The 68496-nt window shown below is 59.6% G+C and overlaps 3 protein-coding genes across 6 annotated transcripts; all 3 read right to left on the reverse strand.

The window, feature by feature from the left end:
- Positions 1-4108: 4108 nt before the first annotated feature.
- On the reverse strand, positions 4109-16258 carry CPNE7 (copine 7; the record flags this gene model as incomplete). Its single annotated transcript, XM_084906852.1, has 15 exons — positions 4109-4240; positions 5522-5758; positions 6844-6977; positions 7082-7133; positions 7991-8045; positions 8789-8922; positions 9545-9604; positions 9848-9934; positions 10163-10261; positions 10390-10479; positions 11231-11314; positions 11515-11589; positions 12696-12770; positions 15043-15225; positions 16091-16258. 15 exons carry the CDS (start codon positions 16256-16258, stop codon positions 4109-4111), a joined length of 1665 nt encoding a protein of 554 aa, XP_084762978.1.
- Positions 16259-21017: 4759 nt separating this feature from the next.
- DPY19L3 (dpy-19 like C-mannosyltransferase 3) lies at positions 21018-40838 on the reverse strand. Of its 4 annotated transcripts, none has more exons than XM_084861185.1 (19): positions 40680-40838; positions 39633-39797; positions 39078-39214; positions 36643-36733; positions 34750-34871; positions 33819-33964; positions 32461-32584; positions 31705-31839; positions 30400-30531; positions 29819-29920; positions 28628-28701; positions 28304-28462; positions 27305-27418; positions 26908-27019; positions 26312-26368; positions 25598-25680; positions 23829-23961; positions 23507-23665; positions 21018-22269 (listed from the first exon to the last, which is right to left on the reverse strand). In XM_084861185.1, exons 1-19 carry the CDS (start codon positions 40717-40719, stop codon positions 22069-22071), a joined length of 2286 nt encoding a protein of 761 aa, XP_084717311.1. In that variant the 5' UTR covers positions 40720-40838; the 3' UTR covers positions 21018-22068. The 4 variants fall into 4 exon arrangements, with proteins under 4 accessions (XP_084717311.1, XP_084717312.1, XP_084717310.1 ...); XM_084861186.1 differs by lacking the exon at positions 40680-40838 and adding an exon at positions 40367-40459 and having other exon boundaries at positions 39078-39211; XM_084861184.1 differs by lacking the exon at positions 40680-40838 and adding an exon at positions 40367-40424.
- A 2462-nt stretch (positions 40839-43300) lies between these two features.
- ZNF507 (zinc finger protein 507) lies at positions 43301-59265 on the reverse strand. Its single transcript, XM_084861361.1, has 6 exons — positions 59123-59265; positions 52348-54476; positions 51113-51230; positions 47752-47866; positions 46835-46969; positions 43301-46745 (listed from the first exon to the last, which is right to left on the reverse strand). The coding sequence occupies exons 2-6, from the start codon at positions 54472-54474 to the stop codon at positions 46388-46390; spliced, it is 2853 nt and encodes a 950-aa protein (XP_084717487.1). The 5' UTR covers positions 54475-54476; positions 59123-59265; the 3' UTR covers positions 43301-46387.
- Between the last annotated feature and the right edge of the window lie 9231 nt (positions 59266-68496).

The following is a 68496-nucleotide window of genomic DNA, read 5'->3' on the forward strand; positions in this document are numbered from 1 at the left end:
GCCCCCCACGGCCAAGGCCTGCGGGCTCTGGGCCTGAGCCCTGGGACGCAGCTCCAGACCCCCTCCCCTCCTCCTCCCTCCCTCCCTCCCCCCCCCCCTCCTCCCTCCCTCCCTCCCTCCCCGGCTCCGGCTCCGGAGGGCAGTGTGCTCAGTGGGCGGCCACGCGGCTTGTTGTCAGAATTCAGTGCACTGACGGGGGAGCCAAGCTGGGCGGGTGCCCAGAGGGAGCGGAGCTCACACGAAGGGGGTGGGGGGGGCTGCAGCCCTGGGTGGGATGAGTGTGGGTCCCCTCGGGCAGGGCTCCGGTTGCCCTCCTTGGGGGCAACACCAGCGCAGGGAGGGGGCAGGGCCAGGAGGACCCCTAACCCCCCCCTACCCCCCCCCCGTCTGGCGGCCCCGCGCCCCCGCACCAATTACCGGCTCTTAGTCACCATTTCCTCTCCGCTTCCTCTCAGCACAACAGCCTCCATGACGCCCAGCTGCCCCGTTCTGCTCCCTCCAGCCCATGGCTGACGGAGGATGGCGGGGGCCCGGAGGGATGGGGACCCCGAGTCCCTGCTCCCCCCAGGCAGAGGGCCAGGGGCCCTGGAGGGACAGGGACCCTGAGTCCCTGCTCCCCCACAGGCAGAGGGCCAGGGGCCCGGGAGGGACGGGGACCCCGAGTCCCTGCTCCCCCAAAGGCCAAGGGGCGGGGGGCCCGGAAGGGACGGGGACCCAGAGTCCCTGCTCCCCGCAGACAGAGGGCCAGGGGCCCTGGAGGGACGGGAACCCAGAGTCCCTGCTCCCCCGCAGGCAGAGGGCCAGGGGCCCGGGAGGGACGGGGACCCCGAGTCCCTGCTCCCCCACAGGCAGAGGGCCAGGGGCCCGGGAGGGACGGGGACCCCGAGTCCCTGCTCCCCCACAGGCAGAGGGACAGGGGCCCGGGAGGGACGGGGACCCCGAGTCCCTGCTCCCCCACAGGCAGAGGGACAGGGGCCCCGGAGGGACGGGAACCCAGAGTCCCTACTCCCCGCAGGCAGAGGGCACCATCCCGGCCAGAGACAGAGCTGGGCACTGTCTTCCCGCTGACCAGGCGGGAAGCTCGCTTCGAAAGGATCTTTATCGACCAAGCAGGCGTTTTCCATCTCCCCCCCCCCCTCCTCAGTCCTCACAAGACCCTGGGAGGAGGGCTATCAGTGCCTGCTGCTGTGCAAAACCTCACACCGGCCGGGCTGCGTGGCTCAGTGATCGACGTCGACCTAGGAACCGGGAGGTCAGGGTTCGATTCCCGGTCAGGGCCCAGGCCCGGGTTGTGGGCTCGATCCTCAGTGTGGGGCGTGCAGGAGGCCGCCGGTCCATGTTCTCTCTCATCGTTGATGTCTGTCTGTCTGTCTGTCTGTCTCTCTCTCTCTCTCTCTCTCCCCGCCCCCTCTAAAATCAATAAAAACATATTTTTAAAAACGTGGTGGCATCAAGCCCCACAAGCACGGCGGCCTCGGAGCACAGGAGGGACCGCTGGGTGGCCCCGGCTCAGGGTCTCCCCGGGGTTTCGGGGGAGGGGAAGGGGTCGGCAGGCTGGAGGTCACGTGGTGAACTCTGCAGCCGGGGAGGGTGCGGCTGTCCGTGGGGCCTCCTGGCGGCTGCCTGGGCCTCCTGGCGGCTCGGCCGGGGTCCCAGAGCCGGTGCCTCCAGTGGGCGGGAGCAGGGCCTTTCGGGACCAAGCCTCGGGGCCCACAGGCCCCCCATCGGCCTGGATTCAGGAAAAGCACATTCACCCCACCTCTGTGAGGTGAGAGGGAGCTCACGGCTCCCTCAACAGGAGAGTCTTGGCTCAGGAGCCGGATTAGCCCTTTCTCTGGCATTCTCTCCCTCCCATGTGGCTTCATTCTCAGGGGTGGGAGTGGGGGTGGGGGCTGCCCTGGGTGGCTGTGGTCACCAAGACGCCTGCTTAGCAACCGGAGGAAAACTTAAAGGTCAACCAAAATCCCAGGGTCGAGTCTCATTGGCCAGCTCGGGTCACATGACCACCCTGAGCCAATCAGTGTGGCCAGGGGGCAGCATGCTCTCTGAGTGGCCAGGCATGGGTCCAGGGCCCAGGAAATAATGCATGGACCTGAGAGGGGCTGAGGGGGGCTGAGGAAGGAGGTGGCCTCCTCCTGGCCAGGGCTGTCACGTTCACGGTTTAACGTGGCTCCGGCAGAGGCAGGCTGGGCATCCTTCCAGCTGAGTGTGGACTCCGACCCGGCCCCACCTCCCGCCGGCCGCCTCTCACAGGCCTGCGCATGCTCCGCCGCCCCTCTTCCCGCCCCCCGTACCCCGCCTATGGCCAGGCCCTGGCCACTGCCCCTCTGGCCTCCGCTGTCCCGGCCGCGGGGCGGGGCGTCCTCTGTCCCCTGCTGCTCTCTGGGGCTTTCACCTCTGCCCTCTGCCTGCTTCTTGGGCCCCGAGAGTGGCCACACCCCACGGAGGCCACCGCTCCGGACACACCCAGTTCCCAGGGCTCCCTGGCCTGCCCGAGGCTGCTTCCCGGGTCACCGCTGCCCTGAGCCCGGTGGATCCCCCACTCTGCTCAACTGACCCCTCTGTGACCTCTGCCTCCCCCCGTTTTCAACTGACCCATCTCGTAGCTCGGTCCCCGAGGGGAGCCCGGACCTGTCCGATGCTCCTGCTGCTGAGCCCCACGTCCTGTGGTGCAGGCCTCAGCGTCCGGGCCAGGCCAGGCCGACACCTGCCCTCCCACCCTCAGACCCACAACCACCACCCCCCCCCCCCCCCGCGCCTCCCACATGTGCAAGGGGAAGCGGCCTCTCTGTTGTCCTCTCCACTGCCAAACAGACCAACGTCGCCCTTCCGAAATCCAGCGTAGCCAGGTTACCATGGCAATGCCCATTATCCCTGCTGAACAGGCGATGAATCAGGAGCTAAAAATAGGCTCCCAGAGAAGATGGATGGATAGATGGATGGATGGATGGAGTGAGGGAGAGAGGGGTCGGGGGATGAATGGATGGAGGAGTGATGGATGATGGATGGATGGTGGGTGGATGGAATGATGGAGTGAGAGAGAGAGAGAGAGAAGAGTAGGGGATGAATGGATGGATGGCTGATGAATGGAAGGATGGATTGATGGGTGGATGGTGGATGATGGATGGTTGGGTGGGTGGGTGGATGGTGGCTGGATGGATGATGGATGGACAGATAGATGTGTGGATGGGGGATGGATGGTGGGTGGATGGTGGAGCTGGGCTCATGGTCAGGAGGTTTGTTTCTCCCAGACAAGATACTTCAGGGGAAATCTTGATTGGAATCCTCACCCACGGGGCTGGGAGGCTCTGGCCGGCAGAGTCGTGCCCCCCCACCCCCCTTCCCCGTCCAGAGCAGAGCCTGCAGTGTGCAGTAGGTCCCAAAGAGCCAAGTGCATGGAGGCCCTGCCTGGCAGCCCCTCCCCACCTGGGGGGGGGCACTCAGAGGTTGGGCAGCCGTTGCACCTCCCGCCCGCCCCGGGTGCAGCCCCCTGACACCCTTGCATTCCTGGGAGGGCCCTTTGTAGGGTCCAGGAGGGACCCAGGGAGCCTCAGATTCCCTGTCCGGAGTGAGGGCCGGAAGACGCAGGTTCTCCCTGCCCCGCCCCTCCTGTGTGTGTGTGTGGGGGGGGAGTCTCGGCAGCCGGGATGCGGTGGACAGGGTGGGGGTGATGGTGTGTGTCAGTAAATGCACACGCTGCTGCAGGGAAAGGTGACCTTTATTGCACTGAAGCCCAGCGGGGGTGTGAGGCCGGGCCCTGAGTGCTGGGGCAGGGCTGGCCGAGAGCAGTCTGACCGCCGGGCGGGGGCACCTGTCTCTCTGTGAGGATGCTGCCTGCGGGCCCCGCCCCATGAAGACCAGATGCACCGGCAGTGCCCCAACCCTCCTGGGGCAGGGCCAGGTGTGGGGGCTCCCGCCAGCCCCCACCCGCCCTCTGCTTCTGTCTCTGCGTCTCCTCGGGCGGCCTGGGTTGTTCATCCTTCCGCTGGGGGCCCCGAGGATGAGTGGGCCTGGGCGGTGGGGGATGGAGGCTTCGGGAGGTCAGGAGAGTTTGAGGGGCCTGGGGTGATGGAGAGAGAGGCCTCCGGCCACACCCCCCTCTGGGTCCTCAGGGGGTGGGGCCCAGCCCCCGGTCCTGGGCGCCCAGGCCGGGCGGCGGCAGCTGCTTGTGGCTGTAATACTCCACCACCTGCTTGGGCACCTCGGCCAGCACGCTCTTGGCCAGCGCCGCGGGGGACGCCTGCGGGGTGGGGTGGGGGGACACCGGCTTACGGGGTTTCCTGGTCCTGGCCTCGGCCTGCCCCCGGGGTGGAAGCCGCTCCGGGGACCAGAGCCAGGGTTCGCCGGCGGCCGGTGAGCCTCCGATAAGCAGGTGCATCCTGAGACAGGAGGCTGGACGCCGACATCTCCAGTGATGGCTGGAGGGCTCCGGGCACCTGCCCGCGTGGCACACACGTCCACGTGACCCCTCCCGGGGTCAGTGGGCTCCCGATCACCAGCCGCCAAGAGGAGAGAACGTGGCCCAGGCAGGCAGGCGAGGCGGCCTCATGGCCCAGCCTCCTTCACCCCACCAGCTCCCCCCCCGCCCCGGCTCCCCAGTGAAACTCCCCTGTGTCCACGTGGCAGACTGTGCATGTGCTCACGTGGACTCCCGGCCACACACACGGACTCCGATCACACACACGTGGACTCCAATCACACATACACGTGGATTTGGACCACACACACACGTGGACTCCCAGCCACACACACGTGTGGACTCCCAGCCACATGCACATGTGGACTCTGATCACACACACGTGGACTCTGGCCACACACACGTGGTCTCCTGGCCACACACACACACACACACACACGGACTCCTGGCCACACACACACACACACACACACACACGGACTCCCGGTCACACACATGTGGACTCCAAGCCACACACATATGTGGACTCTGGCCACACGCACATGTGGACTCTGATCACACACACGTGGTCTCCCGGCCACACACACACACACACACACACACACACACACGGACTCCCGGTCACACACACGTGGACTCCCGGCCACACACACGTGGAATCCCAGCCACACACACATGGACTCCGGCCACACACACGTGGAATCCCAGCCACACACACTTGGACTCCGACCACACACACGGACTCCCGGCCCCACACACGTGGACTCCCAGCCACACACATGTGGACTCTGGCCACATACAAGTGGACTCCAATCACACAAATGTGGACTCCCAGCCACACACACATGTACTCCCAGCCCCCCCTCCCCACACACACACATGGACTCCTGGCCACACACACGTGGACTCTGGCCACACTCAGTGGCCGCAGGTGCAGCTCAGACATTCCCTAACAGATGGGTTTTCGGGGATTGAGAGGGTTCAGGTCCCTCTCAGGACGGGAGGAGACAGGCTCCGGCTGGTCCACATGGTGCCCGTCTCCCCGGGGAGCCTCGGGGACGGGGAGCCTCCGTGTCCCCCGCCCCCGCCGGTCCACGCACTCACGTGCTTGAGCTCCCGGAAGGGCAGGAACTGCACGATGTCCCGCAGCGCGGGCTCGCCCCGCGGGGAGCACAGCACGCCGTCGGCCCCGTCCAGGACCTGCATGTCCGTGAAGTCGGCGTTGCCCACGCCCACGATGACCACGGACACGGGCAGGTGCGAGGCCCGCACGATGGCCTCCCGCGTGTCCGCCATGTCGCTCACCACGCCGTCCGTCAGGATCAGCAGGATGTGGTAGCGCTGGGGACGCAGGGGGGTGGTTGGGGGGTTTGGGGGCGTGGCTGGGGGGGCAGCCCCCCTGGCGACCCCCCGATGGCCCGGGAGTGACTGCAGACGCCCCTTTGCCTGGGATGTTTTAGCTGAAGCATGATATGTACAGAGAACCAGAGAGTCCCAGCCGGTGCCACACACACACACGCACACACACACACAGCCCATGTCCCCGTCTGCACCCCCAGCGATGCCGGGGTGACCCGCTTGCAGGTGGGGGGCTGAGGCAGGGAGCCCCCACTGGAACCCAGTCTGAGGCCAGAGAGCAGGATCTGCAGGCCCGGTGGAGAGACCCTGAGAGCCAAGGACAGAACTCAGAGTGGGGCCCTGCTGTGGGGAGGAGCGCAGCAGCTGCACGTGGAGATTTTGGGGGGCGGCCAGGAGGGGAGCCAGCTCTCACACGGTCCAGAAAGAAGACAAGCCCGGCCGGGAGGCTCAGCGGCTGAGCATCGACCCAGGAACCAGGAGGTCAGGGTTCGATTCCTGGTCAGGGGACAGGCCTGGGTTGCGGGCTCGATCCCCAGGAGGAGGCTTGCAGGAGACAGCCGGTCCATGGTTCTCTCTCATCATTGATGCTTCCACCTCCCTCTCCCTTCCTCTCTGAAATCAATCCTCTATAATAAAAGCCTGATATGCACATTGACCAAATGGTGGACCAACCCGATGCTATGATGTGCACTGACCACCAGGGGGCAGACACTCAGTGCAGGAGCTGCCCCCTGCTCGCAGGGCCCAGGCCAGCCAAGGCTGGTGATTGAAAGGGTTCGGGTCCCACTTAGGACGGGAGAGGAGACAGGCTCTCCTCCAGCAGGAGGGCCCCCCAATCGCCCCACCAGTTACCTCACAGATCTGCCCTGATCGCTGGCCAGGCCTAGGGACCTACCCAATCATGAGTTTTGTGCACCAGGTCTCTAGTAAATAATATATATTTTTAAGAAGAAGATGACCTTTGCACTGGCTGCCCTCCCCCCCGCTTCCACAGCTGGTCGGTCTCCCCACGGCACCCACACCTCCTCAGTCCCCGGCGCCCCCTGAGCCGCGGCCCCGGCACCTACCGAGGCCTCCCCAGCGTGCTCCTCGGCCGCGGCCGCGCGGGCCACCTTGGCGATGACGGGCGCCACGTTGGTGGGGCCGTAGAGCTGGAGGCGGGGCAGGCAGGTCCGGTAGGCCTCGACCACGCCCTGGATCCCTGCGGGGAGGCCGTGTGTCTGCCCTCGGCAGCCCCCCTGCCCCGCCCGCCCCCGTCCCCCGCCCCCCGCCCCCCCCACTCCCCCCCCCCGCCCCGGCTCCCACCTTCACACTCGTCGTCCTCGGGGTTGAAATTGATGGCAAAGTCGTGGGACACCTGAGCGGACGGACACAGAGGGGCCCATCAGCTGCCTGCCCTCCCCCGACCCTCAGCCTCCCTCACCGACAGGAGACAGACACACGGACGGTCCTGGCCATCACTCCAGACCCGGGCCCAGCGGCCTGAGGCCTGGGTTTGCATTTCCATGATCCCAGAGCAGAGCGCTGACCTAGGAACCAGGAGGTCACGGTTCCACTCCCGGTCAGGGCACAGGCCCAACTCCAGGCTCGACCCCCTGTGGGGTGTGTGTAGGAGGCAGCCGGTCCACGATTCTCTCATCACTGATGCTTCTATATCTCCCTCCCTCTCCGATCCTCTCTGAAGTCAATAAAATATATTTAAAAAAAGTACTCACCCCCACCATAGCTTTCTGCCTAAGCCAGTCTGACCATTATTTGTTTGTTTGTTTTTTGCCCCAAAGTCCTCGTTATTTGTGGTTTTGTTTTTTAAAAAAATATATATTTTATTGATTTTTCACAGAGAGGAAGGGAGAGGGACAGAGAGTTAGAAACATCGATAAAAGAGAAACATCGACCAGCTGCCTCCTTGACACCCCTCACTGGGGATGTGCCCGCAACCAAGGTACATGCCCTTGACCGGAATAGAACCAGGGACCCTTCAGTCCATAGGTTGTCGCTCTATCCACTGAGCCACACTGGTTAGGGCCGGACCGTTATTTGTAACTAGAAGATTCCAGACTAACGTCCCCCCCTCTCCCGGCCTCCAGAGGTCGAAGGCCAGCCCCTCTGGCTGGGAGGCGGGGCCCCGGGTCTGTCACGTGGCCGCGGTGCCCAGCGGAGGGGCAGCACCGGGTCCCAGGACCAGCATGGCCTCCCTCTGCCAGGCCGTCTTACCTCAAACTTGGGGGGGATTCGGGCTCCGAACCCCAAGGCCGAGAACCTCTTGTCGCTGGAAGAGAGGGGGCGCGTCACCCCGGGCTCCTGGGTCCTGGGGTGGGGGTGGGGCTCACCGAACCCCTGCCGCCCCTCCCCCGCCCGGCCAGGCCCTGGGCCACCCTGTCCCCCCCCCCCCCCCGCCAGACTCCCTGCCACCCTGCCACCCCCTCCCCGCCCGGCCAGGCCCCGTGCCACCCCCTCCCCACCCAGCCAGGCCCCCTGCCGCCCAGGGGGATGGAGGCCTGGGGCAGGCAGGTGGGGAGGGAGGCCTGGGGCAGGCAGGTGGGGGCAGAGCACCGGAGCCCCTCCCACCGCTGCTCCGGCTCAGCACCGGCCGGGGGGCGCCTGACCCCGGGAGAGGCCGGCTTCCTGCCCGCTGGCCCCTCCACGGCCGCAGTTTACTGCTCTGCCCCTCCCCAGGCTCCATCCCTCGCTTCACTGAACCCCCAGCCCCCCCAGGGGTGGCTGACCAGCACCTGGGCCAGCCGTGCAGGGCTGGCTGCTGGAGGGGGACAGCCCCAGCCGGTGCCTGTGTGAAGGGGACCCTGTGAGAAGCCAGCCACCCGCGTACCAACCGCGGCCCGTGCACGCTGACCTCGGGCGGCTGCCTGGTGAGGGCACGGCGGGGAGGCCCGCCCCGTAGCCCAGGCCGGAGCCAGAGCCGGGGTCGGAGCCGGGGCCAGGGCTGGGGCTGGAGGGGGTGCAGGGGCAGGGCCAGGGCCAGAGCAGGAGCCGGGCCGGGGCCGGAGCACGCACCTGTCGTAGTCCTGGCAGACCTCGCCCACCGCCACCAGGGCCTGCAGGTACTCGTTGGGCCGGAAGGGGCTGATGTAGTGCAGGGAGCAGCTGTTCCGGGGGTCCCCGTTGGAGGCCGTGAAGTCGATGGCCACCTGTGGGGACGCCGCGGTGACCCCGGGGCCCTGCCCACTGGCACCCCTCATTGAACAGGCCAGGGAGACCGAGGCCGGGAGCCGCTTAGCCAGGGCGCCTCCCCTCCGCACCCAGAGCCACCCGGGCCGGACCCACGGGCGGGGCAGTGGGAGGGCTGGGCCAGGCCTGGCCCCTCTCACCTGCCACCCGCCCCCTCCAGCAGCCAGCCCTGCACTGCGGGCCCAGGCTCTGGCTCAGCCACCCCCAGGGGGGTCTGGGGGATCAGTGAAGCGAGGGATGGAGACAGGGGAGGGGCAGAGGGAGCTGGGACCCCGTGGTCCCTCTGAGTCTGTAGCCCCGTGTCTTCTCCTCACCTGGCCCATCTCCTCCTGTTTGTGTTGGGGGTGAGTCCTGGCCACGCCCCCCCAGGGTCCCCGTTCCCCTGCCCGGGGAGGGGACCCCAGGAAAAGGCCCAGGAAGGGGTCTCCAGGCCCAGCAGGAAGGCCTCGCCGACCCCAGGTCTGCCCTGAGGGCCAGACCAACCCTGAGCCACGTCCAGGTGGGGAGGGGCCCGGGAGCTGCGGGCCGGGGTGCTGACTGCGCCTGGCGGGGCACCTGGCCCTCGGGGTCCCGCGGACTCACCGTGAAGTGGATCTGGCAGCCGCCCATGATGTAGTCCAGGAAGGAGTAGACCCTGGAGAACTTCCAGGCGGCGGGTCAGCAGGGCCTGTCGGTCCGTCCCGCAGGGGCTGCGGGCGGGTGGGGGGCGGGCGGTCCCTCCCCCATCCGGCCCTCAGGCTGCCCGCATGCCCAGCACCTGCTCCTGTTTCCCTCCCTCCCTCCGCCCCACTGGCTTCCTCCCCCGCACACTGGGGGTCAGCGAGGCCGAGGGCCCGCCCGGCCGTGGGGCTCCGGGGCGGGGCTGTGGGCAGGGGCCGCCCTCACCTTCAGGTCGGCCAGGATGACCAGCCCGGAGTTCCGGTAAGGGCGCCTCCTCTGCTTGTACTTGGCGTTCACGCACTCCCACCGGGCCTGGGCGGGCGGGCAGAGACGGCAGAGCCTCCCCCGCGGGCCAGAGCCAACACCCCCGCCCCCAGGGGCTGGGGCCGGACGCTGAGCCTGGCCCGGGTCCCCGCGGCCCCTGCCCAGGGGCCGAGGGTGCAGTGGGCCCAGGGGGTCGTGCCCGCTGCCTCCCGTGGCTGCGGCTCCCGCGGCCCCTCCCTGGGGCCGGGGCAGGACCGGCCTCCGGAGCCCGCTCACCTGGCCCTCCGCGAAGGCCCTCTGCATCTCGGCGAAGGTGGTGGTGAACTCCCCGATGAAGTCGTGCTTCCCGCCGGAGTCGTGGTCCCAGACCAGGCCCTGCGGACCCGGCCTCAGCCGCCTGCCCCTGACCCCAACAGGCCGCCCCTGCCCGCCCCCTGCCCGCCTGCCCGCCCCCCCCCCCCCCCCCCCCCCGCTGGCTCCCCCCCTGCCCAGGACGGCCGCACCTTCAGGGGCCTGGCCTCCTCGCAGCGACACAGCGAGCTGAGCGACACCTGGAACGGCTCCCACTCGGGGCTCAGGTTGTTCCTCACCACCTGGGGGCGCAGGGGGGCCGCCTCAGGCCCAGGGCTCAGTCTGGGGACCCCTCCCGCCGGAAACACCCTCATAACCTCATTCTGAAAGCTGGTGCCATCCCGGCCGGTGGCTCAGGGGTGAGCACAGACCTACGGACCAGGCGGTCAGGGTTCGATTCCGGCCGGGGCACCACGGCTGCAGGCTAGACCGATCCCCAGTGCGGGGCGTGCAGGAGGCAGCTGGTCCATGACCCTCTCATCACCGATGTTTCTCCCTCTCTCCCTCTCCCTTCCTCTCTGACATCGATAATTTATTTTTTTTAACTTTTTAATTTTTAAAATATATTTTATTGATTTTTTACAGAGAGGAAGAGAGAGGGATAGAGAGTTAGAAACATTGATGAGAGAGAATCGTCGATCAGCTGCCTCCTGCACGCCCCCTACTGGGGATGTGCCTGCAACCAAGGTACATGCCCTTGACTGGAATCGAACCCGGGACCCTTCAGTCCGCAGGCCGGCGCTCTAACCATTGTGCCACACCGGTTTCGGCTGACATCAATAATTTTAAAAAGCTGAAATGAATTTATCGGGAAAGAAAAGGCAGCTCACCTGCTGGGCCTGACAACAGAACACCCCCGAGTTCTCCCCGCGTGGCTCTGCGCCCCCCGCCAGCCCCCGGTTCACGGGGCAAGGGTGTCGGGGTACCGAGGCCGCAGGGAGGGACAGGCGGGCGGGCCTCTCGAACCCGTGCCTGCGGGCAGCGGGCCCTCACCTCCGTGCGGTACACCAGCTGCTCGCTCCGGTCCTCGTTGACCCGGTACAGCTCCAGGAAGGGGTCGGACTTGCTGAAGACGTCCTGGGGGGCGGGCAGCGGGGGTGGGTGCAGCCCAGCCCAGGCCCCACCGTCTTCGCGCCGTCACCCCCAGATCTCTGTCTCCTCAGGCCCCGGCCTCGCCTGCCCCAGGGCAGTGGGTCCCAGCCTCCCTCACCTCCTGCTCCTCCCCGCCCCCTGACGTGGAATCCCTGCAGCCCAGCCCCGGCGGCGCCCGCACGCACCTTGTCGTCCAGCTGCTGGGCCCGGAAGGAGAGCTCCACGTACCCGTTGTTGGTGGAAATGTCCTCGGCCGTCACCTGCCGGGGAGGCCACAGCCGGGCGCTCGGCAGGCAGGGTCGGCCCCCCTCCGGCCGGCTGCCCGCTGGGAGGGCCCCGTCCGCAGAGCAGCCCTGGCCTCCTCTCCTCTCCCCCATCGTCCCCGCAGGGGCCAGGGCGAGGGCGAGGGCGGGGCCAGGGCCAGGGCAGGGCCAGGGCGAGGGCGAGGGCGGGGCCAGGGCCAGGGCCAGGGCGAGGGGCGAGGGCGGGGCCAGGGCCAGGGCAGGGCCAGGGCGAGGGCGAGGGCGGGGCCAGGGCCAGGGCAGGGCCAGGGCGAGGGCGAGGGCGGGGCCAGGGCCAGGGCAGGGCCAGGGCGAGGGCGAGGGCGGGGCCAGGGCCAGGGCAGGGCCAGGGCGAGGGCGGGGCCAAGGCCAGGGCAGGGCCAGGGCGAGGGCGAGGGCGGGGCCAGGGCAGGGCCAGGGCGAGGGCGGGGCCAAGGCCAGGGCAGGGCCAGGGCGAGGGCGAGGGCGGGGCCAGGGCAGGGCCAGGGCGAGGGCGGGGCCAGGGCAGGGCCAGGGCGAGGGCGGGGCCAGGGCCAGGGCGAGGGCGGGGCCAGGGCGAGGGGCGAGGGCAGGGCCAGGGCAGGGCCAGGGCGAGGGCGGGGCCAGGGCCAGGGCCAGGGCAGGGCCAGGGCGAGGGGCGAGGGCAGGGCCAGGGCAGGGCCAGGGCGAGGGCGAGGGCGGGGCCAGGGCCAGGGCAGGGCCAGGGCGAGGGCGGGGCCAGGGCCAGGGCCAGGGCGAGGGCGGGGCCAGGGCCAGGGCAGGGCCAGGGCGAGGGCGAGGGCGGGGCCAGGGCGAGGGCGGGGCCAGGGCCAGGGCAGGGCCAGGGCGAGGGCGAGGGCGGGGCCAGGGCCAGGGCAGGGCCAGGGCGAGGGCGAGGGCGGGGCCAGGGCCAGGGCAGGGCCAGGGCGAGGGGCGAGGGCGGGGCCAGGGCCAGGGCAGGGCCAGGGCGAGGGCGAGGGCGGGGCCAGGGCCAGGGCGAGGGGCGAGGGCAGGGCAGGGCCAGGGCAGGGCCAGGGCGAGGGGCGAGGGGCGAGGGCGGGACGGGCTCGGGCCTGAGGGCGGGGGGCTGGAGGGGGCGCCCTCACCATCATGGTGGACTTGCCCGCGTGCCTGCCGACCTTCAGCATCAGCGGTCGGGTCACCTTCTTCTGGGCCACGATCTGGGGGTCAGGAAGGTCAGGGCGGGGCTGGCCGTTGCTGCCCGGGGGACCCCTCACCCCGTCTCCCCGTCCCCTCCCTCCACGGCCCTCTCCAGAGACTCTCGCCGCCTGATGCCGCTCTGTCCCTCTGTGGCCGCCACCTGCTCTGCCCCACACCCCCATTCCCCTCCTCATGCCCCCCCCCCCCCCATCGCCCAGGTAACAGAGCAGAAAACGGAGGTCAGAGAGGCTGTCCGGCCACGTGTGGGTGGGCCCACGTGCCTGGCTCCACGGCCCAGGCTGGCGGGAGGGGGTGGTGCAGGGGCAGGAGCCAGACGGGAGCCGCAGCCAGCTCTCCACCCTCCTGCCGTCAGTCCGTCCGTCCGTCCGTCCGTCCGTGCAGGAGATTCCTCCCTGGGGTCTCACTCCCCCCCCCCGCGGCCTCCCCCACCAGGTGTGAGCCCTGCGCTGGCCAGCGAGGTGGCCCAGAGATGCCACGTGCAGCCAGGCCACCTGCTCGCCGGGCAGCCTCAGGGGCGGCGTGTCCTCAGCAGATAAATGGTGATCCCCCCTCCCCTCAGCTGCCGGAGGATCAGCGGTTTCCTGGGTGGGAGGACCCCACCGTCACTGGCCAAAGACCCAGGGTGTCCTCAGCTGTCGCCGCGGTGAGGGTGCTCTGACCCCCCCCCCCCCCCAGCCCCCGCCGTGGCTCCTGTCTGGCCCAGGCTGAGTCCAGACGGGAGACAGGATCTGCCCATCTGCCCTTCGGGGTGCCTCTGGCAGGAACGTTCTGTGCGGGGAGAAGCCGGCCAGGGGAGGGAGGGCTCTCGGCGGGGGGCGGGGGGCGGGGGCGGGGCCTCGGGCAGCCCCCAGGCTCTCCCACGTGGCTTCCCTTCCGGGTGCTCCGACCAGGGACCACGGCTGGCCGGCAGGCAGCTGCGGCCGTGGCGCTGCCTGCGTGGGCCTGGGCTGGGCCTGCCGAGCAGTTAAAATGGACGCTTCCCTCGGCCGAGGGGCCTTCTCTCTGAGCGCCCGGGTTCCGGGGAGGAGGTCGGGCAGAGGCCAGAGGCTCCCTGAGGCACGGTGCCGGGGTTTGAACCATCCTCTCCCCGCTGCCCCCTCCACCACTGACCGTCACGCCCCAAAGGCAGGGCGGTCCGAGGGGGCGGCCAGGGAGGATGCCGGGCAGGAGGCTCTCAAGGGGCGTGTTTGCTGTCTGAAGTTTACGTGAACACCCAGACACGTGTGTGCATGGATCCGCACCCGTGTGCGAGCATGCATGTGTGCACACACGTATATATTCGGGCTTCTGTACACACGTGTGCATGCATATTGCACACACATACAAGCATTCTGCACACATGTTTATACACACATGCTCATACGTGTGCGCACACACGTGTGTGTTCTGCCCTCCTCCATGCTAAGGATGGCAGGTGGGAGGCACGCCGCCCTGATGCCTTTTCCCGGGGCCGTGTCCCTCCTGACTCTCAGTCCTCTCAGTGTGAACGGGTGACAGAGGCCGTGTCCCTCCTGACTCTCAGTCCTCTCAGTGTGAACGGGTGACAGAGGCCGTGTCCCTCCTGACTCTCAGTCCTCTCAGTGTGAACGGGTGACAGAGGCTGTCCTACACCGGCTCAGCCCAGGCAGCTAGTCACACAGACGTCACGCCGTGTGAAAGGCGCAGGACACACCGAGGACACCCCGTGTGAACTATGGACACGAGGCTCTGGAGCAGCTGCGGGGGGGGGGGGACCTGCATGACCTGGGGACGCTCAGGCGTCCACGCCGTCCGAACTCCGTCTCCACCTCACGGTCGACCTGCCCCCCTGCCCCCCACTCCGGCCTCGGTTTGCACACGGCACCGTGTGGGAAGGGCCCTGGTGCTTAGAGGCGGGAAGAGCAGCGGCAGCGCCAGGCAATCTGCGTTAAAACGGCAGAGAAACCACAGGCTTCTCTCCTCCTGCGCGAGTCCTCTCTGGTTGGACGTCAGAACCGGGGGCAGGGCAGGCGGGGGCTGGCCAGCAGCCCTTTACGCACCGAGTCTGAGCCGCAGGGAGGCACTGCCGGTGTAAGCGGCAGGTTCCTTAGCAATGACTCCTGAGGAGCCGGTGGAGAGGAGTGTGGAGACAGCAGAGCCTGGATGCTCGTCCGAGGGAGCCGGCCGTGCCCACGCCCCCGCCCCCCGGGCATCGCACCGGCTCTCGGGGCCGCCCGATGCTGCCCTGCCCCCCCCCCCCCCCGCCCGGTCCCTCCGGCCTCGCCCGCCAGCCCACCTGCCGCGGTGGCCCACCTGCCCCAGGGTGCACTCCATGCCACCCAGGAAGTCGTCGTCCGGGCAGCCGAGGCCGCCGGGCCCGTGGCTGTCGAAGACCTCGAACCGAAGCCTCTGCGCCTCCTCGAAGCAGTAGTCGAGCGTGAAGACCTTGGAGAAGACGGGGTGCAGGCAGCTGCGCACCACCTCCGTCAGGTCCACCTGCCAGCGGGAGCGGGCGGTCTGCCACCAGCAACCCCACCCCCCTGGGCCGCCCCGGCCCACCCCGGCCCGCAGGCGCCCTCTCCTGGGGAGACCCCCCCACATCCCCCCTGGGCCGCCCCGGCCCACCCCGGCCCGCAGGCGCCCTCTCCTGGGGAGACCCCCCAGCCCTCTGCCCCCCAGCACCCCTGTGAGGTGAGATGGGGGAGAAAGTGCGTTGTACAGAGGGGAGCGCCCAGGGCTGTGACTGCCCAAAGGGTGCTGGGCAGGGGACCACCCTCAGGAGGGGACACCCCCCGGAGGGGACCCCCCCAGGAGGGGACCCCCCCAGGAGGGGACACCCCAGGAGGGGACCCCCCCAGGAGGGGACACGCTCAGGAGGGGACACCCCCGGAGGGGACCCTCAGGCCCGGGGAGTGTTAAGGGGAGAACCCAGGTCGCGGAGATGAAAACGCCGCCCAAGTCTGGTCCTCGAGGCGCAGGAGGGTCCCTCATCCCAGCCCGGGCCCCAGGCTGCCGGTGGGTCCCCCAGAGCCGCTCCAGGAGTGAGGCGAGGGGCTGGGGCATCTGGGTCTTGGGATCCAGTCCCGGCCGGAGCCGCGCCCCTCCCTGCTCCGGGCCCGCAGGGCACCTCTGCCCGGGGAGAGAATCCGGCACCAAGCGGGGCTCCGGGCGCAGGGGACCTGCCGCCCCAGCCCCTGCGCCCCTCCCCTCCCTCCCGCAGCCCAGCCTCCCGCCGCCTCCCCAAGACCCGGGACCCCACTCAGCGCCCCTCCCTCCCAGGAGCTCCGCTCGCCTGGTGCCCTGGTAACCCCGACACCGTGCACCCACCTCCCGGACGCCCGCCCTGCGCGCCCGCCCCCACCTGCACCCACTGGCCCTGCGCCCGCAGCAGCAGCACGGCTTGGGGGTCGGACTTGGTGAGTGGGTCGCGGTCCAGCAGGTGCCGGCAGCTCAGCCGCAGCTCCACCTTCGAGGCGCCGGGCACCGCCCGGGGGGCCCCCGCCGCCCCGCACCCCCCGCCCGCGCTCATCCCCGGCCCCGAGCTGCTGGGCTGCCGATGCCCTAGGCCCGTCCCTGCCCGGCGCGCGGCTCCGCCACCGGGACTGAGGCGGGAGGGCGGCGGGACCAGGCGGGCCTGGGGGCGGGGTCTGGGCGGGGTGTGCTGGGCGGATCGGGGGGCGAACAGGAGGGGCCGGAGCAGTTGGAAAAGGCTGGCCCTGGAGAGGGAGCCCTCAGGCTGGACCCGCCCAGGAAATGGGGGGAGGGGGCTGGACGGCAGCCCCTCGCGGTCCTGGGGGTGCCAGGCTGAGGCCAGAGTCTGACCAGGTGCGGGGTGGGGGCCCTTCCACTCCCTCCCCCCCGCCACTCCCCCCCCCCTCCCCCCCCCCGAGTCAGCCTGGGCAGCAGGTCGGGGCCCAGAGGAGGGGCCCCACTCTGCCCCACCTTCACCCCCACCACCCGTCCTGACAGGGGCGGGGCTGTGGGCAGAGGCCAAACCACCTCCCGCACACCCTCTGCCCGCTTGTGCCCGCTGTGCGAGCGGGGTCCCGGCTCCAGACCCGCTTCCTGAGCCTCTGGCCACTGAGGTGAGGGGCAGGCCACCCCACAGGGATGTGGGGCCAGTCCGGTACCCCTTCTGCTCCCCCCTCTGTGCCCACCCCTCTTGGGAGCCGGCCCATGGCTCCCACGCGTCCTTCCCAGCCCAGCTTCCCAGGATGGAGGCGGGGGGAGGGGCCTCCGGGTCCTGAGTCCACCCGCTGAGCACGTGGGCTGTGGGGGGGCCTCTGGGGATGGTAGGGGCTCCCGGCTCTCCCAGAGCCAGCTTCCCCAGGACCCCGGCCCGGCCTGCGTGCTGAGCGGCTGTGAGGATGAGGGTGGGGGCCCCGGTGAGTGGCGTGCTCTGGCGGGCACCCAGCCCCACAAAGGCACGTGCAGTGTCTCCTGCGGAGGCTCAGGGTCTCCCCCACCCCCGTGCAGGCTCCTCCCGCCAGGCCTTGGGGAGCTATCGCGAGGACTGGCCCCCAAGCCTCACTTCAGCACCAAGGACAGCGCCAGCACCGCGGGCTCTCCCGTGCTCTGCTGTGCTGGCTGCCATTGCGTTAAGCCTCACAGCCATTCCACAGAAGAGGAAAGCGGGGTTTCCGCCCAGCCAGCCTGGCTCAGGGGGTGAGCGTCGACCTGTGAACCAGGAGGTCAGGGTTCGATTCCCGGTCAGGGCCCAGGCCTGGGTTGCGGACTCGATCCCCGGTTGGGGGCGCGCAGGAGGCAGCGGATCCATGATTCTCTGTCCTCACTGAAGCTTCTGTCTCTCCCTCTCCCTTCCTCTCTGACATCAGTAACAATAATATTTGGTTAAAAAGGCAGGCTGTGGGGACTTGCCGCGGCTGCCCCGGTTCGGCTCTTAGACATCACGGCTCCCAGCCCCCTGTGGGAAGTCACAGGGGACATTTCCGCCAGAGAGCCGGGTGGGCCCACTGGGGTCTCCGGCCACAGCTCACGGTGACAGGTCCCACCCGGTGACCTCGGGCCTCTGCTGGGGCACGGCGGCTCAGGAAGCACTAACGGAGAAGCCGCGGAGGAAAACGCCGGACTCCGTGTAGCCCTGGTCTTCGGGGCCTGGGCCAGAGCAGCCTTCCTGAGGGCCTGGGGGAGGCAGCCAGGCTGGGGCTGCACGACCCTCCTCACCGCCCAGCCCCCAAGGGCCCAGGGCCCCGGGCGGGGCCGGTGGGGAGGGCAGGGCGCCCGGACGCAGGAAACGAGTTCCCCACACTTCCTATATCGTGTTGCTGTTTCACAGGAAACAATAACACATGTTCCTCGCCGAAAAATTTTTAGAAAAAGGAAGATAAGCAAGTCAAAGTAAAGATCCAGACACAAACAGCGAGCAGTCTATTTTTGTCCCCAGCCTTTTTCCCAGGCAAATCTATTTGAATTAATTTTCCATATGTTGGTTAGATGGCCAGCCCGGGGGACCCTCTTGTCACGTCTCAGAGCTGGGTCCCCGGGCCCAGGACCACACCCGGCACCGAGTTAGCAGCCCGCAAACGTGTGGGCCGTGAGGCCAGGCTGCTCCCGTCTGTCCGCCCGTTTCTCTGTTTGTTTCTTTGTTCTTGTTGACAACATTGGATGGCCTTCCTCCTTCACTGAGGGAACGTTGTCGCCCCAAGGCTCCCATGTGGGCACCCTGGCTCCCCACGGGATGGTGTCGGGAGGCGGGGCCCTCATGAACGGGGTTCCTGCCTGAGGACACACCACAGCCAGCCGAGGGCTCTCGCTGGCACCCCATCTGCTGGCACCCCCGCCCGGACTTCCAGCCCCCAGAGCTGAGAGGAGAAGGTGGCGTCTGTCACAGCAGCTGAACACAATGACATTTCACACCTACAGCCCGGGCCAGGGAGCGGCCGCTCCGGGGCCGAATCTGTGGGCTGCCTGTTTGGTAAATAAGGTTGTTGCTTTTTTTGCAATAAAACTTCAGCAGCTCCAGATGGCAGCCACGGAGAGAGCCCGCGGAGGAAAAGGCGGGAGCATGTCGCGTCCGTGCAAACAGAGCCGTGTCTGGGCTCCCTCTCCAGGAACAGAGCGGAGTCCTGTCCCAGGGACCACCTGGCCCAGAAAGCCAGAAATATTCATTGTCTTGCCAGGACCAGTGTGGCTCAGTGGATAGAGCGTCGGCCGGCGGACTGAAAGGTCCCAGGTTCCGTTCCGGTCAAGGGCATGTACCTTGGTTGCCGGCACATCCCCAGTGGGGGGTGTGCAGGAGGCAGCTGGTCAATGTTTCTCTCTCATCGACGTTTCTAACTCTCTGTCCCTCTCAATTCTTCTCTGTGAAAATCAATAAAATATATTTTTAAGAAAAGAAAAGAAATATTCATTGTCTTCCATGTGGTCCTTCAAGAAAAGGGTTCCAGCTCTAACTGCTTTGGCTCAGTGGATAGAGTGTCGGCCTGCGGACTGCAAGGTCCCAGGTTCGATTCCGGTCAAGGGCATGGACTTGGTTGCAGGCACATCCCCGGTAGGAGGTGTGCAGGAGGCAGCTGATCGATGTTCCTAACGCTCTAACCCTCTCCCTTCCTCTGTAAAAATTCAATAAAATGTATTAAAGAAAGAAAGAAAAAAGGGTTCCAGGCCTTGCGAGCACTCTCCCTCTGGCTCCCCTCCCCCAGATCCCTGGTGCCCAGAGGGCAGCCTGTTTGCCCAGGGTGAGGGATGAGAGAGGGAGACCCGCTGACCTGATCCTGGACCTTTGTCACCGACCAGCCCAATGCCCTTTGCTTCTGTCTGTTCACTCACTGGGTGCCGCCCTCACCCCTCACGTGAGGACCAGGCCCGGATTAGACCAGGAAGGTGTGAAGGTCAGGAGGCGGGGACACAGGGCGGGAGCACGAGACCCTGACGTGGGCCAGGGAGGCAGGTGGTCCAGGGGGCCAGGTCTCCAGCTGACGGACGGCCTGGTTTCCTCTCCTGACTCATCAGGGCGTTTGATGATATTCTGGGGAAGCGCCCGCAGCCCGCCGCCCGCCTGCCCCTGGGCTTTGCGTTCCCTGCACTCTCCCCGCCCCTTTCATCCGTGACCCAGTTCTGCCGCCTCCCCCCAGGAGGCGCTGCCCTCCCTGGGGAATTTCCCGAAGGGTGGGAGCTGGCCGGGCGCGGGGCTGTGCCCTGTCAGCCCCCGGCACTGCGAGTTCATCTGAGCGTGGGGACCGAGGCTGAATGAGGAGGGAGCCCCATGGAGGCCCCGCAGTCAGGCCTCCCGCGCCCCACACCCCCTCCTCACCTCTGACTGGGTGGGTCCAGCTCCCCTCAGCACCATGCTCCCATTGCCCTGCAGCCCTGGGGAGGGGTCCTGGCAGTAGGTGCTCAGTAAGTGTTTGCCAAGTGAGAACAGAGAAGCCAGAGGACACAGCGCCCCTCCCCTGGCCCCCACCCGTCTGCCTGCCCAGTGCCCACCCCCTCAGCCCGTGTACTTTCCGCGGCCCAATACCAGCTGCGCCCGGCGTGCGGTCAGCACTCAGTGCCTCTCGGTCAGCGTCCTGATGGTCAGGGCCAGGCAGGCCCAGAGCCAGAGCTGGGTGAGCAAACGGACATAGGACATATTTTTTGGGGAATATCCCAAAGCTCATGAGGAGGACAGCGAGGTGGCACCACCAAGGATGGGCCCTGCCTGGGACAGGGTCCACTCACTGCCTGGGCCTGGGCTGGACCACGCCTCCGAGGGGCCAGGGGACAAAGAACCTTCTGTGGTGGAAGCTGCAGATCGGCACGAGCTCGAGCTCCCCCTGGTGGCCACCATGGGCATTGCCGGTAACACATTGGGAAATTTGTTTTCTGTTGTCATGTACTCCTTACTGCAACCATTGGGCCCACGGCCAGGCCAAACTGGTTTAAGCTCTATCAGCTCGTGGCCAATTCTGTGTCATCTATTTGCCCCAGACGAAGGCGGGCTCCTCCCAGCTTCCTGGCAAACCCCCCTTTTCGGTCCTTGGGCTCCTTCAGGCCTCAGGGCATGGACTGGACTCGGAGGAAGGGGCTCAGGAGCCAACAAGGTTTGATGGCGTCACAACAAGATGACACCAAGCAGGCAACTGCTCCCAGGAGCCAGCGGCTCGACCTCGCCGACCGCCACCTGGAGCCTGCGCAGGGGACGGGACAGCGAACGAGACGCCGCCGACTTCGCCGGATCGGCCGTCAGGCGCCTCGCTGCGCCCGGACCTTCCCCGCCGGCTGGGGAGCCGGACTTCGCTCTGACCGCGAGGGGACGTGGGAATCGTGAGGAACAGGGAGAACGTGGATTCAGTGGCCATCTTGGTTTAATTAAGCGTACAAAATGCTTTTACCGACAGCTTTACGTGCCCCGTTATTAGAAACGAATCAGGAGAGCAATGACCGGAGCCTCGCGAGCAGACGCAGAGCCCTCGCTGGTCAGGAGGGGGCGGGGCTCAGAGGCACTTGGGTGCGTGGAGGGAGGGAGTGACCGCCCCCCGGCCCCTCACAGTGACACCGGGAGACGCCCTCTGCCAAAAATACTGTATTAGTGACTCAGTAAGATACAATGTTTAAAAAATATCCAGACTGTGCAAGGTTCTAGGCTGTAAAAAATACAAAGGCTAAAAACAAGACGTTTATAAAATTCTGCAAACCCAGTAAAGTTAAACAAGAAGTAAGGAAAAGTTATCTTTCTTGCAGGATAGGTTAGTGGCATCAGTAGGTTTTAACATAACACTGGACGGGGACACACACACGGCCACACACACATGCCTGCCCCTTTAGACTTATAATGTGGAACCTGATGCGTTTCTGTGCCTGGCACTAACACATGCACATATATGCGCCCATGCACACACATGCACCCACATACACAACACGTGTTACACATTACATTTCGGACAGAGCACAGCAGGAAGTTCTGGTTACAAGGACCTAACATGATTGTTTGGAAATATTAAAAGCATGGTAATTTGAAAATATTATAAAACCTTTAGGTGAAACAGGACCATAGAGAGCCGTTAAAAAGCCGCGGGTGGGCCGTCACTAGTGAGACAGTGTTACGTGATTGAGCTGCGCACCTCGATGCATTTCGGCCACCAAGGCCGGATGTCACCTGAAAGTTCAGAGTGTTTACACCCTGGACGGGCCACGGAGTTCCCACAGGACACGTGGCTGTTCGGGCCACCGATGGACACGTGCCGTTTCCTGCCATGGAGTCCTACGTGCCTCCTGGGCTGGAGGACATCCCAGAGAAGGACAGACGAGACGATGCGGGGGCGGCCGTGTGAACACCGCAGAGCAGAGCCTGCTGCGACCACAGCGCCGAGGCCCCAGCTCCATCGCCACGGACGCCAGCTATCGCGTCTGCCCTGCCGGAGACGGAGCGGGCGGCCTGGCCGCGTCCTTCTGGAGCCGGTAGACGTGGAAGGTCTTGTTCTGGAACACGCGAGTGAAGAGCGCCGAGTAGGCCGGCAGGCCCTTCCGGATCTCCTCGCAGAAGCGGGGGTGGCCTGCGGGCTGCAGACCCGCCTCGTTCTCTCCCGGGCCGTCCATCACCTGAAGCCAAAACAACACCAAGCGTAATTCGGTAAAAAAAAAAAAAAAATCAAACTTGTAAGAAACTACACAGTGGGACAGGGACTGGTTTCTTCAGTGAATGTAAGGAACGTGGTCCCTATGGCAGCGGCTGCCTGAGGTCCCACCCTGAGGTCCACGGCATCCCAACCCCAGGGGGGAGAAAGGAGCCGAGGCTGAGGAGGCATGGGCGCAGGGCATGGGGCACAGGGCACCCTTAGCGGTAAAGCTGAGCTCGAACTTGTTCTGAGGGGACCACACTGTTTCTCTCACAAACTGGACCAGGAGGACTCACTGTTAAAACCAAAACCAAACTCGCTGTTAAAACCAAAACCAAAACCTCAGCTCATCAGTGACCATGTGAAAACGCCACAGGGAGCAGAACTCAGGCCGGGCCGTGCCTCCTGCATTTGGAGAGAGGAGGAACTCTGCCGGGCAGAAAGCAGTTTCACATCCTCTTCCCCGGCCTCCCCGAGGCCTTCAGGGTGTGGGAGTGGTGGTGCGGCGGTGAGTCCAGTCACACCCCGGTCGGTGGGTGGCGGGAGGGCTCTGGGCCGACCACAGCTGGCGGCCACAGTCCGGATCCCGTGCTGGGCACCTGAACTTCTCCAGAGACTGGCTCGTAGGTCTCTGAGTCTTTCCCAGAGTGCACCTGGGCCCGTGGACGGGCCCCGGGAGAGCAGGGAGTCAGCGTGGCTGCCATGGCCACAGCCAGGGGGCCACTGATGCTCGAGCAGAGGCTTCCGAAGGCTGAGGTTTTGGTTTTTGGTTCGTTTTTAAAAAAAATATATTTTATTGATTTTTTACAGAGAGGAAGGGAGAGAGATAGAGAGCTAGAAACATCGATGAGAGAGAAACATCGGCCAGCTGCCTCTTGCACACCCTCTATCGGGGATGTGCCCGCAACCAATGTACATCCAACTGACCAGAATCGAACCTGGGACCTTTCAGTCCGCAGACCAACGGTCTACCGCTGAGCCAAACCGGTTTCGGCTGGTTTTGGTTTTAACAGCAAAACCTTCCATGTGACCTGTAGGCAGAGGCCCTGCCCAGCCAGCTGCAGGCCGGTGCCCTCGCGCGCACCAGGACACCAGGCCAGCCCAGGGCCTGGGCCGCCCACACCAAGCTGGGCGCTGGCCCCTCTCGGCCCCGGCCCACCCGCCCGCGCTCACGTGTCCCTTGGCCCCTCCCAGGGCCCCGCCCACCCGCCCGTGCTCACGTGTCCGTTGGCCACGTCCAGCAGGTCCCGCAGGCGGCAGCCGCGCTGGTGCCGGCGCTCGAAGCAGATGCTGTCCTCCAGGATCACGAAGTCGGTGCCCAGGGCGCGGAGCAGTGCGTGCACCTCCTCGGGGGGCCTCCGCGCGTACACCTGGTACACCTGTGGGCGGGAGCCATGATGGGGCGGCCAGGCCCTCACCTCCCACGGGTGGGCCCTGAGCCCTGGACCTGCCCCACCTCGTCCCGGGGCCCTTCCCAGGTCCCAGTCCCAGGTCCCACACAGGCCAGGCCCCACCCCAGCGCAGGAGAAGCTCCGTCCTCACCGCCCGGGTGCGCGCCCGCAGCCCGCTGTCCTCGTAGTGCGGGTGGTTGGTGAGCGTCCTGCCCGTACACAGCTTGACCCCGGCTAGCAGCTGCATGCTGCCCGCAAACACGGCCGTCTGTGGGGTGTTGGAGCTGAAAGGGGAGGGTTTCCCGAAGGTTAGGTGACGGACGGGGTGTGTGAGTGTGTGTGTGTCCACCTCCATCGTTAATCCCCATGCTCTGCAGGAGGGAGTGGGCATCCTTGGGGTTTGACCGGGCTGGGACCTGGGCTGAGAGCAGCTGAGACCCGTCCCCGGGGCTGTGTTCACTGCCACCGATGCCGGGACCACAGCCCAGTGCCCACACCCCCCAGCTGCCTGCCAGCAGGTGCCCTGCACCGCGGGGCCCACCCACCACTCACTCTCCAGCAAAGGCTCTCGCCCACTTAACGCCAGGAGGTGCTAAGGGAGGACATGGCGGCGGGACCCCGTGAGAGGGCGGGGCCCAGCGCAGACCCTGAGTGACCCCGTGAGGCAGGAGGGCCCAGCGCAGACCCTGAGTGACCCTGTGAGGCGGGCGGGCCCAGCGCAGACCCTGAGTGACCCTGTGAGGCGGGCGGGCCCAGCACAGACCCTGAGTGACCCTGTGAGAGGGGCGGGGCCCAGTGCAGACCCTGAGTGACCCCGTGAGGCGGGCGGGCCCAGCGCAGACCCTGAGTGACCCTGTGAGAGGGGCGGGCCCAGCGCAGACCCTGAGTGACCCCGTGAGAGGGGCAGGACCCAGCGCAGACCCTGAGTGACCCCGTGAGGCGGGTGGGCCCAGCGCAGACCCTGAGTGACCCCGTGAGAGGGACAGGACCCAGCGCAGACCCTGAGTGACCCCGTGAGGTGGGAGGGCCCAGCGCAGACCCTGAGTGACCCTGTGAGGCGGGCGGGCCCAGCGCAGACCCTGAGTGACCCCGTGAGAGGGGCGGGCCCAGTGCAGACCCTGAGTGACCCTGTGAGAGGGGCGGGGCCCAGCGCAGACCCTGAGTGACCCCGTGAGGCGGGCGGGCCCAGCGCAGACCCTGAGTGACCCCGTGAGGCGGGTGGGCCCAGCTCAGACCCTGAGTGACCCTGTGAGGCGGGAGGGTGCAGCACAGACCCTGAGTGACCCCGTGAGAGGGGCGGGGCCCAGCGCAGACCCTGAGTGACCCCGTGAGGCGGGCGGGCCCAGCGCAGACCCTGAGTGACCCCGTGAGAGGGGCGGGCCCAGTGCAGACCCTGAGTGACCACGTGAGAGGGGCGGGGCCCAGCGCAGACCCTGAGTGACCCTGTGAGGCGGGCGGGCCCAGCGCAGACCCTGAGTGACCCTGTGAGGCGGGTGGGCCCAGCTCAGACCCTGAGTGACCCTGTGAGGCGGGAGGGTGCAGCACAGACCCTGAGTGACCCCGTGAGAGGGGCGGGGCCCAGCGCAGACCCTGAGTGACCCCGTGAGGCGGGCGGGCCCAGCGCAGACCCTGATTGACCCTGTGAGGCGGGCCCAGCGCAGACCCTGAGTGACCCTGTGAGGCGGGCGGGCCCAGCGCAGACCCTGAGTGACCCTGTGAGAGGGGCGGGGCCCAGTGCAGACCCTGAGTGACCCTGTGAGGCGGGCGGGCCCAGCGCAGACCCTGAGTGACCCTGTGAGGCAGGAGGGCCCAGCGCAGACCCTGAGTGACCCTGTGAGAGGGGCGGGGCCCAGTGCAGACCCTGAGTGACCCTGTGAGAGGGGCGGGCCCAGTGCAGACTGAGTGACGGGAGGCTCTTACTTTATCCAGTGCATCAGCTCCACGGTGTCAGGGTCGTAGAACTCCCTCAGCTCCGACAGCTCGTCCATCACGCCCGGCCAGAGCTGCAACGGAGAGCGAACAACCGTCTCCCTCACCCTGCAGCTGCGCGGCGGGGAGGGGAGAGCAAGGGCTGCGTGTGCTAGGGCTGCAGGGCAGGAGCTGACCTGCTCGCTGCCTCCCCCTGCTGGGCTGGGACAAAGCCTCAGGGTCGTGGACATGACCAACACCCCGTCTCTCAACGGAAGGCCTCCACCCCGAAGCCAGGCTGTGCCATTGTGTCAGCGTGTCCACTGCGAACAGGGATCATTTCCCCAAACCTGCGTGGCGGGCACCGCCCTGACCTGCATGTGCCCGGCCGTCCTCAGGGGACGGGAGTCTCTCACACACGTGGCGAGGGCCACCACGCTCCGTAAAGAGCAGATCATGGGGGACAAAGCTCCTACTCCATTCACTGCTAAATGGGTCTGGAAACAGCTCTCCCCGCGGGATTGGCATCCTCTGAGCGGTGAGTCAGAACCCAAACTGACCACCATGATCGAACTGGGGCCGTGTTCACCTGACTGTTTGGAAACAGGTCAGTCGGCCCACCTAAGCCAGCCCCACGGCCATGGAGGGTCCTAACCCCGCCCAGTGACCGCGTCACAGAGGCCGTTCTGCGCCGGTCAGCGCCAGGACGGAGGCCCCGCATCCTACCTTACAGCCCAGGCAGAGCAGCAGCAGCGTGGGGACCGCGTGCCGCACCACACACACCTGTGGAGACAGCATCCAGGGACACGTGTTTGCAACACGTGTGGCTCACTGTTTTGCTCTGTAAACATATGACTCTTTTTTTTAAATAACAGAGGTACAATCTAAGAGAGCATTTAACAGAGTGTCCAACATGCACAGCCACCGAACCAAGGTCAGGGCTGGGATCGCTGCCCACACTGCCCTCTAGTGAGGCCAGAGGGCAGGACACTCAGAAGCACCCTGGAGGCGGGTCGCCACAGTCACACTAGCGACAGCTCTGGACAGCGGATTATTGGTGACTGTTAAGTTTTCTTTTTGTGCTTTTCAGGATTTCTAAATTCTGTAGAATGAGCATATCTAATGGATGGCTGGGGGAAAAAGAAGTGATTACAAAATAAAATTTAAAAAATCCTCATAAGAGATCATAATGTATCGTTCTCTACTTTCAGCCTCACATTTCAGCATCCGTTTACCAGGCGGATGTGCGGGAACTCCTACATGACACAGAGATGCAGGAGGAGACACTAAGGCCGTGACGGGGAGGGCGGAGGGGCACTGACCCTGGCCGGGGTGTGAAGGCGGGCGACCTTCAGGAGGGACCCCCACACTTCAGGGCTGCACAGGCCGGCGGCTGCAAACACGCACACGTGCGGTGTCCACAGGTACTTCATCCTGCGGGGACAGCGGGCGGAGGTCAGCCCCGGACGGCCGGGCGGTCAGACCCCACCCGACGGCACAGAAACGCCGCCCGGGAGCTGACGCAGGGTCAGCCCAGCAGCGCTCGGACCCGGGAACATTGGCTGTGACTGCGGTTTGTCCTCGGAGGAGACGGCAGACGAGGATGCTTTGTGGGAACAGGGCCGCTAAGGAAGACGGGGACAGCCTCCTGTGACATTGCTCAGCGAGCGCAGGGGAGAGCGGCTGGGTAAAAGGATAACAGAGACGAGACGAGAATACCTCATGGTGCTCAGCGCCAAGGCTCCGAACACGACGGTGTGCGTGAGGTTGTAGGCGGTGTCGGGCCCCAGGCTGACCGCGCACCTTCCCGGGGGACCCTGGGCAGGGGAGTCACTGGACAAAACAGCACAGACATGTGAGAGCTGGACACAGGGTTTAACTCAGTCAGACCTCTTGTGGAGACATACACATGCCCTCCGTGTACCCGGAAATGAATTATTTCCCCAAGATAAAATGAATCACCATTTTAATTTGCTTATGAGGCTACGAGTGTCATAAGAAGCAGAAAAACTAAAATGTAACGAATTTCATTTTAAGTGCCGAAACTGGTGTGGCTTGGTGGATAGAGAGTTGGCCTGCGGACTGAAAGGGCCCAGGTTTGATTCCGGTCAAGGGCATGTACCTTGGTTGCGGGCACATCCCCAGTGGGGGTGTGCAGGAGGCAGCTAATCGATGTTAATCTCTAATTGATGTATCTAACTCTCTGTCCCTCTCCCTTCCTCTCTGTAAAAATCAATTAAAAAAAAAAAGTACTTCGTTAAATTGCAAGAGAATAGCAAACAACAACAAAAATCCTTTTGAAATGCGAAAACTAAAATCTTGAAAGCTGTTTTACGAGTTGCCAGTATTTTTAAAGTTTTTACAAATAAGAAGAAGTAAAGCCGTGCCATGAACGTGGGCTTCGGTTTCTGCTGAACCGAGGACCAGGCCCCGGTGCATTGCCAGCCGATGACGCCATCAGCCACGCCCACGGAGCGAGGCAGCCACGGTCAGCCACGCGCCTCATGCATCTCCACCATCACTGTTTTCTGCTCGCGGCACCTGCGAGTCAGGACCCCAGCCCTGCACGCGCCTTCCTAAGTCATCTTCCTGTCAAGTCCCCACCTGCCAGGGGGCCGTGAGGCCGAACAGTGATCGCTGCCTGTGCTGTCTGCCTCCCCGACACCAAGCCTCCCAGCACCGAGCCTCCCACTGGCACTGCCGCTCGAGGCCGCGCACCTGAGATGCCGGAGGGCGACAGCTAGCGCCGTGGTCGCCGTGACGCCCAGCACGAGCAGGTAGGCGTGGAGCAGCAGCGTGTCCGAGAGCCGCCCGAACGTGTCCCAGGGCAGCGGGCCGAAGGCCTCCTCGCACAGGTACAGGTTCGCGTCGAAGTCCCTGGGGACAGACGGGAACCAGGTTAAACCCAGGCCAGGAGACTCCGTCTTTCCCTCAGAATGAGCCTGACATGAACAGCTGAAGGCAGAGGATGACGTTTAATATGAAAAGCAAACACACATTTTATTGTTTAAAGAAAGAAGACCATTTTAAATGTAGCTGTACCTTGTTGCTCCAAATCCGAACTTAGCCTTCAGAAACTTAAAGATGTGCTCGTCTGACCTCAGGTTCAGCGCTTTCTGTGGGGAGAGGCCGAGAGCTGTCGGTGCCAGCGTGGGCTTCCAGGGCCTTCCCGGCACAGAACCAGCGGCGGCCAGCCCGCGCCACCACGTCCTCAGGGCCCAGGACTCCTAAGCAGGGACCCTGAGGCTGTCCCGTCCTTTTTTACAGCAGAATCTTTGTGTCAGACGGAATCTATGTGTAAGTTTAATATGTAAAGCAGATAAAAGATGGGCTTCTTTGGCTTTAGAAGCCCACTGAGTATGATCTTTTATTTTATTATTTGGAAAAATATATATTTTTTAAATTGATTTTTTACAGAGAGGAAGAGAGAGGGATAGAGACTTAGAAACATCGATCAGCTGCCTCTTGCACACCCCCTACTGGGGATGTGCCCGCAACCAAGGTACATGCTCTTGACCGGAATCGAACCCTGGACCTTTCAGTCCACAGGCCAACGCTCTATCCACTGAGCCAAACCGGTTTCGGCTGGAAAAATATTTCTTTATTGATTTCAGAGAGGCAAGGAGAGGGAGAGAGATAGAAACATTAATGATGAGAGAGAATCATTGATCAGCTGCCTCCTGCACGCCACCTACTGGGGATGGAGCCCGCAACCTGGGCCTGTGCCGTTGGCTGGAATCGAACCTGGAGCCCTTCAGTCCACAGGCTGATGCTCTATCCACTGAGACACAGTGGCTAGGACTGAGTATAATCTTTTAGATCGGAAAACCAATAACCTGATAATCTGCAGCCTTCAAGGGCCACAAATAGAATTTTTTGAATTGAGAGAGATACTTGTTTAAGGCTTTTAAAGTTGAGTTTCTAAAAAGTTTAATAACTCAAAAGGTGAGTTCAAGGTAGAACATGTTAGAGTGAATAGAAAGCGAGGACTAAAATCAATAAAATAATCCCGTTACCGAAACAAGTTAAAACTAAGCCTGTTCAGATCCTGGAACATTTTTACTTACATCTGAAACCTATATGTTCATGCTGACCCAAGTCACCCCAATCGATTTAATAAATAAATAAATAAATAAATAAATAAATAAATAATCCCCCAAAATGAGCCCGTTTAAAGTAAAACTGGTAACTCTTTAGAAATGCTAAATTAAATATGCCATTTTATTAACCTACCTTAATAATGTTGTTGAGAAAAAGCGTCAGACATAAAACCACAAGTAAATGTAACAATAGTTTCCCAAGCCTATGAAGGAAGTTTCCAGTTTTCAGATTTTTCTAGAAATTAAAAAGAGTTGAGCTTTAATTCTTAAATTTTAATATAACTTCATAAACACACAAGGTTACATGAGGTTTTAAAACACTGGGTCACGCAACACATTGGGGGAGTATGTGGAAAACGTTACCTACTGGTTTTCTTATAATCTCAGATAACTTTGCAGAAACCAAATATAACAGCATCCAGAGTTCAAGGATGCGTGACATCACTTACAATGAAGGTTGAAAGCAGGAATGAGAACGAATGCTTTTGGGTCAATGAACAGCCCGTTCTCACCATCTCTGTGACGGCTCTCACTGATGCTAACCACGGATTTCCAAAAACCCAATGATGTCCTTCCCACTTGTTAGTGGGAATTTGGTCCTAAGTTTTCCTTTGAACGCTGCATGAAAGGTTCCACGAACCAAAACATTTACAGACAAAAAAGAGAGAGAGAGAGAGAGAGAGAAAGAGAGAGAGAGAGAGAGAGAATTCCTACCTGAAGTTTTCTTGCAATTAACACTGAGAGGTTGAAACTGATGAGCAACGACCCAAGAATCATGGAATTGAAGAACTGCAGGGCGCAGACCAGGAGCAGAGCTGTGACCTGGATGGAATACAGCCACGTGGCCTGCAGAGGGAGGGGCGAGTGAAGCAGGCGATCAGATACCAGCGCCCCCTCTCAGGTTAGACATGCAGAGAGAACCCCCGCTGGACTATGAGCTAAAAAGAAACTAAGTCACACATTTCTGTTTACTTGTAACATTAAAGAGGCAACAAACTGGATACTATGAAGCGAGGAAACAAAGGGCGCTTTAACTGCATCCTGGACACAGGCTGACGCAATCTTTAGCCTTCAGCGTTCTTCCAAACCCAGTTTCTGTGGACAGTGACCATCAGTGTTTGATCACATTCCACTCTGCCCCAGCTCCCCCCACGTCGCCCACTGTGCCCTGTCATCTGCGCGCTCGCGCCCACTTCCCCAGGGACTGGGCCTGCAGGTGTGGCACCAGGAGGCCTGCGGCCTTGGTGTGGGGACCAGCTCGTGGCAGACAGGGCCGCGCACCTGTCTCTGGGCCGCAGGGCGGGCACGGTGCCAGCGGAGGCGATGGCGCAGCGAGGGAAATGCACATGAGCAGCTCTGGTCAGGGACACGCCGGACGGAATGGAAACTACAAGAAGCAACTCCAGAATGTGGAGCCACACAAAAACGCCTCAAAGAAAAACTAAGAGCTGGTCCTTTCCCTCTTCTCTTGGAATTAGACCATCCCTGGTTTATGAAACTTCTTATGTAGCAGCAAGTCACATTCCCCCATTTTGTGTTCTGGCCTCAAAGAAAGCAGATCCCGTCAGCACTTAAAAGTCAGGCCCTCACACACAGGAGGAACAGCAGGGTGGAATTCCTTATTTCAGAGGGAAGTCCGGCGGCTGGTCAGCAGGGCTCAGGCCCCAGGCTGGCTAGATGTCGCTGTGAGGATTTTACAAGGGACCCCAGGAAGCTGCTACATGTCCACTGACTTCCTTCGGGGGAAGGGAGGGAGTCAGAACACAGCCACACATCTGAGAGCTGTCTTTTAACTGAAATTTAAACTTCTCTATGAAGGACACCTGAGCCAGGTATTTGTGCACCAAATAAACCCGCCATTTAACATACACTAAGCAGAATGAGAGTTAAGATGGCCACACACGGCTGTGTTAACCACCAGCTCAAACGGCACATTTCTGCCCGTCACACACGTGTGCGTCTGCGACAGGCACAGCCCAGGCGCCACCTCCCTGACCCCCTCCCCCCGCCCGTGCTCACCTTGGCAGCCGGCAGCATGTCCAGGGAGTCCAGGGCAAACAGCCCCAGAGCCTGCACCAGCATCGTGAACTGATTGAACTGCCAGGTCAGACTGAAGACGAATGTTGACGTGAAGATGGTGAGCAGGGTCAGCCACTGTGGAAAGAACCTCAGTGACTCACATGCATTTTATTGATTTCAGAGAGGGAGGGAGAGGAGAGAAAGATCCATGAGGAGAGTGAATCCCTGACTGGCTGCCTCCTGCACGTCCCCACTGGAGATGCATGTGCCCTGACGAGGAATTGAACGGTTATCTCCTGGATCATGGGTTGATGTTCAACCCCTGAGCCACACCAAACAACGACAAAATGAAACCATTTTCTTTGCAAAGGAGATGGCTCAGAAGAAAGCGTCGTTTAACTCAAAAACTGGTCAAGAACCAAGGACTCCACACAGGCCCTGGGGCACCCGCACGCCACCCCTTCTGAGCTGGGATGACACTGGAGGTTAGAAACACGGGGAGGCCGAAACCAGTTTGGCTCAGCGGTAGAGCGTTGGTCTGCGGACTGAAAGGTCCCAGGTTCGATTCCGGTCAAGGGCATGTACGTTGGTTGCGGGCACATCCCCAGTAGGGGGCGTGTAAGAGGCAGCTGGTCAATGTTTCTCTCTCATTGACGTTTCTAGCTTTCTATCTCTCTCCCTTCCTCTCTGTAAAAAATCAATAAAATATATTAAAAAAAAAAAAAAAAGAAACACGGGGAGGATGAGGGGACTCACCTCGGACACAGGCCGCAGGTTTGGTCTCAGGAAATACGTGATGGCCGCAACCTGGACCGCAAAAAAGGGCAGTGCCCAGTTCTCCCGCAGTGGGATGGTGAACTCCACCCGGGTGGTGTCCGTCCTGCACACAGAAAGCACAGTCCTCACCCATCCCTGGCCACCTGTGCCATGATCACCTGTGCGCGGCCACCCATCCCTGGCCACCCGTCCGTGGTCACCTGTGCTGTGGTCACCCCCACGGTCCCACACAGTGGCTATGTAACAGGAAGGACAAAGACTCTGGTTACTGGTCCTCGGTAATCTGTCCCCCCACCATCCCCACAATGTAACTAGGCAGGGAGGATGTCCAGGTGCCTGTCCACACGCATGCAGCCAGCCAGGGGTGATCTGGGTGGACACATGCGTGTTCCTGTGACTGCCTCACTGCCTCCCACTTCACCCGTGCACGCTCCCAGGTGCTCTTCACGCTTTACATGCTCTGAACTTGTTACCATTTCTACGAGCCCCTGGCTTCCCTAGAAGGCGACCCCATAGGGCAGGTAGAGGGCAGGCAGTTCTTTGTCCACTGGTTCCCAGCACTCTCTGCACGCACTGTAGGCTTCCAATAAATATCTCTGATTTACTCTGAAAGCAAACACGTTTGACTTCCATTCACTCTTCGCAGGGATAACAGGTTAGATCCAAATGCTCAGAGGCAGCTGGCACCATGGTCGCACCCGTTGGAACTCTGACCGAGACTTCGCAGCGTGTGTACTGACACCGATATGCACGTGCCAGGACATACACTTATCCTCACAGGTGCACAGATCCAGCACTGTGAGCTGGCCCTTAAGCTTCAATGTCCGCATCCCTACGGCGGGGTGATAACAGTCTCTCCTCTGTAAGGCCGTCAGAGAGCACACGGAAAGCATTCTGCAAAGTGCTCGGCCACAGGGAATCCCCCGGTGAGGTCACAGGAGAAAGCAGCTCGTCTGGGATTCTGACAGAAGGTGCCCGAGTCTGTAAGTTCCCTCCCCGGTACTGGTGCTGCGACCGCAGGTCAGGCAGCTTTTCCATCTAGACGTGTTTTGTAAAGAGCGATTTCATTCTGCCCGTGTTTGGGATGGAAAGTCAGGTGACGGCATTCCTCACACGCGCAGGGCCTGCCGCTCCGCGGGCCAGGAGCTGCGAGCCTGCGAGCCGCGGTGAGGGTGCTGGGAAGGAATTACCGTCTGCGGTGGGGGTGTGTGGCTGGAGACGCTGGCCGCACAGCCCCTCAGACAGACGTGCAGAGCAGCTTCCTGAGCTGGGAAGCGAGTGACCCCCCCTTTGCTTCCTTTGTGAGGAGGGAGGAGGCGACAGCGACCCCAACTCACCTGTTGGCGACGTACCAGAAGGCGGCCAGGAGCCCTGACAGCCAGGTGCCGCTCAGGAGCCAGCTGGTGGCGTAGAGGGCGGCCACATAGACCGCCTGCAGCCCGAACAGCGTGTAGATGTAGAAGTACACGGGCTCCAGGTACTTCTGCCAAAGGGACGACGCTCGTTACTGCTGGGGAAGCCGGCCCTTCCCTTCACTCACACAACAGTGAAACCCCCGGAGGGGGTGTGATTCCACCCCACAGCCCACAGCCTAGAGCCCCAACCCACCGCCCCAGCCCACCGCCCACAGCCCCAGCCCCCAGCCCACAACCCACCGCGCACAGCCCACAGCCCACAGCCCTCCAGAGGGGCTTCATCTTCAGCGAGGGCATGCCCGGTTTGGCACAGGTTTACCTGTTCACCTGAAAAGAGGTCATTGTGGCCCTGACCAGTGTGGCTCAGTGGATAGAGCGTCGACCTGCGGACTGAAGGGTCCCAGGTTCGATTCTGGTCAAGGGCATGTACCTTGGTTGTGGGCACATCCCCGGTGGGGAGTGTGTCGGAGGCAGCTGATGTTTCTCTCTCATCGATGTTTCTATCTCTCTATCCCTCTCCCTTCCTCTCTGTGAAAAATCAATGAAACATATTTTTAAAAAAGGAAAGAAAAGAGGTCGTTGTGATTTGGTAACTTTCCAATGTCTTTTATTTCAAAGGTAAGTGAGAAGTGTGTCCACCTGAACACTCACTGCTTCCAGACGCACACACATAAGCTTATGGGACGTGAATAAAAAGCAAACGCCACGTGTTAGGGAGGTGATAGGACACTGCTGTTCTCCCACCACGCCTGCCGGCTGAAGATCAGAACAACAAACGCCAAACCTCAACCGGAAACGGCAGATGCCGACATTTGCCTGCTCTTAACCACTCAACGCGCACAGCACGGCATACCTGTATGGGCAGAGCTCGGTACACAGCGCTGAGGAAGACTTCCTGGTAGATGTTCATTCGCTGGAGCAGGTTAATGGTCCGCATGGATTCTGTTTTGTTATCATACATTAGGCCACGGAAACCTAAGGTTGGTAGTTGAAAAATCAGGCAAAAGAATTACAATTAAAATAATTCATTTATTCAAAACCACTCAGATCCTTTAGGAAGAGACAGAGAACGTGCCTGCTGTGGAGCGGATGACACCCTCCGGGAGGCATCCTGATGGAATCAGAACCTGGTCCCAGCCAGCGCCAGAGCCCCCACCACCTGATGGGCCACCGAGACCACAGAAACACGGAATGGCAGGCGCCAGGGGCTCCGCAAAACCCAGAAAGCGGGACCCTGTCTGATAGATCAATCAGCGTTTCCCACAAAAAGTACGAGGAAAATGGGAAGACACCTACAGGTTAGAGAAAACAGGTGGGTTTATCTGGCTCCCAGGGACCACTGAGCTCTGGGAGACGCGGAGCCACCTCGTCCTCTGCTGGCAATGCTCTGGAAGAGCCCCTTGAACAAAGGACGGAGCCGGGCCAGCGACACTCAAACAGGTGGGACAGTCACCTTCACAGCAGCTCCTCCAACACTACTGGACTCTGACAAGTTGGGCTCGGCGATCCTTTGTTGTGGGGACTAAAGGACGGTGTTTCTGTTTAGACACCGTCTTTTTCTTTTCTTTTCTTTTGCAGGGAGGAGCTCGTGACCTGCCCAAGGCCCTGTGTCCCCCACCCCCACACTCCACCCTCTCTCCAGTCCCAGCCCCATGACCCGAGCCCAGCTCATCAGGCAGGTCATCAGACAGGAGGCAGGGTCGCCCACTGGAGGCGGGACACGTCACTGCCCCCCCCAATTCCTCGGAGTCCTGCAGGGCGGGAAGGACAAACCTGTGTCCAGGGCTGACTCTCCACAGTTCACAGCGAGGGAGCTGCTCTGCTCTCACGAAACCCTCCCAGAGCGGGTGACACCCACCTCAATGCCCACTCTGAGCCCTGGCCTCAGCGCCCTGACTCACGCTTGCCTCAGCCGGCCCTTCCTGTATGACTGTATCTCGAGGCCGCCGAGCAGCTGGCGAGAAAAGGGTTTTATGTAACAGAGTTCTGGCTAACGGACCGGGAGGGAGGGCAGAGTTAGACTGAAATACAGGCACAGGCAATGCACCTTCAAACAGCTGCGGACACCACTGCGTTTGGGCTGATGGGTAACTAGCCTTCTTATGGGTAAAACTGCCTCTCTCCACGGGAACTGACTAATTTCTACGGCACAAAAAGAAAGATAAGCAAAACCGCATGCCTCCCCTTGTGACCGAGAAGCACACAACATCACCTCTGAGGAATTCTTGCCAAAAACATGTCTGAACCCCAGAGTCCAGCCAGGACAGCTGTGCCACGTGTCGGGGGACACACGTCAGCGTCTAAGAGTGGGGGCCTCTGGCCTCCGTTCTCCGGGGCAGAGGCGAAGAGTGGGGCTGTGGACACGCAGACACAGTGGACGTGGGGGAAACGGCCACTGCAGACATAGAGGAATGAGCGGAGCCCTGGGACGGCTGTAATTTCGCTTTGTTTCCCAAAGTCCCTCCATTCAGACAACAGCCCTTTCACCTGCCAAGACCGCTCCCCAAAGGATTGTGAGAAAAGTCAGCTGCCAGACCGAGAAATCACAAACATGAACTGCGGGACGGGAGGCTCGGAGAGGCACGGATACATGGAGTATCATACAACTTCTTAGAGCAGAACGTTTCCGTGCTATTTAACAAGTGAAACAACACACGTTCTGTGGAGCGTGCCCTGTGCCCCGTGCAGAGTGTGTTCTGGCCGGCACAGCGGGAGGAACGCGGGGCCGCGGGGCGGCGGCACTCACCGTGCACCAGGCTGGGCGCCTGCAGCATCTGCTTGTAGTAGGAGTAGTACAGCCCGCACTCCGTCCGGAAGGAGATCTCCCGCTCCACCTCCTGAAACGAGGGCAGGCTTTCATTCGGGCTCACACAACCCCGTCCGGTGACGTCTCTACTGTCACCGTCGAGAGAGGACACAGAACTACAAGGCAGAGGGAAACCACTCTGGAGACACAGTCTTAGGAAATCTCGGCAAACAGGAACAACGGACGGCTGGTGACACTGAGGCTGGGTGTACCTTTGTGGGGTCCTGTATCTGATTCTCTCTACTTTCAAGGGTGTGTAAAATGTTCTGTAAAAGCATTTTTTTTTTTTTCAAAAGAGACAACTAGTTCCGTTTAGTTGATGTTTCAGAGGCAACGTTTTTCTTGTATTTCACAACCGGGCCACGTGCCCTGCCCGGGAATGAAACCGGGACTTCCTGGTTCATAAGCCCATGCTCAACCGCTGAGCCACACTGGCCGGAAGAAAAGACTGATCTTATTGAGGGGGAAAGAAAGGCACTGCTTGAAGTGCTCACGGGAGGAAGCTTGGGGTCCTCCCGCTCCTAACACACCCGGAATGTGTAGGGAACAGAGGGTCGTCATTAGGAAAAACGCGATCAAACATGATGAATGGGTGATCTTGGCACCAGCTGCATGGAACCAAATGCTATACTTTATCAGACAGACATCTGCAAGTTTTACATCTGCTTCCTGCTAAGGCAACATCTGCTTCCCCCGTTCCAACGCTTTCCCAGCGTTACAGCAATTTACACTTTGCCGGGCGGGCGGGCGGGCGGGCGGTGCCAAGGACGACGCACAGCAATAGCGTTACCTCCGAAGAATGCAGAGCGAGCAAATACCTCCCGGTTTACTGCTGTGGGCTCCACAGGGAGAGCGGTGCTGAGGGATTGCAAATGTCTTCTCTGACGATAACGACAGAGGGAAGTGGAAAGACAAAGGAATTGTACTTCTAAGGAACTGTACAGCTCAAACCGGTTTGTAGCGGCGAACATAGTAATTTAGCAGAAGCCCTAAAACAGGGGTCCTCAAACTTTTTAAAGTGGGGGCCAGATCACGGTCCCTCAGAGAGCTGGAGGGCCGGACTATATGAACTACTAATTCCTACTGTAACACCTCAGCTGCGCTCACTGCCCAAAAAACCTGGCGGGCCGGATCAGACTCCTCTGCGGGCCGCATGTGGCCCGAGGGCCGTAGTTTGAAGACCCCTGCCCTAAAAGGAAAGCATCAGGAAAGGCACACACGGCTGCTCAGGACACACGACCTGCCTCCTGGGCATCACGGAGGGTGACAAGCCCCCTCAGACAAGCGACACCCGATGTGCAAAGGAATCATCCATTCGGGTTATAAAATCTCACGTCAATCACTTTTGCTTATAAAAATTGTCGCCCAAATGACGAGGCTGCAGGTGGTGGGGAAGCCACGGGAAGATGAACCTTATAACTGTAACCTGTTTCCGAATTAGGTCCACGAGTCATCTCACCGGCCAACAGCAGCTCACAGGAAGACAGCAAACACATTCCGGGCACAGACCGGGTACTGTCTGGCAAGTCTGTGCCCATCTGGCAGGATGCACGCCTCTCGCCCTCCGGGTGACAGGGGCTGTGGCCCCAGAGTTGCCAAGCTTTGAGGCGCTCGGACACCTGTCAGAGGGACTGCACTCCCAGCGGGCTGACCCCGAGAGGACCAGTCTCGGTCTCCCTGTGGCTGCCACGCTGTGGACTAACCCTGACCCCTTGCTTGGTAAGAGCATTCAGTGGGAAGATATTAAAATTCTGTGATATCCAATAAATACACAACAGTGGGAAATCCTGGCACGAGGAAAAAAGACGGAAAGAATCGAGTGTCTGGAGTGCTGTCAGCTCAGGGGGAACTGCTTTTCCTCACCACGGAACCTTCACTTGCTGGGAAGCAAAAAGGTGTAAGGACGTAGCCCTGTTGTCAAGGGGTTTCTTTTCCAAGGAGAAGAAAGAACTCATTTTAAAGAAAATAAAATGACTTCAAGAAAAGACCGGCATTAGTCTGAGGGAACGAGGGCCATTTGCCTGAAGCGCCAAACCAGCCCCCACACTGGACACTGTGTCTGACAGGCTCCTTTCTTCCTTCCTTCCTTCCTTCCTTCCTCCCTCCCTCCCTCCCTCCCTCCCTGTCCTATCCCTCCTTGTTTCTCTCTCTCTATCCCTCCCTCCTTCCACAAACACCTGCTGACCGCCTGGTGAGCTGACAGTTTGAAGCTAAGCTGTGGGACTCTCCTGCACCCTCCTCACTCTTCCGTGACCCGCACTGATTTGGGCTGTGTGCCCACACAGGGGCATCTGAGTCTTTATTCAAAACACCGGGCTAATCAGTAAACATTAAACTGATGGAGAACATCATGCCAGGCCCTCAGACACCCCTACCTTGATGTTGGAAAACCATAAGTCGTTTTCATGTAAGGTGGCCAGGTAGACAGACGTCAGGAGTCCGGCACAGAGGGCGATGGCTCCACCGACGGTGAACGACAGAATCTTCCATAACCTTCTGCTGGTACCGCCTCCTGGAAAAACCAAACCGAGAAAGAACGAAGTCAGTAAAGAACTATTGATAAGTCCGTCCGCCCTGGCTGGCGTGGCTCAGCCGACAGAGCGTCGGCCTGCGGACTGGAGGGTCCCGGGTTTGATTCCGGTCAAGGGCAGATGCCTGGGTTGTGGGCTCAATCCCCAGTGGGGGGTGTGCAGGAGGCCACCAGTCAGTGGTTCTCTCTTATCATTGATGGTTGTCTCTCTCTCTCCCTCTGAAATCAATAAAAAAATGTTAAAAAAAAAATTGCAGTCCTGTCTCAGACCCTCAGGCGTGCTAACTTATCCATCAAACTGAAATGTCGGGGTTCAGGACAAGCGAGGCGGCAGGGCGTTATCTTGTGGGGGTGACAGAGGCGCAGAGAGCGAGAGCCCGGAGGCCTGCGCATCACCCACCGGAGGGCAGTTTGGGTTCCGGCGCCGTGTCCTCCTGCTGGTCCTCCTGCTGGGCCACGCCGTCCCCGGCCGCGTCGGCGGCTCTGCCTCCTTTCCTCTGCCGGATGGACATCATGGTGTCAGAGGCGCCCACGCATGGCTCTTCCCAGGCTCCTGCAGACGCACCTGCGGGAGTGGAGTGAATGGGACCCGGGGCTCCAGCTTCGGTGGCCTTCCCGGGCGCTTTCCCGCCCCCCTTCACAGCTCCACCTCCAGCAAAGCTCCCGGAACCCCTCAGAGAACCAGCAGGAGGCTGCTGAGACCTGGCAGCCCCGCCCTGGTGGCTTCCCTGCCGGTGGGCACCGTCCCAGAGCCAGGTCCCCGCACCGCCCGCAGGGAACCCCGCAGCTGCCCAGCCCCCCCAACCCCCGGGCTCAGGAGCCCCGCAGCTGCCTGCCCCCCGGGCCAGCAGCCAGCCTGGGGGGAGGAGGAGGCCAGGGGGTCCCGGGTGCACCTCATTGCCCGCCTCCCCCTGAGCGCTGCCCGTGGGGCCTCGGTGAGTGGCCGCTCCCCGGTGACCCGCCCGGGGTGCGCGGGCCGCGGGGCTCCGGAGGGTCAGGCGTCCCCGAGGGAACCCACACGCCCACTCACCCACCGGCTCCAGAAAGGACCGCCCACGGGACTGAGCGCCGCCGCTCCCTCCTCCTCCCGCCACTCACTCACTCCTCCCTCCGGCCGTCCATCCATCCACCCACCGAACACTCGCTCCTCCGTCCATCCGTCCGTCCATTCATTCATTCATGTGCTCGTCCGTCCATTCGCTCAACATTCATTCCTCCATCCATTCATTCATTCGCTCGCTCACGCAGAACCGCGGGGCCCAGCGCGCGGGACGAGCTCGGAGGCCCCACGCGGGGCGCTCCGGGCGCCACGCCGGCGGGACACACGCTCGCCCCGCGGGACCGGCGCCGTGACGGCCGCGGGCCGCGACGCAGCTCCGTCCCCGGAGGCCGTGCGCGCGCGGCGGGGACGGTCCCTGGGAGCAGCCGGCCGGCCCGGAGCACAGACCTGCGCTCGGCGTCCTCGCGCCGCTCCTCGGCTCGGGCATCGCCGCCCCGGCCCTCGGCGCCCCGCCCGCCGGCCCTGCCCGCCCGGAGCGGCGCGCGCCGCCGAGGAGACGGGGCCTCAGGCGACAGCGGCCGGGCGGGGGCGCGCCGGGGAAGCCGAGCAGGCCCGGGCGCTGCGGCCGCGCTCATAGGCTCCCGGAGCCGTCCGTCAGCGTGGCCCCGCCCCTCCCCGTGTGGCGCCGGCCGGAAGGAAGCGGTGAACTTCCGGTTGGTTGTCACCCAAGCCGCCGGAAAGAGAGCAGCACACTTCCGGTCCTCAGCCTAGCGGGACCACGTCTCCTCTGTGCACACAGCACTGAGGCGGTGGGGCAGGGGCTTGGCGCGATGGTCGTGAGGAGCACAAAACGTTCCTGTTCACAGCATTTTCTGTGTTATTATTTTTAACTTTCACCCTAGGGCATTTTCCCATGGATTTTGAGAGAGACTGAAAGAGAGGGAAAGTCAGAGACGGGTTGCCTCCTGCAGATGCCCCGAGCAGGGCCCGGGCTGGGCAGGAGCCTGCAACCCAGGTCCGCGCCCTTGACCGGAATCGAACTGGGACCCTTGGGTCCGAAGGCTGATGCTCTGTCCACCGAGCCGAACCGGGCAGGGCACATGACTTAGTCTTTAATTGTGCGGTTATTTTAGCAGTCCATCGCCTTAACCACTCGGCCACCTCGTCCATTAATTGTGCGGTTATTTTATTTTATTTTGTACAGAGAGGGAGAGAGATAGAGAGTTAGAAACATCGATGAGAGAGAGTCATCAATCAGCTGCCTCTTGCACACCCCCTACTGGGGATATGCCCGCAACCAAGGTACATGCCCTTGACCGGAATCGAACCCGGGACCTTTCAGTCCCCAAGCCGACGCTCTATCCATTGAGCCAAACCGGTTTCGGCTGTGCGGTTATTTTAAACAAGTTGTTTGGTTTTTCCATAGCAGCAATGACGATGCAGTGAGCTATGAGTTATGCATGAGGCCTCTAGGAGACCAGCAGCACTTTATAAGAATACTGAGAAGGAATATTTCAGTCCTGAAGTTGGTGCTAAGAAAAGCTTTCTTCTTGGCCTAGCTGGTTTGGTTCAGTGGGTAGTGTCAAGCTGCAGACTGAAGGGTCCACCTGAAGGGTCCTGGGCTCAATTCTGGTCAAGGGCTTGAGCCCCAGAAAGGGGTATGCAGGAGGCAGCTGATCAGTGATTCATGTTTCTAGCCCTCCCTCTGCCTTCCTCTCAGAAATCAATTAAAAAAAAAAAAAAAAAAAAGCTTTCCTCTCTGGGAGCTTTAAAGGGCAGAGCATACTTTTCCTACGGGTCTAATGTGGGCCTTGTGGGCTGTACTGGCTGTCACAAGTTCTCCATGCTGCAGCCCTACTTGAGAATAGCCACAGGCAACATGTAAGCCAGGGGCGTGGCTGCGTTCCAGTGCAATGTTACCTACAGAAGTGGAGGAGGGTGAGGTCATGTAATCTGTACAGGTGTCCACCAGCAACTCAACGTGAGCCATGTGTGGAAAACTTTCTAGTCGTCACATTAAAAAGATAAAAACAGGTGAAGTAAATTCTAATGACATTTAATCCAAAATGTCATCATTCCAACTTGTAACCGATATAAAACAACTATTGAGATACCGCTCATTTTTTTGTACTGAGTCTTTGAAACCGGTGTCTTGCACACGTATGGCACACCAGTGGCATCTGTGCTCAACAGCCCCATGTCTGGTGGCTCCCACACTGCACCCTCCGTGCTGGGCTTTCTCCGGTGAAGCTGGGGCTTAGGGCAGAATGGCGCTTGGTCCTGAAAAGAGAGGGGACTCTAGGGAGGCAGGATGAGGGGTCACAGCCGTTGTGAGGGAATGTTTGGCCTCAGACATGTTAACACATTGCAGACGGATCACGAGAATTCTCGCTTATTAGTGTTTGTAAAAACAAAAGTATCATACTTTAATAAAAAGATATTAGCTTGTAAGAACATGTAATAAACAATGGGCTATTCAAAATGCAATGGGTATTTAATTTTAGAGCGTGCCTTTAACATTTATGCAAAGCCGTTTTTTTCTTGTTCAGTAGAAACTTATCTGTCCCCTGGGTAAAGCCAGCAATCAAACTGCTGGTCTGCAGTGTGCTAAGAGAAGGCGGCCCAGGACACTGGGGCACAAATGGACGACCAGACTAGTGAAATCATGATGTTCGCTTCCCGTCCCCACGCAGCAAACCCACCCTGAGGAAACACCCGGGGTGGACCACATCACAGCCGGTGGCACACACGTCGTGGTGGCCTTCCACCAGGAACGTAACTGCCACGCACAGAGCTGGCCTGGAACTTTGCATGAGAACGGAAAGCATGGGAGGATGTGACCTGGAAGACAGAAGGAACGTGCAGCAAGGAAAAGGCTTCCAAACGGGCTGGGTTTTCACAGTGGTGCTAGTCAGCATTTGTTGGACGCGTTATCAGAGGGCGATCCTAAGCCTTAGCTGTCTCCTTGGGAAGTTCATTATCTAAACCTAACTTCCTAAGCGATCAAATCAGTATTTCACAGGTCAGTACAGATAGAACCTTTTGCTAATAAAGCCTCGAGGCAAGTGTTTTTGTTTTTTTTTTAACAAAAAGTTTATTACCAAAATACAATATTAAAGTCAATACATGACAAATTCCTATAAAGCAAAATAAATTATTCTAACATTGTACAGTATTCCCGAAGGCGGCTGGCGCACGACAGCTCGGCCTCACTGGTGAGCGGGCAAGCTGTTCTGCCGTGAGCACAACCCCGGAGTTTCGGGCATTAAGGCATGCAGCTCGCTGTGCAGGATAATTTCACAAGATGCAAACCATCCCATTTTACACATTGTCAGGATGAACTGTAGTTTCCCACGTCAGTGTTCCAGAAATGTTCAGACTTTGGCTACAGAAGCAATGCTATATAGTGTTACACAATACTCATTTCTTAAAAAAATACATGTCTTCATGTCCTTGAATAGCAAACTCAAGTTCCTATTAAATATACTTTATAGACTATGACTTAGAGCACCTTGCTGTACAATAAAAAAAAAAATGGTTAAATAAGTGACTATGAAAACTGAAAATATACTGAGTCTCGCCAGGGCAGTCTGCTGTCTCTGCCAAGCCTCATACACTGCAGGAGATACAATGTAAACGTGGATGCCCCCTGCTCTGTGAGGAAAGAGAAACACCCAGCCACCGACAGCCACCTCCAACAGGACGGAAGACCTGGGCGAAGGTGGTACAAGTGTCACCACCACATGGTGCCTCCCGATCGCTGGAGTGCTGGCACTTCGGAGCCTGGCCAGTGTGTTCTGGATTATGAGAGAGAGGGAGGAAACATGGAGCCCTGAACAGTGTTCCTTATCCTGGGCACATGTATCACCTTCCCCCCCGCCACCCCACCTCTGCTTTATCCAGTAAGTTTATTTGAAAAACTATTTTCACTATCAACTCTAAGAATTATCAAGTGTTCAGAGTGGAGAACAAAAGGTTCTGTATGGCAACAGGTCAGAGCCAGTAAATAAAATGTTACTTCTACAAAGGGGATGCCTGCTGGTTACTTCCTCAATTACTACTGCATGTTTAGTCTTTAGAAATACTCAGTTGTCTTTGGGAGAGATATTTAAGGCTGGCCACAAACCGGGAAGGAGAATGCCTTGGGTAAGGGGTTCCCCCTACAGGCCAGGAGAGAGCTTTTGAGAATTGTCTAGGCCAGATGAACAGTAAAAGACTTTGAACTTCTGGGCTAGTTTTTATCCCATGAGCTAGGGATACTTTAAATCCATGATTCCAAGTGAAAAATTTAAGTAACGATCAATGGAAGTGGTTTAAGGAAATGAAGAAAGATAGTTCAAAATTTCACTGTTGAAACTGTTGGGATTTTTTTGGTTATTCGTATTTTCCAAACGATTACATAAAATTAAAGCCACGGAAAATTTATAAAACAAAATCCTTTGAAGGTTGTTAATTTTCAGAATCAGATTTTTGTAAAAAAAATACCGGGTCATAGCTACAAGCAATGGAGGAGTGGACTGAGTGGTAAGAATATAAGTGATAATAATAGAACTATTTAAAATATTTTATTTGAATTTGAAATGAAATGGTTTTAGTTCTGAAAACAGGAGGAAATGAACACAAATCCACAGGCAGTGGACTTGGGGAATATAATTTACGATATGTGAACTTGTTTTACCTTTGTAAAATCCACATACCAGGAATGGAGTAACTTTCATAAATAACTTAGAGCTACCTAAACTGAAATGCTGCACAGTTATGATCCATTCTGTGTGTTCACATCATCATGAAAGTGAAATGATGCCTGGCCCCTTAAATCGTTCCTAATGCAACCTTAGAGACGGGAACGGGTCCAGGTCACGCCTGGACTTCGGGAAGAGCATTCTTTCCTAAAACGTGTCCTAGAGCATCACATTCGAACCCTGACTTCCCCGCTGATCAGCTCCGGGGCAGGAGCCGTCAGGAAGAGCACCAGGAGGCGGCCCGCATGGTTCCGCCTCCGACTGTGGGCACAGTTTCCTTCAACAAAACAAGGCGTAAGTAAATGACCAAACTACCAATGCAAACACAACACACCCTGTCCTCTCAACTCGAGAACGCATTAATACAAAACGAGTAAAAAATGAGAAGTCACATCTATTTTACGGCGTGCTCCAAAGCAAAAGCCGACGGAGGAATTTCCTAGAAAGGAGAAACCCTGAAGACTTGCCAAATGTTATTTGTTATTAAAAGCTTTATAAACAACCCGAATTTTCATATTTTAGCCACACGTGGTTACCTCTCTCGTGCCTAGTGTAACTAAATCAATGAACTCAAGGGAAGTAAAACCTCAAAGCCCTCATTTGAACAGATTCTGGATCTTACCCTTCTTCCCCCAAATGACTTTTATTTAAGAGATCAAACTATTAAAAAAAAAAAAAAAAAAAAAGAGATCAAACTACTTCCAAGGTTTGATGATCAAGTGCAAATCTTATACTTTGTTGTTTTAACAGACTCTTCCAGCTAAACACTCGGACTGGTTCCGAAGAGGGGTAGACGGCTGTGTAATTGCCGAGACCCTGTGGTGACCTGTCAGATCCCAAACGGAATCTCTGGGGAGCACCTGCCCTGAGCTGAGACAGTGTTAGCAACCCCAAGGTCTGGCCGAGTCTGGTTCCCACAGGAAACCCTGTAAATTTAGGACATTTACTCCTTAAATGTCTATTTACAATCTAGGTGTTGATTCAGAGGTTTGCTTTCTTTCCTTTTTTTGAAGGAGTAAAGCAAGATATCCGAGACCGAGTATCTGACACTTCCTCTCCATTGGAAGGCTCAGGTAGAACGCTGAGTCTCGCTGCAAAGGAAGAAAACCAAGCCCTGCTTGAGACTGTGTCGCTTTTATAGCAATAGTTTTAGGACAGTTCCTGAAAAACCCTTTCTTAGCTCTTCTGTTTGAATTTCTAGCTTTTAGTAATAAATACACTCAACACTAACAAGAGGTAACAGAGGGTTAATACAGGGTCACGTCTTTGCTTCCTCCCCAACCCATTTCCCCTCGCTCAGAATACTTAAATATTATTGCTGCTCATCCATTTGGAATTCCAAAGTCACACCTGTCAGCCCGCCCCCGTGTGTCTGCCGGGCGTCTGAGGCAGCGAGACGCAGGCCCGCGGCGTCTAGCTGGTGTTGAGAGCTGCGCCGGGCTCCTTGTTCAGGATGATGTTGACAATCTCACCCTCGTGCTCCTTCATGTGATCCAACAGGTTTTCTTTGCTGGTGGATTCGAAACCACAGATACAGCAGCAGAAGAGTAAGACGCAGTACTCCATCCCTGGGGGGGCCGCCCCGGGGCTTTTGTCGGAGCGACACGAGGAGTTACTTGTGGGGCTCAGTTTCTCGCGCTCGGCGGGAGCCTGGGGAGCCTGAGGAGCCGGCTCCGAGGACGACACCACGGTGTCCACACCCCCAGTGGGGGGGTCGGCTCCTTCTTCACTGCTGTTTATCTGAGTCTTTCTGGGGGACTTCCCTAGAACCCTTAAAGCAAGCACAGCACCAGACCGTGAGTGGGCTAGAACGCAGGGTTGAACTTACACGGGACAGCGCAGGCCGCAGGGGGTCCGTACCTGCTGCTCTGGGAGATGGCGTCGTTGATGGCCTTGTTCACCTGCTCGTAGTTGTAGTTGCGGTCGCTGGCGTGCTTCCACATGTGCGACTTCAGGGAAGGAGGGTGGCTGCACACGTAGCCACACAGAGAGCACCTGCAGCGGGAGGGAACCACGTCTGTAGAGGGAGCCCACGCAGGTGAAAGCAGGGCCTTGCAAGGCGTGTTCTGTCAGGTTTCACTGAGATGTCACTCACACCTGACCACACTCACCCGTGCTGCACCCACGACCCCAGGGGACAGCTGGCACATGGAGTAGGTGTCCTCGGGTGCGAGTGGGAGCCCAGGCCCGGCACTCCCTGTCCTGCCGGCCTCGCTGGGGTGGAAACCGGGTTCCTCCAGCTGCCAGCAGGACAAGCTGACCACGAAAGTAGCGGTTTATGTGCAAGAGGCCAATTTGCTTAGGAGTCATGACTTCTACCTGCCAGCGTATCGCCATCAACTGAGAACTCTATTTCCTGAAAACTGCTAGAATTAACCTTGGTGGAAAACCAAGTAATAAAATGATCTTGTTCTACACATGATAGATTAATTTCCAAAAACAGAATCTTTCGCAGGGAATTTTATTGCTTTTAAGCGTTCAGGCTCTTCTGCTGGAATACTCAGGCCCAATGACTGAACACTGCTATCTGACGATTCTATGAAACTGGAACCGGCACTGACAGCCACGGGCATCGTCCCTCATTCCAGCCAGACACAAGGCTGCGGGCCGGGACTCCAGCTCAGAACGGGGTCTTTAACCAACTGAACACCACCTGGGAACGCTGCTTAGCATCTAACCTGCGTTCGAACAAGTGCGCGAGTGCTTAATAACTTTTACTTTCTTCTTCATTACAAAGTGCTGAGCACAAGCATTAGACCCAGGGCCATCACACTCACCTGTACGGCTTGTCCGAGTTGTGGGTCCGCCTGTGGTTTCTGACACCAACATATGTTGTACTTGTGTAATCACACACGTCGCATCTGTACTGTTTCTGGACTGAAGACTTATTCTCTGGACAAGGCATTTCAGAGTTTTAGTGACAGGCTTTCATTAGTGAAATGGCAGCACTTACATCCCACTGTCAATGAGCACTGACCCCAGCAGCACCAATACCTCCATCCAGGCTCTCTCCAGATCAAGTTAACAAGTCAGAAAATGGCTCACAGGCACCTGGACCTGGACCACCAGCAGATACAAAGTGAACATCACCTGACTGGGAGACATAGATAAACTGGGTTGGTCTCTACATAACCTTGCACAACATTCTAAAAGGATGGACTTGATGCCAGTGCCTGCTGACTACTAGCAGCTGAATTAACCAGAGACACAGTTAATGTGAAAGGTATTAGTCTAACCAACATGGGTACATTGTCTTAGGGAAACAACTATTTGCCAACAACCTATAATTTAGTATCAGAATCCAGAAAAGTGTGGCTACAAAGTATCTGTAACAAACGGAATACAAACAGCCTCGTGCTTTTTCAGTCTGTGGGTTTCCTCTGTTTATGACTGTCAGCTGTCACTGCAACAACCAGGGAAAAGCAACTGTCTGCTATTACACACCAGGTAACACTGTGCCGCTAGTGAATCAGCACCCGGGCAGCTCCGAGGACGAAGGTTATAACCAACGTGAATGAGCAGCTGGCTCCACAGGCCCCGGTGCCACAGGGCTGGGCTGCTGAGCCCGGGAAGCCCGGACACAGCTGAGTGACGTGAGCAATGGACACTGCTCCTGAGGATGCCCAACCCGTGTACTCTGAGCACCGAGTCCACAGCCACCCGCAGCCTGACTGCTCTATCCTCAGAACTAACTAGCACGGCCACGGAAGAGGGCAGAGCGGGAGGAAGCTTAGAGACAACATGCCACAGCACAGGGAGGTGAAATGCAGCACAAAAGCAAATCCACACTAAATTTTAACAAAACAAAGAAAGTCCTTAATTTAAAGCTTTGTAAAATTGGTATTTTCTTTTGCTAGTACCTACTACGTTTGCCAGACAGAACAAAATGTCCTACTATCCTGGCATAAATCTGTTACATTAAATAGGCACACTAATCATGACTATAATCTAAGTATTATTCTTAATTGGTAGGTTAAAAATTTGGACTTGATTAAGAGAGCACTGCTCCAAATGTAGTTTAAAAAACTCTGTGTGAGCAGCACTGCAGACCAATCACACAAGTGAAAACACCACGAAAAGCTGCCTGCACACAGACCAGGAGGCTGTGTCACCCGAGCAGCTGTTTCCAGGGAGAAGGTCCTGGGTTTCAACCGAAGACCTTGGGCTTCATCTGTGCTGCCAGCAGCACCGTGCGATCACAGGCAAGTGATTTCCCCTCTGGGGACTTGGCTTTCTTATCTACAAAATGAGCGACTGGAGGATTCCAGTGCGGTCAGCTCGCCAGGGGCACTGTGCTCCTCTGCCGCCTCTGCAGGCTCCTGTGAAGTCTCTGACGTGTCCTAGCTGCTAACTACTGCGGGCAGGAACCTGCCTGCTGTGTTTACAGCGACTCCCCAGGGCTTGGCAAATTACAGGTTTGCAACAAAGAACAGTTTACTTAAATCTGACAAGGAAGCACTCACGGAGGTGCTCTGCCCGCGGCTCTGGTGGAGCACCACCTGTCTTGGTCACGGGGCCCCTCACTGGCACTGCCCTTCACTGTACTCCCGGCACCAGGGCCAGCCCAGGACGGTCCTGACTTGGGCAGAACGCACGTCCCAAGTACCGTGGCCCTGTGCCTCCGAGCTGAAACGTGCCCTGAGGTGCCCGTGCCGACCTAATGGGCAGAGACGGACCACAGGGCACGCCTCCCTCTTCTTTAATGCAATCACGAAGCGGTTAAGTTTCAGAATGCCAAGGACTAATCTTTCCCTTCTCTGTGAGCTAGGAACTTGTTCTTTGGTTTGACCACCAGATTCTGAAAGCTCAACGCTAAGTGAATAAAGCGCCCAGGAGGCCGTCCGTCATCTGAACGGTCACTCTCTGATGACAAAGACGGGCAAGTGGGCCGGGTGGGGAAGGCATGGCCTGCACGTGAAATCCACCCTCGACCCCAGGCGGCTACAAGAGGGAATGTGGCGGACACACTAATGTGAACTGGTTACTTTAATTCTGAGCTCACATGTTAATCTTCCCATTAAAACTGAGTTTTAACTTGTTAACGGCCCATGGGGACAGTGAGAGGACTGCCTGAAAGGGCAGGTTTAGCCCTGTGTTCACCAAATGCGGAGCCCTGAGAGGCCTGACTATCCCGCCATCAGGGATTCCCGGCCCAAAGCCATCCCATGTCTGAAGGCTCCTTCACAGGATGCGGAGCGTAATGGGTAAAGGGGGAGGGGCACTCGCCTTTCTGCAGAAAGGAAGCAAACTGTCTAGCTCAGCCATCTCTGCAGAGGCAGATGCTCTGCCATAAACTCCTTTTGTCTGGGAGACGATTGCAGGGTGACAGCTGCTTGATAGGGGATGCGGGCGTCAGCGCAGTTCTCAGAAACATTCCCGTGTCGGTTATGCGTGCTGGGCCATAATGTGATGAACATTACAGGAAAACATTTCACTCTGCAATTGTTTCTAACTTTAATTCTTAGGAAATCTAAAAAGGAAAGTCACCCCAATATGTTTTATTCCCCATAAACACGATGCACCACACTCAAGACACGGGAGTTTATCAATTTAAGCGAGCTGACGCAGGGAAGCGCAGCTCAGCACCGTTAGCCAGATTCTCCGGATGTGGCACCGCCTCTTCATGGGGCACGAGTGAAATCTTTTGATGCTAATATTCCTATTAGCAGAGCGGTACCTGACGTGTGCAGAGAATCGGGTGCCGTGTTTGAAAGAGAGTGCAGGTGACATCTGGCAGCAGCCTCGGTTACAACAAGATCACAGCAGGGGCCTCAGTCAGAGTCTGGGAGGGGGCTGCCATCTGTGAGCTGTTCTCGAGGGTCAGCTGGGCTGGGGGAGGGGCAGGCTGCTGCTTCGCTGCGGGTTCCCTGGCTCGTGGGCCTGGCACCTAAGGTTCATGCGGCCTTTGGCTCTTACAGGACAGCAGGAATGTCAGTGTCAGATCTCCCTACAAGGTGAAGCTGAGGACTTACAGTGCTTCGTTCAGGACTCAGAGTGTCCCCAGGAGGAGACCAGAACCCAAAGTGCAAAACAGGAGGACCGATGCAGCTTTGGTGCTGAAACCCCCCACCGGACAGGCTGCTGAGGGGCTTCTCACCTGGGATGCGAGTCGTGCGGCCGTGTGGGATGCACACCTACCTTCCTGGGCACACTTGGCCTCGGCGGTGTCCCTGGGGACCCTGGGCTCAGCAGAAGCCGCCACTGACAAGGGGTCTGGAAGGCTGTGCTGCTCTCTCTCATGGCTCCTCAGCTGACTCTGGACACGAGAGAAATGAACAGCAATTCCTAATGAACTCACTGCAGTTACAGGAGCCTGGAACCTAGGACACACCACCAACGCTTCCAAAGCAAACGTGCCCCTCATTACCCGAGCCTTTGGCAGTTTACGGAAGCACTGCCCCGGGAGCACCAGGCTCCGTCCTGGGTCCTGGCGTGATGTGTGCACACTCACCGTGGGCAGGCCCGGGGAGAGGGCCGGAGGGCTCCGAGTCAGCGCTTTCATAGAAAGAAACCCCCCGCCACTGCACTGCGGGCCTCCTGCAGCTGCATCCCAGGAGTCAAGAGCACAGTCGCTGCACGTTCCCCTGGACTGGCCCCGCCCCCACTCCTACCCCCACCAAGTGCCCCCCTGTCCAGTGGCCAAGGCCATTCCAGATTCCAGGAGGGCAATCTGAGTGGAGCGGAATCTCCCTCAAAAGCCTTTCCTTCCTGAACCATCTCACTCCCAGCCTCCCCTGGGTCACCTGAGAAAGTCCACGTCCCCGTTTCCCAGTGGCCCCCTAGGATAGCAAAAAAATACTTCCCCCATCAACTGTCATATCGAAGAAATAAATCCTAAACCACTGATCCGAAGAATGCAAGTTTCCTTTACAAATCAGCATTTCACGCCGGTTGTTGGCTTTGAGGTCGCACATAAGGTGAAAGTCACATAGTCAAAGCGACCTTGAAAGTTCCTCAAACTGCCACACAGCTAACACGTGGCTCTCCGCCCACGGCACTGCCTCATCAGCCCATTCTTCCTCTGCAACAAACCGAGTCTGCGGGCTGGCTGGGCAGGCCTGGAGGGAACGACTTGCAGTTGGGGGCCATGCACTGCTGATGTGGATACATCTGTGTGTGTGCACGCTGTCCCCGCCACACAACCCCCTGCACTGCAAAAGCCACCCGTTCTGAAGAGACTCTACAACCCTATCCAGGCCAGAGGCGGCCAGGGAGATCCTACCCGAAGTCCCGATGACCCCATTTCAGTCCCCATCGTCTGGCCAACTACCAACCCTTCTTGGGTCCGTTTCCCGATGGACCAGGTGCGGGTGGACTGACCCCACCACGCCTGGGCCTGCGCTGAGCCGGGGCTCCCGAGCACGGGGCCGTACCTTATAGTGGAAGGCCTCGGCGCAGCGCTTGCACTGGTACAGCCGGGCCTTGCAGTGGTGGATCATGTGGCTCTCCAGCTCCTTGCTGCTGTCGGCCACGTGCTCACAGATGGGGCACTGGTAGGGCTGCCGCTGCCGGTGCACCCGCAGGTGCTGCTTGATGTAGCCCTTGTTCCCGCTCGCGTAGTGGCAGAGGCGGCAGCGGTAGGGCCGCTCGGCGTTGGGGATGTACTCCACCACGCCGCCGCCCGGCAGGCCGGCCTCGCCGCCGGGCTGGCACTGGGCGTTGTCCTGCAGCTCCTTCAGGATGTCCTCGTCCGAGGCATTCTGGTCCGTCCTCTCCCGCAGCTTCTCGATGACGGTGAGCAGGGACACGCTGATGCCCGTCTTCGCCTGCCCGTCAGACAGCTCCTGCCGGCCCTCCGGGAGCGCCACCAAGGGGCAGCTGCTTTGGTTGAAGCTCGCTAAGGCGCTGGAGGAGTTTTTAAGGGGTGACATCATTTTGGAATAGGCTGCCAAGGTGCTGTCCACCTGCCGCTGCCCGGTGTCCGGGTCTAAGAGGCTGACGTTGCCGTAGTGCCCCAGGTTGGCTCTCGTGAGCTCGGCGGCTCTGATGGGCATTGTGACCAGGGCTTCTGCTGCCAGCGAGTGCAGCCTCAGGGACTCGGAATTGGTCCTCCTTCGGCCCGGGGGCGCGTTCTCATCGGGGGCCAGTCCCGGGTGGATCAGCTCGCTCTCCTTCTTCTCCGTGCTGCTCCAGCCTATGATCAGCCCCCCGATGTCGACGGTGCACTGGTCGGCACGATAGGCCTCCCCTCTCCCCTCGCAGCCTGTCGGGGGCGCTGCAGCGGCCGGGAGGCCCCCCTCCTCCAGCGCGGCGTTCACGAGGAAAGGCTTCTGCAGCACCGTCTCCTCGGCGCCGGGCAGACGCTCCACGATCACGTTCACGTGGCCCTTCTTGTTGGGGCTGCTGCTGATGATCTTCTGTGCCGACGAGAGGAGGCTGTCGGCCACCAGGCTCTCCTCCGCGTCCGAGATCACCTCCAGCACGTCCTCCTCGTGGGGCCCGAGGGCCACCGCCCCGCGGAGAGCCGTGTCTCGCCCCGCACCCGGCAGGGCCGACGCCGAGGACAGAGGCTCTGAGCTGCAGATCTGTACCTGCACCGCCGGCCCGTTGTGGATGCTCAGCTCGTTCTCTCCGATGGCGATGACCACGGCGTCGACCCCGCCGGGCGCAGTGGCCACCGAGGAGCCCAGCAGGCCCAGGGGCTCGTTCTCATTTTCAAATATCGGGTAGGAGCAGTCCACCTCCCCGGCGTGCTTCCAAGCGTGTGTCTTCAACATTCGCTGCTGCCCGCACGTGTAGCTGCAGAACAGGCACCGGTACATGCCGTACTGCTCGTAGGCGTACCACTTCCTCCTCCCCCTGTCCTTCTCGGACGCGGCGGGCACGGCGTGCGCCTGTGGGGCACGCAGGCTGACGGGGAGGTCGGGGGTGCCGTCCTGCTTCCGCTCGGCAGGCCTCGGGCACACAGCGCCGGAGGGGCTCACGCACGGCTCGGCTCTGGGCGGAACGGGGCCGCTGGCAAAGCTTTCGTGGTCGTTCACCACGTGGGCTTCCAGCTCCTCTTGGCTTCTGGAGGTGACGTGGCACTCGGAGCACATCAGGATCACTTCGTTCTGCTGGCCGTGCTGCTTGATGTGGTCCTTGAGCACAGAGAAAGATGGGGACAGGAACTTGCACAGGCTGCACTGGTAGGACATAGCCTTCCCGTCGTTCTGGGCGAGAGGGTCCGGGCTGGGAGGGATCTGTGCCGGCTCGGCCCTTCGGTCGGCCACAGGGGGCGGGGCTCCTTTCGCTGGGATCTCCCCGAGCTCCTGGGCTTCCGGAGAGCTCGCCCCAGCACTTGGACGGGAGCGCTTCTTCCCAATCAAAAGGCATTTTTGTGACTTTTCATGTTCCACTATCTTGCTCAACTTCTGGATAACATGGATTAATGGATCTGTTTTAGCTGAACTCTGTCCATCAATTTCCAGTGAAGAACTGATGACAGTGTCGGCCGTCAATATAGCTTCCTGTTCCCCAATGTCTGGCACCAACATGGCGACGCTGCTGCTCACTTCCATATCTAGAAAGGGGGACAGACCACAGAGAGACGCCTGGTCACAACTGATTGAACAAACACAGCCATTCCCAGGGCAGAACCACCTTAACTTACTATGAAATACCATCCCTAGAGTCGATACATGACTGATGCAACTTTTTACACCAAATATAATTGTAGTTTTTCTTCTCTGCAAGCCTTTGGGATTGTGAAAACATACAATTGCCTTATCAGGAAGGACAGTGAACTCTGAGAAGTACTATGCAACGAAACTAAAGAAAAGCAATAGTCCAGCAGTTCCTCCTTTTACTTCCTTCGTCTTCCCAAAGATAAACCACAAACACGCTGTGGGTTTTCCAGAGCTCATATTAGTGGTCAGCTATCACCCATGTGTGTTACTTTCTTTCCCCTGAAAGGAAAGGGCCATCGAAGACGGAAGCAATTGACATCCTAGTTGTCCACATACGCACGGGTCCTTAGGAAGAGACGCGTCTGGCCGAGGAAGTCACTCGATAGGAAACACAATCTCTTCCCGCCTAATCTCAAACCCGCTTCCTGACAGCACCCACTCATTTCAAACGCTCCCTTTGGGCTAAAGTGAGATGACTTGTTGACTTGGATCTCATTTTTTAGGTTTAGGCTTTTCTTTTTGTCCAGCAACAAGCTTTGTTCTCCCACATTTCAGTGGGGTTTGGAATCTCACACATTCAGTAAACTCCAGCAAAAGTTCAGTGGCCCCAGCTGTAGACCAAAGACCATACCCTGTCACAGGCTCTGAACTCTTATTTCAGGAGTTGAATCGTGGCCCATGCAAGGATTATACCCAAACTCCCGCCAGACCCCGCTGTGCTCAGATGGCTCAACATGGTCTCCTCTACCCACTCACACCCACTCACAGCAGGCAGGGTGCTCCGGACTTCCTGCTCTCAGGCACAATAGCTCTCCTCTGGGCCCACATCAGGCTTCTCTAGTGCCCTTCGCCCCCACCCCCTTCCCGACCGACCACTCTCACAACCAGGATGTGCTCCAGCTGTGATAACAGGGATGACCACCCAGCAACCCGGGGCCCGGGGCCCTGTAGCCACTCCCCGCTGAACAACCCGAGAGTATTACCTCCCAAAAGACGACTAGACTGCGGATTCTGGGTTGCTGACCTTCAAGACGGTGACTGGCTGGGGCTGCCACTGTCCAGAGTCAGAGTATCTTTCATACACATATTACCGGCCCAGGAAAGATCAAAACTCAAAGTATGGTGTCTACTAAACATACAGCTTTTGCACCATCATGAAGTAGAAAAACCCTGTCTGAGCACCCTCTGCGTTCCCTTACAAAGGCCTTTCTCAGGCAGAGAGAACGAGTGTCCGAAGTCCTTACACTCAGCCTCAGTCACTAAGAGGGACCAGTGATTGCGAGAACACTCTGTGACTTTCTGAGTCACTCTGCTGCCTGTGAATTCCACGTTTAGGTCAAGGGAGCTGTGGCTCCTCACACGGCTACGGATTCCCCTTCTGGGCGCTCTCAGGCTTTCTTTGTATTTATTTGTTCAGTTAAATACGAACTAATGACAGGGAACCCGGAACATCCAATTCCTTGCACAGACGTAAGGCCTCCTTCCCGGGAAGTGTGACCTCAGCAAGCTGACTGATGGCCTGGAGGCCAGCTCTGCGCCCACAGGCTGTCCCTCTTCACTCCTTGACATGACAGGAGGGGGGCAGGGCATGCCAACTGCTCCCTGTGCAATGACGAGGAGGAGTTATCTCACCACAAGCAAAACACATTACAAAACAACCTGACAAGGGACTCACGTGGAGAGCCGTGTGCTCAGGGAAACCTGTGGCAGGTGCCCCGCCTCCCTGGGCATTTACGTGTCTCACTGCAGAGGCTGCACATGTTGGGGGTTAAGTACAGAAATGGCATCTCTAAAACAGACAGGATAATATCAAATACACGGAGAAATACCTGAAAAACCAGTTTGGGGACACTCGCAAAAATCAATGCAAAAGTCAAGTCTCAGTAGAGCAAAGTCTCTGCTAATCAGATTAGATAACGGCTCGTAATAAAGTCTACAGAAGAGTTAAGTTGACCGTAAGGCCAACTCCAAATTTTCAGAGTTCACTTAGGCCACCAATGTGCATAAGTATATGGGACTGCATGTCAAGTGAAGTAAAATTTATTTGAATAATAAGGGATGAAAATAAGGACAACAAAGATAATCCTAGTGGTTTAACAGCAACATGGACTGTGCTAATCTGCATCCTATGCACGGTCTCCAGGAGATCGATGTGACAGCACCTATGGAAAACATTACCCTGGTGGGAGAGAGAGGGTTAAAGGAGACTGGCAGGTTTTGTAATTGGAGAGGTGAGCAGGTAGGGGCTCATTATACTATTCTACTTGTGCTTAAATGTTTAATATAGAAAGTTATAGAAAACATTCATATGTGCAAGGCACCAAGCAAAGTACCAGGAAGAATGAAAAAAATTTAAATGTACAGTTCTCACAGTCTAAAACTGAGTTGGGAGAGTAAGACAAACCTGGTTAGAAATTTAAGAAAATTAGCAGCTTTTAAACAATGTGACAGTACACAAGGTAAAATCGTCAGAAACAGCCAATGACTAAACCCTAACAGACAGGAAGCACTCCTTCGGTCTAGAGAGGTAAGCAAAGGCTCGGTGAAGAGTAAGATACACACTCAATTCCAAACGATGTCACTGTCCGCCCCCAGGCCTGTCCCAGGAGGGGGCCCATCACAGGACCCCTGTCCCTGGTTGCTAGGGGGGGGGGGGCGGGTCAATGCTGGGGGAGTTATGTCAACGGGGAGCCACGCCAGGAGGTCAGGAGGCAGGGAGTAACATCAAGATCTTCATTCCCTGGCCTCCTCCCTCCAGGTGACCTTGACCGGGCTGGTCCCTCCAGGCAGGCTGCTCTCCAGGACACTCCTGGTCCTAGCCCCGCTCCCTGCTCCTGACCTGCTCCAGATCACCGTGCTACCCCGGGGGTCCCTACCCAAGGCCCTCATCCCGACTACGAGCACCTTTGTAAATACCTCCTCCTTGAATTATCCAACGTTGAGGGTGCGACTCGCTTTCTTGGGACTCTGTTGACAAAGGGTGAGACTGACAACGACAGCAGCCACAGCACAAGTAGAATAAGGAGCCCCTCTCTGCCCACCTCTTCTATCCTGCCCTGGTACTATTAATCTCTCTTTTGTGCAGATGAGGAGCCTGAGACGCACAGATATAAAGTAATAATGGTTTAAGAATTGGAACCCAAGGCTACATGATTCCAAATCTATCCTTTCTCAATACACCAACTTCCTTTTATTGTTCAGTGAGAACAAAGTTTGTAACTCGTGATATTGAAGAGAAACTGCCTCTCACTGCTACTTTGTATCAACCTGTAAGCCTGTTTGATCTTTGGGAGGGTCCAACGATGTTACAAATAAGGGAACAGTAGTGCCCTTTAAGTGGCTTAAAGGTTACAGGGCTGCTAAGTGGCAGCGCCAGTGTTTTCTAAATCAGTTCCCGAAATGAACAGTCCCTTGGATCCATCTTCAACATCCAGCCGTGGCCAAGAAGGACAGCAGGCAGCATCAAACATTTCTCTCACTCGGAGAAACAAAGGAGTGATTTTTTTTGGGTGGTGAGACCTTTCTCAATATTCCATGGAAAAGAAAAAAAAAGGGACCCAATTATGGGATGCACATTTACGTACTTTATCTAATCAGTAGAGTTCAGGACTTTGTTTAAGTTATAACAAAAAACCTCTGGAAACTTCTCCCTTAATTTTAATGTATTTTATGCGTTAGCTTCGAATTTATCTAATTGACTCCAAATACTATTGGTTTTGCTGATTCCACTTTCTCATGAATAAGGAACAATGATCTGCCACTTTTGTGTTTTTTTTTTTCTTTTTAAATCTTAACGGAAAACAATCGAATAACGGTGATTCTGCAAATGTCAAACACTTCCACGAGCCAGGCGGGCTGGAGGGCAGGCAGCACCACAGGCGAGGCGCCAGGTCGGGACCCGGACCCAGCTCCCCGGGAACACAGGGCCAGGCGCGGTGTCACGATCTAGAAAGAACCTGCCAGTCCAAAGGGTGCTTATTCGGTTCACCTGGATGCACTTCACGGCGGAGGTCATTGCCGGGCAGGCAGTGTCTGCTCTCCCGGGGAAGGGAACGCTAAGCGGGCTCCCGGGAAAGGAGAGGAGGTGCCGGGTCCCCGGGGGGACGCGCGGGGCCCCGGGGGTACCATGGAGAAAGTGCGCGGGAGGCGGCCGCCCCAGGCCGCCTGGAGCAGGGATGCGGGCCGCCCCAGGCCGCCTGGAGCAGGGATGCGGGCCGAAGGCTGAGCGCAGCCCCGCCGGCCCGGAGGCGGCTTCCGGCGCGGAGGCAGCCCGGCGGGCCCGCCACTCTGCCGCCCGAGCCGCTCCCCGGGCGCCCCCGTCTCTCTCCCCCACGGACGGCGAGGCTGGGGCCGGGGCGGCGGGGCTGCTTCTGCGCCTGCAGTGCTGCCGGGCCGGCGGCGGGGCGCGGAGCGGGGCAGCCCGCGGGCCTCGTCGCGGGCGCACGGGGCCGCAGGGGGGGCGGCGGCGAGGCCCGCGGGGAGGCGCACATGGCCCGCGGCGGAGCCCGCAGCGGCGAGGGGCGGCCCCGGGACGCGGTACCTGCGGTCGGGCGGCGGCTGCTGCTCCGCGGGCCTCGTGGGGCCGGCCGGGCGCCCCCCGTGCCCTCACCCTCGTCCTCTTCCCGCCGCGTTCCCAGCTCGGCGCCTTCTTTCCCCCGCTTTTCCGCTCCTCACCGGCGATCCAAGATGGCGGCGCAGGACCGGTCACGTGAGACGCTGGCGGTCAGGTGACAGAGGGCCGAGGCGAAGAGGCGGGGCGGTCGGCAGGCCACGCCCACGGTAGCCTCGCGAGGGCCGGCTAGGCGGGCGCGGGGGGCGGGGCGATCTGAAGGCCACGCCCACAGCAGCCTCGCGAGGGCGAACTGGGCGGGCACAGGGGGCGGGTGACGCGCAGGTCATGCCCACAGGCTCTCGGGGGCGGGGCGTGGGGAGGGCCGGGCGGGGGGTGCGCTCCGGAGGCCTCTGAGCTGCTCCGGGGTCGTCCGGGCCCGGTGCGCGCGTGTCCCCTGCGGCTTCTCACGCTGCAGCGCCGGTGCGCCAGGCCCGTTGCAGCCTGTGGGTCTGGTGCAGCTGTTGGCTGGGCTGCACCTGAGTGGCTGGTCACGCAAAGAGAGGTCCCGCTGGGCGCCGGGCTCAGCGTGCGGGAGCGGGGAGCTGGGCCGGGCTGTGCGGGCGGGGAAATATATTTTAATGATTTTTTACAGAAAGGAAGGGAGAGAGATAGAGAGCTAGAAACGTTGTTGAGAGAGAAACATCGACCAACTGCCTCTTGCATACCCCCTACCGGGGATGTGCCCGCAGCTAAGGTCCAACTGGTTTGGCTGATGTGGGTCTTGCTTAATGTTCCAGTTCCAGCTGATGTGGGTCTTGCTTAATGTTCAGCTGAGCCCCTCGGGGTCTGAGTGGCTGACGGGTGTGGGAGAGGCTGGGGAGGGTGCCCACACTCACGGCAGCTCGAGCAGCTCTGCCCTCCGGGCGGGGACGGAGCTCCGTACCTGTTCCCGTAATCCCTGGGATGCTCGCTGCCTGGTACCCAGGACCAGGGAGCGAGGACCACAGCCTGTGATGGTGACACCTAGTGGCCCACCTGGGATGTGCGGCGAGGCCACAGCAGGCAGGCCCAGGAATGACTGCCCAGGCCCATGACAGTGGTGACCCAGGACCAGCCCCTGGATCCGGTTGAAAGTCTGGTGTCTGGTAGCGTCTCTGAATTCATATTGGTTTATGGCTGGGCTCCAGGAAAGGCACCCCATGGCCGGGAGTGGGGCTGCAGAGGGGCTGTGGGGGGACATGGGGCCCCCTTGGGTCGGCACGTGCCTCAGACGGTGTGTGGTTCTGGGAGGCCTGGCCGGGCTGCGGTGGGGCCAGAGCCCCCGCCAGGCTGTCTCTCTGCTCCCGCCCAGGCCGGGACGGAGCCCCCCCCAATGCCAGGCGTGGTGGATGCTCAGCCTCTCCTTCGCCCACCGCGGCCTGCCTCGGGGGCCGCGGGGGACCGGCGCCTCGCTGAGGTGGGTGGCAGCTCTCTGCCGCGTCCATGTCCAAAAGCCTGTGACAGGTCGTATCACCTGCCTGGAAGGCGAGGGGAGACGATGATGGGATGTGAACGTCTTCCCGCAGCGGCTGCCTCTGAGGATGGGAGGCGGGAGGGAGGAAGTGACGGGAAGAAGGGGCCAGCAATGAGACAGGCGCCAGGAGCAGAAATAAGAGCAGAAGTCACTGCTCGTCCGACGGCGAGGGGAAATCCCGTGACCTAAAAGGTGGTGTTACGGTGACAGGTCCTCCTGGGGATAGATTGCAGGTGCCCTGGTGTCTTGCTGCTGGCTGGGGGAGAGCCACTTTCTGCTTCCCTCCGGGAGCCACGGGCCGGCGGGCAGTGAAAGGCCCTGAGAGGCCCCCCTCAGAGCCCCCACCCCCCAACTGGAGCACCGAGCAGACACGGGTTAGGACATGACCTTCCAGGCATTTCTTTCTTTTTTAAAAAAATGCATTTTTTATTGATTTCTGAGATGAAGGGAGAGGGAGAGAGAGAAACATCAATGATGAGAGAGAGTCATGGATCAGCTGCCTCCTGCACACTCCCCGCTGGGGATCGAGCCCATATGCCCCAACCGGGAATCGAACCGTGACCTCCTGGTTCATAGGTCACTGCTCAGCCACAGAGCCACGCCGGCTGGCCAGCAGAAAAGGGGCTTTGGTCAGCAAGGGCTGCTCACTGCCCTGCACGCTGCGAGGTGGTGTATGGGCTGCAGGTTCCCACCGTGTAGCTTGGGCTGCACCATCTCATCTCATCCCCTCCCCTCCCCTCCCCTCCCTTGCCTTCCCCTCTCCTCTCCTCTCCTCTCCTCTCCTCTCCTCTCCTCTCCTCTCCTCTCCTCTCTTCTCCCCTCCATTCCCCTCCCTGCCCCACTCCTTTCCCTCTCTCTTCTCTCCTCTCCCCTCCTTGTCTCACCCCTTTCCTTTCTCCTCTCCCCTCCCTACCTCTTCTCTCCTCTTCCCTCCCTTCCCTACTTCTCCCCTCCCCTCCTCTCCCCTCTCCTCTCCGAGTTGGAAGCCAGAGCAGGCTCAGGAGCCCAGGAGCAGTGGGATTCTCAGGTGGTGAGGGCGTTGTAGGTGAATGGAGGATCTCGTCTGGTAATTACAACGAATGGCTCTGTTCCTCGAGCGAATCCGCCGATAAATCTCCGCTGATGACCGCCTGGGCGCGGCTGCGGCCACGGTTATGTCTCTGCATCGGTTGGTGGTCGGCCGCCATGCCAACCTCTGGCGTCAGCCTGCTTCCTGACCCCGTGGCCCCCGGTCCCAGGAGTGAGCGGTTCCCCCGGAGCGGCCAGCGTGGAGCCAGCTGAGACACAGCTCACCCCTCACCTCACGGTGTGGAGACGCCCGTAAATCTCCTCCACGCTGGACGAATGCCTTTGAAACCCCGAGCGTCCACCGTTGTGGTCGTGCACGCCGTCCAGCCCACTGCTGTGCGACCCTGGGGCGTGGCCCTAGGGACGAATGCCTTCGAAACCCCCTCACCGCCCGCCCGCGGAACCAGACAGGCCCCCCTTCTGTGTTTTTAAAAAAAAGACTTTCACTGATTTCAGAGAGGAAGGGAGAGGGAGAGAGAATCATGGATCGGCTGCCTCCTTCACACCCCTACTGGGGATGGAGCCTGCAACCCAGGCCTGTGCCCTGACTGGGAATCGAACCGTGACCTCCTGGCTCCTAGGTGGTCGCTCAGCTGCTGAGCCACGCTGGCCGGGCCAGTGCCTCCCTCCGGAGAGTGCCAGCCCCTGGCTCTGCCTGCAGGAACTGGTCTGCTCTCTGCGGGGCCTGCCTCTGGAGCCCCCTCGCCACTGCTTATCCATGAAGGCCTCAGGGCCTCAGGCTGCCGCCGGCACCGCAGATCTGCCCGTTTCTCAGCTCACGACACACCTGTGTCCCCAGAACTTCTGGGGTGTCCAGAGCGCCGTCTCAAACCGAGTTTGCACATCCGGTGAGTTGGGGGTACGTTTGAGTGACTGCACGCAGTGTCGCGAGGGCGAACTGGGCGGGCACAGGGGGCGGGTGACGCGCAGGTCATGCCCACAGGCTCTCGGGGGCGGGGCGTGGGGAGGGCCGGGCGGGGGGTGCGCTCCGGAGGCCTCTGAGCTGCTCCGGGGTCGTCCGGGCCCGGTGCGCGCGTGTCCCCTGCGGCTTCTCACGCTGCAGCGCCGGTGCGCCAGGCCCGTTGCAGCCTGTGGGTCTGGTGCAGCTGTTGGCTGGGCTGCACCTGAGTGGCTGGTCACGCAAAGAGAGGTCCCGCTGGGCGCCGGGCTCAGCGTGCGGGAGCGGGGAGCTGGGCCGGGCTGTGCGGGCGGGGAAATATATTTTAATGATTTTTTACAGAAAGGAAGGGAGAGAGATAGAGAGCTAGAAACGTTGTTGAGAGAGAAACATCGACCAACTGCCTCTTGCATACCCCCTACCGGGGATGTGCCCGCAGCTAAGGTCCAACTGGTTTGGCTGATGTGGGTCTTGCTTAATGTTCCAGTTCCAGCTGATGTGGGTCTTGCTTAATGTTCAGCTGAGCCCCTCGGGGTCTGAGTGGCTGACGGGTGTGGGAGAGGCTGGGGAGGGTGCCCACACTCACGGCAGCTCGAGCAGCTCTGCCCTCCGGGCGGGGACGGAGCTCCGTACCTGTTCCCGTAATCCCTGGGATGCTCGCTGCCTGGTACCCAGGACCAGGGAGCGAGGACCACAGCCTGTGATGGTGACACCTAGTGGCCCACCTGGGATGTGCGGCGAGGCCACAGCAGGCAGGCCCAGGAATGACTGCCCAGGCCCATGACAGTGGTGACCCAGGACCAGCCCCTGGATCCGGTTGAAAGTCTGGTGTCTGGTAGCGTCTCTGAATTCATATTGGTTTATGGCTGGGCTCCAGGAAAGGCACCCCATGGCCGGGAGTGGGGCTGCAGAGGGGCTGTGGGGGGACATGGGGCCCCCTTGGGTCGGCACGTGCCTCAGACGGTGTGTGGTTCTGGGAGGCCTGGCCGGGCTGCGGTGGGGCCAGAGCCCCCGCCAGGCTGTCTCTCTGCTCCCGCCCAGGCCGGGACGGAGCCCCCCCCAATGCCAGGCGTGGTGGATGCTCAGCCTCTCCTTCGCCCACCGCGGCCTGCCTCGGGGGCCGCGGGGGACCGGCGCCTCGCTGAGGTGGGTGGCAGCTCTCTGCCGCGTCCATGTCCAAAAGCCTGTGACAGGTCGTATCACCTGCCTGGAAGGCGAGGGGAGACGATGATGGGATGTGAACGTCTTCCCGCAGCGGCTGCCTCTGAGGATGGGAGGCGGGAGGGAGGAAGTGACGGGAAGAAGGGGCCAGCAATGAGACAGGCGCCAGGAGCAGAAATAAGAGCAGAAGTCACTGCTCGTCCGACGGCGAGGGGAAATCCCGTGACCTAAAAGGTGGTGTTACGGTGACAGGTCCTCCTGGGGATAGATTGCAGGTGCCCTGGTGTCTTGCTGCTGGCTGGGGGAGAGCCACTTTCTGCTTCCCTCCGGGAGCCACGGGCCGGCGGGCAGTGAAAGGCCCTGAGAGGCCCCCCTCAGAGCCCCCACCCCCCAACTGGAGCACCGAGCAGACACGGGTTAGGACATGACCTTCCAGGCATTTCTTTCTTTTTTAAAAAAATGCATTTTTTATTGATTTCTGAGATGAAGGGAGAGGGAGAGAGAGAAACATCAATGATGAGAGAGAGTCATGGATCAGCTGCCTCCTGCACACTCCCCGCTGGGGATCGAGCCCATATGCCCCAACCGGGAATCGAACCGTGACCTCCTGGTTCATAGGTCACTGCTCAGCCACAGAGCCACGCCGGCTGGCCAGCAGAAAAGGGGCTTTGGTCAGCAAGGGCTGCTCACTGCCCTGCACGCTGCGAGGTGGTGTATGGGCTGCAGGTTCCCACCGTGTAGCTTGGGCTGCACCATCTCATCTCATCCCCTCCCCTCCCCTCCCCTCCCTTGCCTTCCCCTCTCCTCTCCTCTCCTCTCCTCTCCTCTCCTCTCCTCTCCTCTCCTCTCCTCTCCTCTCCTCTCCTCTCCTCTCTTCTCCCCTCCATTCCCCTCCCTGCCCCACTCCTTTCCCTCTCTCTTCTCTCCTCTCCCCTCCTTGTCTCACCCCTTTCCTTTCTCCTCTCCCCTCCCTACCTCTTCTCTCCTCTTCCCTCCCTTCCCTACTTCTCCCCTCCCCTCCTCTCCCCTCTCCTCTCCGAGTTGGAAGCCAGAGCAGGCTCAGGAGCCCAGGAGCAGTGGGATTCTCAGGTGGTGAGGGCGTTGTAGGTGAATGGAGGATCTCGTCTGGTAATTACAACGAATGGCTCTGTTCCTCGAGCGAATCCGCCGATAAATCTCCGCTGATGACCGCCTGGGCGCGGCTGCGGCCACGGTTATGTCTCTGCATCGGTTGGTGGTCGGCCGCCATGCCAACCTCTGGCGTCAGCCTGCTTCCTGACCCCGTGGCCCCCGGTCCCAGGAGTGAGCGGTTCCCCCGGAGCGGCCAGCGTGGAGCCAGCTGAGACACAGCTCACCCCTCACCTCACGGTGTGGAGACGCCCGTAAATCTCCTCCACGCTGGACGAATGCCTTTGAAACCCCGAGCGTCCACCGTTGTGGTCGTGCACGCCGTCCAGCCCACTGCTGTGCGACCCTGGGGCGTGGCCCTAGGGACGAATGCCTTCGAAACCCCCTCACCGCTCGCCCGCGGAACCAGACAGGCCCCCCTTCTGTGTTTTTAAAAAAAAGACTTTCACTGATTTCAGAGAGGAAGGGAGAGGGAGAGAGAATCATGGATCGGCTGCCTCCTTCACACCCCTACTGGGGATGGAGCCTGCAACCCAGGCCTGTGCCCTGACTGGGAATCGAACCGTGACCTCCTGGCTCCTAGGTGGTCGCTCAGCTGCTGAGCCACGCTGGCCGGGCCAGTGCCTCCCTCCGGAGAGTGCCAGCCCCTGGCTCTGCCTGCAGGAACTGGTCTGCTCTCTGCGGGGCCTGCCTCTGGAGCCCCCTCGCCACTGCTTATCCATGAAGGCCTCAGGGCCTCAGGCTGCCGCCGGCACCGCAGATCTGCCCGTTTCTCAGCTCACGACACACCTGTGTCCCCAGAACTTCTGGGGTGTCCAGAGCGCCGTCTCAAACCGAGTTTGCACATCCGGTGAGTTGGGGGTACGTTTGAGTGACTGCACGCAGTGTCACAGACGGTGGAAGGGGATCTGGAGGCAAAATTCCTCAGTGAGACTGGCTCTCGAGCCCGGCCGGCATGGCTCACAGGCTGAGCATCAACCTACAAACCCAGAGGTCACGATTCGCTTTCGGGTCAGGGCCCAGGCCCGGGCTGCAGGCTCGATCCCCAGTGGGGGCCGTGCAGGAGGCAGCTGGTCCATGATTCTCTCTCCTCACGGATGTTCCTGGCTCTCCCTCTCCCTTCCTCTCAGAAATCAATAAAAATTAAAAAGAGAAAAAGAAAAACAGAGAGGGGCCAGGTGGGGGTGCTGCCAGCACCGACTGGAAGTGGGCTTTTCCCGGCTGGGAAGAGGATGTGAAGCTGCTGGGCGGGATTTGAGTCACTGAGTGGTGTGGACGGGATGGTGGCTCCCCGGTCAGTGAGGTGCTCTGGGAGGCAGCTCAGCGGCAGAGCTGTCCACTGAGCCGAGCCCGCGGGGGGGGGGGGGGGGGGGGACTGTCCGCACTGAGACTCTCACTCCGGGCTCGGAGCGCACATAGCGTGGACCTGGCCACCTGGCCCCCTGGCCGGCCAGGCCGCATGGCTGCAGGAACAGGGAGGCTCTGCTCTCCCTCCCATTGGGGACGAGGGAGAGGGGATCCCCAGGCAGGAGCGACATTGAGAGGAGAATGGAGGTGGAAGAGGCGGGAGTGGGGTGCCAGGAGAGCAGGGGGGACGGCAGGTGCTGGCCGCCTCGGGAGAGAAGGAGGGGAAGCGGTGCGCCCGCAGCTGGAATCGAACCTGGGACTCTTCAGTCCATAGGCCGACGCTCCATTCACTGAGCCAGACCAGCTAGGGCATTGCTGGAGTATTTTAAAAAATATATATATTTTATTGATTTTTATTTTCTTACAGAGAGGAAGGGAGAATGATAGCTAGAAACATCGACGAAAGAAAAACATCGATCAGCTGCCTCCTGCACAACCTCCCACTGGGGATGTGCCCGCAACCAAGGTCCATGCCCCTGACTGGAATCGAACCTGGGACCTTTCAGTCTGCAGGCCGATGCTCTATGCACTGAGCTACGCTGGTCAGGGCTGGAGTATGTTTTTTACTGCAAATTGCATATACAACTCATTGTTTCATTGAGCATAACAGTTTAGGTTTGCTGCAACGTGACCCCAGTGTGACACCGGCCCCCTGATGCCCACAGGGACTTGATGGCATCCGTGCGTTAGGCCCAAGTGAGCCGCTCATGCTCAGGAGTGACCTTGAGGGGGCAGCAATGTTGCATTCAATTCTGGGGCCCCCCAAGACCATTCTGAACGGAGAGCAAAAATCGCCATCCATCAGCGTCGCACTGATGGTTATAATTTTATTACCGGAGCATTAGGTCCATAAAGCCTGGCTGCAATGCCATTTGCATTGTGTCCAGTTTTTACTAGATGTCTCAGAATGCACGCTTCAGACAACACAACGAAGGAGCTGGTGGTGCCGAAGCTGGGATCTATCTCATGCTAGAGTCGAGCAAAACTCCGCCTGCGTCCTTCGCGTGGCGAAACAGTCTCTTGGCAGACTTCTGATGAAGGCCCGTCTGCGTTGTCCGATTACTTATTTTCCTGCAGGTTGTGCAACCCTTTTCTTAAATTTATGACTTTGTAGAGGAAGGTCATCAAATATACGGTGTTGTTTCAGGGAAGGAGAACGTGCTGTGTTAAATAATGAGGCGTAATGAAACTTATTTATGAAGGAAATCGGAGAAATTTATTGCTGAGTCAGTATAAGGGAAACATGCAAATTAAAACAACAACAGCACCCCTGCTTAATAGCATATTCATTACCAGGGACCTTCCAGGTTTGAAACAGTTGTGTGGAAGGCAGGGTAGTAGGTGGGGTGCAGTTGCTACATCAGGCAGAATCCACAGTTATGGTGCTTTTTGGTCTTGTCAATTGCTATGAGATGGTCATAGTATCTACACTAATAAAAGAGAAATATGCAAATTGACCACAACCCTGTGACACACACCAGCCAATCAGGAGTGAGTATGCAAATCAACCAAACAAAGACGGAAGGCTAATTTGCATATGAGAGAGGACTGTCACTGATTAGCTGCTTGCTACATGATCCCTACAGGGATTAAGCTTGCTTAGTCATGTCCCAGTTTTCCAATCCTATGGAGTTTAAAGGGGTTGAGCCTGGCTGGCAGCGTTGACCTATGAAGCAGGAGGTCACAGTTTGATTCCATTGTCAGGGCACAGGCCTGGGTTGCAGGATGGATCCCCAGTGTGGAGTGTGCAGGAGGCAGCCGGTCCATGATTCTCTCTCATCATTGATGTTTATCTCTCCCTCTCCCTCTCCTTTCCTCTCTGGAAAATAAAATAAATGAAGGGTTGACCATGAAGGTCAACAAGTGACCGATGTGTGTGTCAACATGTGTGTTTATTGAATCACTTACGCAGTGTGTGGCTGAATGCGTGTGGACAATGTTGAAAACGTTGAAAACCGGGAGATGTGGGAGCAGCGGCTGTTGTCAGTGTCGCTGGGGGTTCACACGCCCCGACAGCCCGCAAAGGCAGCGTTTACGGTCGGGCTCACGCGTCTCCCGGGGTCAGCCTGCGAGAATCAGGGGCCTCCACGGCCACGGAGTCTTCCTGGCCGCCTTGGAGCTGGGCCGCGGCCAGCCCACCGCTCCAGAGGAATGTGGGAGCGCTCCAACCAGACCCTACGCACTCTT

The sequence above is a fragment of the Pipistrellus hanaki genome (genome assembly GCF_964339955.1).
Source record: "Pipistrellus hanaki genome assembly, chromosome: 15".
Taxonomy (NCBI): Eukaryota; Metazoa; Chordata; class Mammalia; order Chiroptera; family Vespertilionidae; genus Pipistrellus; species Pipistrellus hanaki.

Coding starts and splice junctions, on each gene's coding strand:
- ZNF507 (XM_084861361.1), bottom strand. CDS start 54,474: ATGGAAGTGAGCAGCAGCGTCGCCATGTTGGTGCCAGACATTGGGGAA. Junction 47,867..51,112: donor GGCCAAGTGTGCCCAGGAAG/GTAGGTGTGCAT, acceptor TGCCTTGTCCAG/AGAATAAGTCTTCAGTCCAG. Junction 46,970..47,751: donor AACTCGGACAAGCCGTACAG/GTGAGTGTGATG, acceptor CTCCCGCTGCAG/GTGCTCTCTGTGTGGCTACG.
- DPY19L3 (XM_084861184.1), bottom strand. CDS start 40,409: ATGAATGAATGGACGGACGGATGGACGGAGGAGCGAGTGTTCG. Junction 39,215..39,632: donor GGAACCCAAACTGCCCTCCG/GTGGGTGATGCG, acceptor TGGTTTTTCCAG/GAGGCGGTACCAGCAGAAGG. Junction 28,702..29,818: donor TTCTCAACAACATTATTAAG/GTAGGTTAATAA, acceptor CTCTCCCCACAG/AAAGCGCTGAACCTGAGGTC.